General features: G+C 40.3%; 1 long non-coding RNA gene and 1 pseudogene across 1 annotated transcript; one reads left to right on the top strand and one right to left on the bottom strand.

The window, feature by feature from the left end:
• Positions 1-8449: 8449 nt before the first annotated feature.
• On the top strand, positions 8450-12604 carry LOC108282654 (annotated as a pseudogene).
• Positions 12605-53550: 40946 nt separating this feature from the next.
• On the bottom strand, positions 53551-58724 carry LOC119466973. The gene is made up of 3 exons (XR_005195483.1): positions 57690-58724; positions 54411-54563; positions 53551-53714 (listed from the first exon to the last, which is right to left on the bottom strand). It is a non-coding gene; the product is annotated as an uncharacterized LOC119466973 (long non-coding RNA).
• Between the last annotated feature and the right edge of the window lie 13365 nt (positions 58725-72089).

The following is a 72089-nucleotide window of genomic DNA, read 5'->3' as shown; positions in this document are numbered from 1 at the left end:
AAAAAAGCCAGTTGTTATCAATTTTAAAAGAACACAAAGTCAAATGCTTTATAAGCCTGAGCAGAAAAAGAAAAGTCAATTTATTATGTAAACTTTAATTTAGCAAAACCTCATTGCAGCCTCCTGCTCACCATCCAGTACACTAAAAAAAAAAAAAAAAAAAAGAAAAATGATTACTTTTAATAAGAAGACGAATAGCTTCAAAAGGGCTATGTCAACAATCATATAAAGACCTATATAAATATAGGATTTGTTGGCGCTAACAGAAATATTGATGAAGGAACCTCTAATAAGAACTATAAAATTGGGAGCTAAGAGAATGCTTAAAAAAGCATAAGCATAAAAAAATGCTTATCATTTCTGATTGTTTGCAGACAGTATAACAAGTCAAGAAATTCTGATTCACTTTAACATTTTTGAGAATTTTTTGTGTGTCTGATAGCTCACCATAATTCAGAATTTATTTCTTCACTCTAAAATCTAACACTTTGGAGCCCCTATTATATACCAGGAATTAAATAAATACAACCAAAGACCTGCTGTCAAGGAGCTCACACCATAATAGTGAAAACTGTTATGTAATTAATTACAAAAGTGAGAGACAATTTTAGTGAAAAAGCGTTGGCCAAGAAAGGGGTCAGTTCTCTCCACTGGCATTCTGGAGGAGCTGATAACTAAAAAATGACTTTACATAGGAAAGAAGGGGATGGGCCCTCCTAAAAGTGGAAACAAATACCGTATGTCACAACTGGATTATAAATTCACTGAGGGCAGGACCCACCTTTTACTTCTTTATATAATTTATATTGCATATTTTTAATAATTATATCTTAGTTCTGCCTTGCCAAACCTAGGTGACTTGGAATTTGGAAAACTGGAGATAGCAGATGAAAGAAAAATAAATGAGAAAATAAGAAATAAAATTTTTACAAAGATAAAAATAGCCATTAATATGTCTTAGGAAGAAAAAAATCAGTCAGAGGTAACCACAGGGTTGATAGAAATAACTCTGAAGCCAGATTCACTTTTTCCAATTTCACCAACTTATGTGGCTCATAACTTACATCATTTACTACTAGTAACAGCCAAGCTCTGGGTTTTACGCACCCACAATGTGAAAAGGAGTTCTGATGATGAATACCAGAAAGTTCTGGCTTATATTTGGCTATAAGAAAAATAAATGTAGGGCTTAAAATAATTTTAACCTTAGGTCAATGGAGAGATTTAAGGCTTTACAATTAGAGAAAGAAAAAGAAAAAAAAAAGAAAGAAAAAAAAGAAGTAAAAATGGAAGAAAAGGAATAAGAAAAAGGAAAGAGAGAAGAGGAAGAAAAGAGTCCTGTGGGAAATCCAAAAAGCCACAGATACTCTATCACTGAATCCAGACTGTCACGAAAATTCCAGATCAGAATATCTCTGCACAATGTCACCACTAATCAGTAAAGATTTAGGCAGTAATTGTATGTCAAAATATATGGAAATTCATACAAGGTGCACCTTAGTCTTTGAGAAATAGAAATTTTCTCTTCTTCAAGAAACATGCAAGAAATTCTAAGAAAAAGAAATAATAGGGCTTAATATAATTTTAACCTCTTCAACATACTGATTTCACTTCCGTTGAATATACACCCAATAGTTGGACTGTTGGGTCATAGGGTAGTTCCACTTTTAATTTTTTGAGGAACCTCCATGCTGGGTATAGGAATCTACATTCCCACCAACAAAGTGTGAGTTCCCCTTTCTCCACATCCTCACAGCATTTCTTAATTTTTGCCTTTTTAATAATAGCCATTTTAGCTAGGGTGAAGTAACGTTTTATGTAGTACTGATTTGCATTTCCCTGTTGATGAGTGATATCTACTGCTGTTCTATTCACAATAGCCAAGATGTCGAATAAACCTAAGTGTCCATCAACTAATGAATGGATACTTTTAAAGGTGGTATATATACACAATGGAACACTATTGAACCACAAAAAAGAATGAAATTCTGCATTTGCAACAACATGAATGAACCTGGGAACATTGTGTTAAATGAAATAAGCCAAGCACAGAAGCACAAATACCATGTGATCTCACTCATATGTGGAATCTTAAAAAGTTGATCTTATAGAAACAGAGGGTAGACTAGTGGTTATCAGGGGCTTGGAAGAGTGAAGGGGAGCTGGGGAGAGGTTGGTCAACAGGTACAAAGTTATAGTTAGAAGGAATAAATTCTGGCATTCTAATACACAGTAGAGTGACTGTAATTAACAATAATTATTACATACTTCAAAATAGCTAGAAGACAGGATTTTGAATGCACCCGCCACAGAGAAATGACGAGTGTTTCAGCAGACGGATATGCTGTTTGCCCTGATTTGATCATTACACAACCTATACATGTATGAAAACATCACACTATACCCATAAATAGGTAAAATTATGTGATAAGAACAAAACTTTAAAATAACTGTTTTCTCCTGTCACTGATAATTTCAGGCATATATTTGTTTTGATTTCCCAGTTTAAAATGTGTCTGCTTCCTCAAAACTATCATCAGCTGCTTCTTCCAGTCAACAGTCATCACAAAGCTCTGGCACTCATTATAATCTGCAGGTTATCAGACGCTCTTGTCCAGATATCAGAAAGGAGTCCAAGTCTCTGAGTCCCTTTGAACGTTGAGAAAATGCTTCGGTTCTCCAATAATGGTGGAATAGCCCTTACTTTGGGAATTTTGGTATAATTGACTACAATATAATACCTGTTAGATGAGGTGGAATTTTTAGCAACCAGTAATACATAAGGATAATCAATTTTTAGGACAGTCTTATGAGGGACAAATCCTCAGTCCCTGAAAGTGTGATATGATGGATATAAAAATCGGAGGCCAGTGCCAATCAACAGCCAAGCCATTCCTAATCTCTAAACAGGCTATTTTCAATGGGTCCGCACTGCTTTGCAGAACAATCTAGCTCATCTTTTAAGTTGATATTACCTATTTTTCTTTGTTTGTTTCTTAATAGTTTTGAGAACAAAGGAACCTTTTCACCATTTGTTTAAGTAACTATTCTGAAATATAACTCTTTCCTCTAGATGATCTCTGAATAGACCCAACCATCAGAAGAGCTTCCTGATAACAGCAATAGTTTCTGGAAAATGATAAATATTGATATTGCTCTGACTCTTTTCTGTTTTCTCAGTGAGGAGAATTATGTTTTCCTAAAGATATAGTTGACCTAAAATGTTTGCATAGAAAAAAAATATTTTTAATTAAGTAATCCAGGTGATGAGAGTCAAAAGGAAAATGAAAAATCTATTCATGGTCCCTAAAATATTCCCCATAGATCACCTTACCGAAAATAAATATTTTGTAAATGTGATCATCTTGCCTCAGAGGCTTTTATGCGTGCAGTGCTTAAAGATACACACATGTGAATGGAACACTCACCAGAGAGTCATCAATGAAGTATTAAAATAATATTTAGTAGTTGACAAATTAAAGATGCAGTTATTTAAAATAGTATCTAGGCACTTTTCATATATCTGTTACATTGCAGTATATATCTTAAATTTCCCAGTTATCACTAAATTCAATGAACAGTCCATTGGAAACTATTGAAAGTATGTAGTAATTTCCAGATACCATTCTAAAATGATTTGCCACATTTCTATTATCTCAAAAGCATGTGAGAAGCTGTATTTCTATGCTCCCCAAATGATGTTCTCCTCATCAGTCCACTTGACAGCAACGCGATGATCATTATGTACATTTCACAGCTTGGTGACTATGCCATTGGAATTTCTTTAAGTTTCAAGGATAGATAGATAGCTCTCCACAATAGATCAATAGATATGTTTAGATCTAACATTTCTACGTCTCTTTAGACAGCTGTGTTTTATTTCAGAGACAGTAGCATTAGTTTTTAGGCCTACATTTTCTAACAGACCATAAATAATTAAGATAGGACTATACCTTTTGTAAGGTGCCACTGAATTTTGAAATTAAGTCAGTGGCACCTTAAAAAAATACATAGTCCTATCTTCTCATCTAAAACATGTAAAAACTGACTCAGACTGCCAAAGGGGGTTGCTCATGATCACACGGACAGTTAGAGAAAGACAAACCTCAAACTTCCTATCGAATCCCTGGGCAAGCCCTTTGATATTAAACTCAGAGACTATCCCCAAATATCATTACAATTGCTAAGGTGGAATCCAAGCTAGTTCATCAGCAGAGCACCTCTGAATTTCTTATACCACCTAGGGCATGCTATTATAAGTATCCACGTATTTGAAGAAGGTTTCTGGTAATAGACATCTCATTATTCTGCAACAAAAGCACTCATTAAATATTGGGCATAACCTAATAAGATCCTTTTCTGCTGCTCTCAAGGAAGTTTTAAAGCGGAAGTTAAAAACAGACAATCATGGGTTGGAGTCAATTCTAGATATATTTGTTTGACAAACAGTAATTTAAATATTTTTCATTTAAAATTTTTAATTTGAGAAATTATAACCAATAATCAGAATTTCTCCCCATTAAAAAGATTTCATCTGTCAACACTGGTGCTGTAGTTCCACTTGGCAACAGTTGCCGCAGCTGACGCCGTCTGCCTTCAGACACATGTTCCTTGCTTTACCAGGGTCTCCATCTCTTCTCATGTCTTTTGTTCCAGCTGGCTTGTCCCACTTCTGTACCTGCCTGGTTCCTATGACAGCTAAATTTGCAATATATGTTTTAGAGCCTTAGTTGACAATCATTTCCTCATGTTTTAAAAGACATAAAAGATTCGCCAGGCGCAGTGGCTCACACCTGTAATCCCAGCACTTTGGGAGGCCAAGGCAGGCGGATCACCTGAGGTCAGGAGTTCGAGATCAGCCTGGCCAACCTGGTGAAACCCTGTCTTTACTAAAAATACAAAAATCAGCTGGGTGTGGTGCATGCCTGCGATCCCAGTTACTCGGGAGGATGAGGCAGGAGAATCGCTTGAATCTTGGGGGCAGAGGTTGCACTGAACCAAGGTCACAACACTGCACTCCAGCCTGGGTGACAGAGTGAGATTCTGCCTCAAAAAAATAAATAAATAAAAGATTCAATAAAGCATTATTGATACACCAGAAATGATAATTCATTCTGTATTGTTATAAGCATACTTTATTTTCTAAGTAAATCATTCACAAGTCCAGAACTACTGTTAGTAATATAGTCAGTTCTAGATTACCTGGGATAATGGGTGGAGGTGATCATTTTTTTTTAATTGTCAAACATGGTATAGAATGATTTCATGCTAACTTATTTCATTAAATTTTGCAATTCTACATTCTCCATCCAAAAATGTTTAAAATAATGCAAAAAAAACAACTATGTTCAGAAGCAATGACTATCACATAATATGCTAACTGAAAAGCGGCACGAAGCTTCTGGTTTGTAGTATGCTCTATTACGATAGTACCCAACTTAGGCACAGATACAGTTCAAGGCAAATGTTCTTCCTTCCCCTCCTTTGTCTTAGAGTCAACAAAGACTTAATAAGTGAAGAGGTATCTTGTGTTCATAAATTGGAAAACTCTATACTTTTAAGATTAAAAATCAGATCTCTCCAAACTAATCTATACATCCAATGCAATCCCCGTCAAAATCCTAACATGACTTTAAAAAAAAAAAAAAAGTGGAGCTGGAAATGCCAAATATTTAGAATAGCCAAAAAATTATTTTTAAAAAGAGGAGAAGGGCCGGGCGCGGTGGCTCAAGCCTGTAATCCCAGCACTTTGGGAGGCCGAGGCGGGTGGATCACGAGGTCAAGAGATCGAGACCGTCCTGGTCAACATGGTGAAACCCCGTCTCTACTAAAAATACAAAAAATTAGCTGGGCATGGTGGTGCGTGCCTGTAATCCCAGCTATTCAGGAGGCTGAGGCAGGAGAATTGCCTGAACCCAGGAGGCGGAGGTTGCGGTGAGCCGAGATCGCGCCATTGCACTCCAGCCTGGGCAACAAGAGCGAAACTCCGTCTCAAAAAAAAAAAAAAAAAAAAAAAAAAAAAAAAAAAAGAGGAGAAAGTTGGAGGTACCACACTACTCAATTTCCAGACATGCTATAAAGCTACAATAATCAAGAAACTATGGTATTGGCAAAAAGATGGGGATATGGATTCTTGGAACAGAAATAAATCCACACATACATGGTCAATAAATTTTCAAAGAGGTCCAAATGCAAGTCAGTGGAAAAAAAGATAGTCTTTTCAAAATATTGTGTTGTAACAAGTGAGATACTCATGTTCAAAAAAATAAAAATAAACTTTAAGCCATACCTTGTACTTTATACAAAAATTAACTCATAATAAATCATAGACCTAAATGCAAAACCAATAACTAAAACTTCCAGAAGAAAATGTAGGAGAAAATACTTGATCCTGGGTTAGACAAAGTTCTTAGATATGACACCAAAAGCTAAATCCATAAAGTTATTGATAAAGATTAGGCTTCAAAACCAAAGGTTAGACTTCAAAAGTTCTACTCTTTGAAATGCACTACTAAGCGAATGAAAACACAAGCCACATACTAGGAGAAAATATTTGCAAAACATGTACAGTGTCGGATAAAGGACCTCTATTTAGAATACACATATAAAGAAGTCTTAAAACAAAATAGCAAACAACCCAATTTTTTTTAAATGGGCAAAAGATTTGGAAAGACATTTTCACTATGAAAGAAATATTGGAGTAGAGTCAGCCCTTAACCAGTATGACTGGTGTCCTTATAAGAAGAGGAGAAGAGACAGACATGCAGGGAAAATGTCAGTTAAAGATAAAGACAGAGATTGGGGTCATGCAGACACAAGCCAAGGAACGCCAAGGATGGCCAGTGATCACAGGAGCTAAGGCCAGGGCATGAGACGAATGCCCCACCACAGTGTTCAAAGAGGGCATGGCCCTGACCACACCAGCTTCCAGAACTGCAACAAAATACATTTCCGTTGTTTAAAGCCACCCAGTTTGTTTTACTTTGTCACAGCAGTCCTAGGAAACCAGTGTGTGTGAGTGTGTGTGTGTGTGTGTGTGTGTGTTGTGCGTGTGTATAAATGTGTTATATATTTTCCAATATTCTACAAACCTCATGCAAACAGATTCCCTGCCTTTCCTCATATGACCAGTTTCATGTCTTATTTCAGACATTTCCCAAAGAACTGATGTTACTTCATTACTCTCTGTGCTAAAAAATTTGTGAAATATGAAATACTCACATTTTTATATTTTCCTTCCTTTTAAAAGCTTTTATATAACCTATCAGAAGTGCAGAACAGTAGCAGGCTTCATAACTGCTGTTTATTAAGAAGTTTTTTGTTTTGCATCATGTCTAATGCTATACACAATTTGGAGGTTATTATTTTAATTGTCCAGAGTAGGAAAGAGGTTTAAAGAGATGACGTCTCCCGCTAGACTGGGAACGACTTTAAAGACTGCATCTAATGCATCTGTGGAATCCCTGGAACGTTGTACCAGGTCTGGCTAGCACTCTCTTGAGTATTGGGCAAATGAATTAAATTTACCCCAAATCACATAGTAAAAACCTATGGACCTGGAATTCAAATGAGGCCTGTCATATTACGGCTCCATTTAAATGCATCCAATACCATTTAGAATAAACCCAGACCCTTACTTTGGCCAATAAAGCTCTTGGAATCAGGCCCCTAGGGCTCATTTTACTTCATCCCCCATTGCTTCTGACCCTGAAGCCACACTTCTGTTCAGTTCCTCAACAAAAGCTCACGAAGCTTCTGGCCTCGGCGTGAACTGCTGCTCCCGCCGAAAGCATCTTCCTTTGTTCCCACCTCCTCCATCTTTGCGTGGCTCTATCTTTCGAGTTATGTGGATCTCACCTTAAATGCCATCTCCTTAGAAAGGTCTTTCCTGATCACCCAGTGTGAAAGAGCCACCCATCTGCTCCCTATTTCTTATAGTCTTGTTTTAACTTTGTTGTATTTAACTTATCATTTTCCATTTTTTTTGTTTCACTAGTATGTTTACAGTCTTTTTCTTCCACTAAACATGCTAAGGTTCATATTTTTCACTTGCATCTTTAGATTTAATACAAAAACAAAAATTAGGAAAGCTGATTATTTTTATTATATACTTTAAGATAGCAAACATATTTATGTTTGTAATCACGTTCATGACTACATCTCCAGAAAAAGGAAAGGCTCTGTAATATAGTGGGAACCCAGTTGATAGACTTTGAATAAATAATGAAGGTTTCATTTCCTGCTGTTTTCCTATGTCTGTGCTTATTGACCCAAATTTAAGAATTAAATTATGACACAACCTGGTCCACCTGGCCTATCAATACTAGATCTCTGAAACGTTCCAGCAGCTCAGGGCTCTGCTACACCTTTCACCCGTGTGGCACCTCTCACCCATGTGTCCACCTTTCACCCGTGTGGCACCTTTCACCCATGTATCCACCTTTCACCCATGTGGCACCTTTCACCCGTGTGGCACCTTTCACCCATGTGTCCACCTTTCACCCGTGTGGCACCTCTCACCCGTGTGTCCACCTTTCACCCGTGTGGCACCTTTCACCCATGTATCCACCTTTCACCCATGTGGCACCTTTCACCCAAGTGGCACCTTTCACCCGTGTGGCACCTTTCTTCACCCATATGGCCCTCTGTCTTCCTGCTCTGGCAACAGTCTCCTAGTAAGTAAAGCAAACTGTGGAAATTAACAGCTGCACCACTGACTTCAGGGCAACACCAGGGGGTTCCCCAGCAGGCGCAAGTTTAAATACAGGCTACAGGGAATGTTCTATTGCCAGTGTGCAGTGGGACCTCAGACAGCTGTGGGATGTTGGGATCCCACTGTGCCAAGTGTCTCTTTAGAGTTTATATCACCAAGACATGAGGAAGAGGGCTTGTCTTTCTCAAGACCACTTCTGCTTCTTTTATAACATTGGGAAATTAAGTAATGTCTTGGTGTTCTACGTATAAATTTGTGTGGAACTACTTTATTCCTCTGTCCTTGTTGATTTACAAATTACCAAAATGTCTAACTTCGATGTTTTAAAAGTCAATTCTTTTATTGTAGAAGGCATGTTATAGAGATCACTAAATCCAACCCATGTTATAGATTAGAATGCTAATGTCAAGAGACTGAATAATTTGCCTAGAGTTACACTTAGTGAAAAGTACAAGACAGATTTCTCACCCTTTGAAAAAACTGAGCTCCATCCACCACCCAGTCTCTAGCCTAGACACATAAACTGAATAACACAAATAAATTGTAATAGGCAACCTTGACAATGAGCTTATACCAAGGTACTGGGCTGTGCTAATATCATTCAAAATCATTCATTGTACATGAAGGAACGATTATGAACAGTTACTGCCATTTCTATAATTGAACCATGCAATTCAAACAAGAAGAGTAAGAATAGAGGTAAATAGGCCAGAGACCCCAGCAAATATAACTTTGTAGCTCTCTACTTCCTTCAGATTAAAAATCAGTGAATAAGCATAGGCTGGTATTCGCTGAAAGCTAGATATCATATTGCTAAGATGTTACCAAAAGGTTCAATTCTATAAATTAAATAAGAATAAATATATGAATAAAGAGAATGCAGTAGACGTATAACTTATATTTGTCCTGCTTACTAATTTGCTAAGTTCTTAGTGTTGCTAATGGCTCACAAAAGTTATTTCATTTGTTTGCAAAGCTTCACTCATGGAGGAGCTATTGACAAAATCCACACTTCCCATACTACTTGTTGAAATGCTTAGGAAATTGAAAGTGGAATTTGAAGATGTTTCTCTGCTTAAATTGTGAATATGTTTTTACAGTGTTAGTCTAGGTCTACCATTACTTGACAGTGAGTACTTCTTGCACTTTTCAATTTGATATTTACTTGAAAATAAAAAGTCCATCTCAATACAACAAACTAAATGGTCAATTTGGGCACTGAGGAATCACACTGTCCTGAAAATTGCCAAGCAATAGATATCTCAAGTTCCCTTGATAACGTATTAGTCTTTTTCAGACTCAGAACTGAAGATTGAACAGCAATGGTACATGGACCTTGCTTTTTTGTAGCATTTTGCAGTTTAAAAATAAAGCTTTATTATTTAGTGACTTTGGATAAATTACTATCTATAAGATGAAGTGAAAAAAGCAGAACACAAAATCATATATTTATCTTTTGGTTTTAAAAAAAAGAAAAAAATTGTTAGTAGTAATCGCTAAATAATGGAATAATACATTGCTTTTATTTTGTTTTTTATGCTTTTTGGTATGGTGAATATGTACTATTTTACAAATTTAAAAATGATTTTAAAATTCCTTAACACATTTCAGTAAGTGTTCAGTTACTCTGTAAGTGTAAATATCCTCATTGTACAAATACAAAACTGTTTGAGGAGCAGAGGTAGTGACTTACTCCAAAGTTTGAATACTCTTTATTATATTTGCCAACTCTTCAGTGAATCCTCCCACCAGCCCCAAACTGACATTCCAAAGAAATGAAGTGTGGTTATAAAAACAGCTGAAGGAACAGAAGTGGGGACGTGTATATGTTTTGTTTATGATTTTGACAAATTGTAACTGAGTCAGCAGTGCATGCCCATCACAACCTTTTTGAGAATATCGGTCATGTGAGGCATAAACTGTCGTACAGATCAGAATGCTCCCAATAGTTTGGTTTTGGTGATAACAACTCCAACCACTTGCTCAAACATTAAGGGAAAGCAGAAGGAACACACGTCACTGGCTACTAGCTTACCGACAACAGCCTACCGTGATTCATTATTCTGGCAAACATATTAGAGATAGGAATGTTTTATTTAAAAGTTTTGTACAGTTTAGCAACATTCAGAGGTTGTGTTTCACAGGACTTCACCAGGGGCACATCACGTAGGTTTTACAAATGTATCCAAATCAATCATGAATGATTCTCTTAAGTATATAATATAAAATAATAAGCTTCTTTATTTTATTATATTAAATCTGGGAGCTATAAATGAATAATATGAACCTTAGCATGTTTATTTAATTGATTCAACTATTAATGTGTTATATTCCACTAATTGCAAAACATTTCTAAATACAAATACAATTCTAACAGCAAATTATAAAATTATTTCATATTATACTCCACATGGATTAAAAAAATATTATGCAATAGCTACTGGCTTTCGGGAAACACAGTCTTTTTTTCTTCTTCTTCTTTTCTCTTTGTCTCTTTCTGCGAAAAATATGAGAGTACTCAATGATCTCAAAGCTTTCATCACTATGAAGACTGGTAACTATGTTAACCTGTTCTGACTAAAGTTTTCTGTGTCAAATTTTTATAAAGGAATGTGTGTGTATGAGTTTATTGAGGGCCTATTCAGTTTCATGTGAATCTTACTTTTTTTTTTCCTTGAGATGGAGTCTTGCTCTGTTGCCAGGCTGGAGTGCAGTGGTGTGATCTTGGCTCACTGCAACCTCCACTTCCCAAGTTTAAGAGATTCCCCTGCCTCAGCCTCCCGAGTAGCTGGGATTACAGGCACGCACCACCACGCCCAGCTAACTTTCTGTATTTTAATAGAGATGGGGTTTCACCATGCTTACCAGGATGATCTCGATCTCCTGACCTTGTGATCCACCTGCCTCGGCCTCCCAAAGTGCTGGGATTGCAGGCGTGAGCCACCACACCCGGCCTATTTTTTTTTTTACATTGCTGATCATAAAATATTAATCCCAGCTTTTCCCATCTTGCAAGATGGCGGGTGAAAAGTTGAGAAGCCGGATACTAAAGAGAAGAAACCGAAGCCAGGAAGGCTGATGCTGGTAGCAAAGTGAAAAAGGGTAACTTCAAGGCTCAAAAGCCCAAGAAGGGGAAGCCCCATTGCAGCTGCAATCCTGTCCTTGTCAGAGGAATTGGCAGGTATTCCCCACCTGCCATGTATTCCAGAAAGGCCATGTACAAGAGGAAGTACTCAGTCGCTAAATCCAAGGTTGAAAAGAAAAAGGAGAAGGTTCTTGCAACTGTTACAAAACCAGTTAGTGGTGACAAGAACGGCGGTACCCGGGTGGTTAAACTTCACAAAATGCCTGGGTATTATCCTACTGAAGATGAGCCTTGAAAGCTGTTGAGCCTCAGCGCAAAAAAAACAACAACAAAAAAAAAAAAACCCTTGAGTCAGCACGTAAGAAAACTGAGAGCCAGCATCACCCCTGGACCATTCTGATCATCCCCACTGAAGCCACAGGGGCAAAAGGGTGGTTTTCCTGAAGCAGCTGGCTGGTGGCTTGTTACCTGTGACTGGAACTCTGGTCCTCAATCAAGTTCCTCTACGAAGAACACCCCAGAAATTTGTCATTGCTGCCTCAACCAAAGTTGATATCAGCAATGTAAAAATCCCAAAACATCTTACTGATGCTTACTTCAAGAAGCAGCAGCTGCAGAAGCCCCGACTCCAGGAAGGTGAGATCGTCCACATAGAAATACGAGATTACAGAGCAGCACAAGATTGATCAGAAAGCTCTGGGCTCACAAATTTGACCAAAAATCAAAGCTATTCCCCAGCTCCAGGGCTACCTGTGATCTGTGTTTGCCTGACAAATGGAATGTATCCTCACAAATTGGTGTTCTAAATGTCTTAAGAACTGAATTAAATAACTGACTACAAAAAAAAAAAAAGAAACAGAGAAAAGATGATATTAATTCCAAAAAAACCTCTCAGGCTTGTTAATTAAAATTGCCAAATATTTCTAATCTTGTTCAGTCAGGCATTACCCACATAAGGTACAGTAATACTAATTCATGGTACTTGAAGGTACTTTGTGACTATTTTATTAGAATAATTAATTATACATATAGTAATTGCTTGCTCTTACTATAAAAATAATCCATGCTTATGAGAAAATCAAACAAGGCAGGACATAAAGTAGAAACTTAAAGTCCCACTCTGCACAGTCACTCTGTTTTATGCTCATCCTATACAGCAGACTTCCTGAGAGCACAGAGACAAATTTAGTCAAAGCTGGATTTCTTACTGCTGCCCCTACTTTTGACTCAGCAAGTGGCCCTGAGCATGTAGAGAACAGAGCATTCGTTCGTCATAGCAATTCATTCATTCATTGTTTCTTCATTAACTCAACAACTGTCTATCTGCAGAATATCTACTGTTGCTGCAGTTATCCTTGGAGATTCATCTGGGAGCATATAAGTAATTTTGCTCTAGAAAATAATTTTTTAACTAATAACATCACCAAAAATGTTTACGTGATAATGACTACTCAGCACTGGGTTAAGCACTTTCCATTGGGTATTTAATATTCACACCAACCCTATGGGACAGGGACTATTATTCTGCCCATACTCTAGCTGAGGAAATGAGGACCCACAGAGGTGTAGTGGCTCACTCAAACCAAGGTCACTCTACTAGTAAACCCAGGAGAACGACCCAGAGCCACCTCTGGGACTCCAAAGCCTGTCCTCCCAGCCACAGAGCTATATTGCTCCTCAGTGTAAGTTTCCAGTAAATAGAGAATTAAGTCTTACAGTTATTAATATGTGGTCACACATTTCAAGTGCTCAGTAGACATTTGTGAGTGGTGAGTACCTTATTACACAGCCTGATACAAAGCATCTCCATCATCTTAGAAATTTCTGTTGGTCAACGCTGGTCTAGACATAAACTCACAGAGCAGGACAACATTGGGTTTAAGCAGGTAATTAACCTGATGAAAAAAGAGAAATAATGAAAGTAGACAATTTGAGAAGAAAAGGGATTTAACAATTGATATTTATTGGAGAAGAAGAGTTCATGAAATACTAAATGGGTAAGTGGCAGTAACTATGTAATATTATTGAGTTGTTATTGAGAGAAAATTATTTGTAGTTGTAAATATGTTATTGGTTGTTACACATATTGAAGTTGGAAGTTAGGTGAAATCAGTAATATAAGTGAAAAAAACAATAGAAACCAGAAACCACCCCAGTATCTTAAGGAGCCAAGGAAGACTAACTCCAGAAACCACCAGAAACCACCAACTCCAGAAATCACCCCAGTATCTTAAGGAAACAAGGAAGACTAAGTTGAGATGAGATCCAAAGTCTGAGAATCAGGGGAGGAAAGCTCTCAGAAGAGATGATATTTTAAAAAGCAGATGAATTAAAACAAGCCTAATGACATGATAACGGGACAGAGAAATGAAAGAAGGAAATTTGCTGTAAGGAAGCTGTAGAAATACAGGAAATTGTATTTCGTAGGTGAGCTTTCAGTACAGCGTGCTGCTGGTTACTTGGTTTGAAGTTCTATGAATACTGCAAATGTTATAAAATGAATTGTGGAGTATAAAATGCATTTTGTTCATTTTTGCATAGCTGCCATAAGGAAATAGCTGAGATTAATAAAACACTGTTTCTGCCATCTAGGAACTTAAAATCTAGAGTGAGACAGGCAACTACAAAGACTCTTTCACTCAGCTCTGCTTTTGTCAGACATGAGGCTGTGTTCTTCACACAAATACGTGCCATGCTCACACTGTCTCTGCCCAGTAGGCACAGAAACTCCTTGACTCCCCAGTACAACATGTTCCTAGAGGTTGTACTCAGTCCATTTATGCAAAAGTACAAAATGACTTTATTCAAGCTATCACTAACATCTTGCCGTGAGTTACTTCTGTATTATTACCTAGATTCATGAACTTTCGTAGGTGCTCATCAACAAGTCTAGTGCTAGAAACAGCACCAAGTGGAAGAAGCTAAAAGTGTAAAGAGAGGAACCTCTCTATTGTTAACCTATTTTACCAGTGAGAATGTTGAGGCTCAGTTTCAGCTGCCTAAGTTCAGGCGATTAGCAAGTGCGGAAGCTGGGGTGAAGCCCTGGGTTTACATGCCTACAGAGTCGCTCATATGAACGATGTCATACAGCCTCCTATCAACTGCATCACAAGACAGAATGGATGAAGAAGGCAGTGTTGACCAATGGAAAGAGCAGAAGTTTTAACCCCGATTTAGGATGGGTTCCCCAGAAGCAGATCCTGGTGAAAGGATATGTTCATGGATTATTTGGAAAGTGATTCCAGGAAGCACTGCCAGATGAGCTGAAGAAGGAAGACAGAGAGAGAACACCCATACCGGGTGTGTTCATGAAAACCCCAATTCTGTAACTGGGAATAAGTCCTACTGGGACATTTGGGAAATTGTGAAGACCAGTTATGAGAACTATCCACACAAAAGAGAAGTGAGATATTTCCACTCCAACTCCTTCCTTTATTGGCTGAGGTCTACTCTCACGGCCAGAGCTCCCCTCTTTCCTGGACTGCCCCAGGCATGGGCCAGATGAACGGCCCAGGCGGAGAGTCTCAGGGTCTTGAAGTCAGAAGCCTTTGAAACAGAAAGGCTACTGTGAGAACAGCAAATGCCTAGAGGGAATGTGCAGGGCACGGACAGCGTCTCTGCACCCTTGGGCAGACCTCGATAAGCTTGAATTACAGCTCTGCTGATACACGCTTTATGAGTTTGGGCAAACCAGGGTCCCAGCAAGCCCTGCACACTGGGGTTGGTGGTTCTAACTGCTATGTGTCTTGATCAAGAGTGGTTCTCCATCTCTTTTTTTCCCATAAAGTTGACTTTTGGCAGAAATTAGAGCAATTTTCTGATAGGAGGTCCCATTTCATATTTGGGTCTGATTTTTTCTTCTTCAAGTTGCATTCTTGCATGATCTTCTGTTGTCCATATTCCCTGAAAACTGGTTGTTGGATCTAAAGACTTGACTAGATCCAGGCTATTTTGGCAAGAACCCTTCATAGGAGGTGTTCTGTGCCTCATGTCATGTCACATGAGGAAGCTGACCACTCAGGCCATTCCACCATCAGCTATGCTCGGATTCATCAGTGCGGTGAGGTGGTTACAGCCAGCTCACTCTGAGACTCAGATTCTTTATTTGCAATGATGTATAAAACTAACCATATTGCTAGACTCCTATGACAATTAAATAGTATAATCAAAGCATCTAATGCAATTCCTGAATTCAGTAAGAGCTACATTCATGACAAGTATACTACGTCTGGAATAAGTCCAAAGGGAGAAGAGGAGAGTAACTTTATTTGAATGTACCTTGGACATAAGGACACAATTTTAAAGTGAGCTTACGAACAGATGAGGCCAGGCATGGTGGCTCATGCCTGCAATCCCAGCTCTTTGGGAGGCCGAGGCTGGCCATCACCTGAGGTCTGGAGTTTGAGACCAGCCTGATCAACATGGAGAAACCCCATCTCTTCTAAAAATACAAAATTAGCCGGGAGAGGTGGCACATGCCTGTAATCCCAGCTACTCAGGAGACTGAGGCAGGAGAATCACTTGAACCTGGGAGGCAGAGGTTGTGGTAAGACGAGATAGTGCCATTGTACTCCAGCCTGGGCAACAAGGACGGAACTCCATCTCAAAAAACAAAAACAAAAACAAAAACAGATGAGGAAGAATTGCTTTCTGGTATGAGTTATAAAGGAGAATAAAAATACATAGTATTAAGCCCAAATAACAGCATGAATTGGGAAAGTTTTGATAAGGAGAGATTGTTGGAGGATTGGACAGCATATTAAGCAGATGGGATTTTATTCTGTAGATGATGCTGAGGTAGAAGGTGGAGCTCAAACTCTGGACTGCATTGAAGACTGAAACAGGGAAGAGGTGAAAGTACCTCTCCCCGTAAGACACACCCACTCCTGCCACGTCAGTTTACCATTGCCATGGCAACACCTGAAATTACCACCCCTTTCCATGACAATGACCTGGATGTTTCCACCCTGTTTCTAAAAATGTCTGCATAAACTAACCCAAGCATGTAATTAAAAGTAGGTATAAATATGACCGCGGAACTGCTCCTGAGCCGCACACTGCTCGTGGGGCAGCCCTTTCCACAAGGAGCAGTACTGTGCGGCAGCTGAACACTGCACTTCAATAAAGGTGGCTGTTAACATCACCGGTTCGCCCTTGAATACTTTCCTGGGTGAAGCCAAGCCCCTCCCAGATGAAGTCCCAATCGGGGGGCTCGCCTGCCCTTATCAATGGAAAGCCAGCAAAGGTGGAATTTTGTTTTGTCTTAGGAATCATTTGACTTTTTCTGTGTGTGTTTTTTAGGAATGCTATATAAAGGTGCCCGAGATCTTTGTTTTCCCTTTAAGACCCTCTCCAACCCTTCTCTAACTGGTTTCCTGCCCCAAGAGCCTGTAACCCATCAACAGCTGTTTTGTTCTCTGGCTTCTGTGTGGTTTTGACCACTGTGGAGCCCCAGCGGTGTCGGAGAAAGGAGAGTGAGGTGAGGGCACTTCCCCTGTATCCTGCCTGGCAGGGTCACTTCAAGACAGTTCTTTCTCCCTAACCAAAAAACAGTTCTGAAGTTGTGTTCTTCATGGGACCCTCTCATTCCAGATTATAGTAATGAGTCTTTTTCTTTCAGGCCAAGGAGTTTCCCTGTTAGTAGCCTGGGAAACTCCAAAATCACAGCTTAAGACTTCCTTACACCCTGTGCAACACCTTTGTGCATAGTACTCTTATTAATCTCTCCTTGAATTATCTTCATTTGAGTTGCCATGCATTTCCCGCTACATTTATTAATACTACCAAAACTGGCCTCAGGAAATAGACACTCAAAAGAAGATTCAGGAATCACTTTGCTTATTTATTTTAGGATCTTAGAGGAATGAAAGTTTAGATCATCCTACCAGGAGAGAATCCCTGTCCAGCCACAGTGCTGACAAAGAGAAGGGAAAACGTAGACAGGATGCATGGTAGAAAAAGGAATCTGATTACCAAATCATGTTCTGCGTCCAGCTACAGAGATGGGGATGGTGCCCGCTACCGCTTCTGTCGTCTTTCCTTTTCCCCTCTGCTACCTTACGTGGAGAACTCAGTGATCATTAACGTTGTTACTTCAGTCACAGCTGTGACTCAACTGATGCTACCCTATTATGATTCAGTAGCTGATGGAACTTCATGTGGCCCCAGTGATGGAGACGCAGACTTTTCCTGCAAACAAAATCAGATGCTGAGGGGCCAGGAGTGACGGTGCCAGATGTCTTGTTTACCCCTGTGGACCCCAGGATGCTATTCTCTGTGGATGACATCAGTTGGCTCCTTTGCCTCCCGGTCTGCTTCAGTTCCTGTAGGGTCCCAGCAGGAGGTCTGAGGCAGGGAAGAGAATGAGGTGACGGCGTTTGCTCCCCTCCTCCTACCTGGAAGTTGCCTCTGACTAGCTGCATCCCACATTCGGGGGACAGAGGTTCTATAACAGAGCGTCTCTCCACAAGACCCTCTATTTCAGGTTCTTTTGACAACTCACTTTCGGCTTCATGCCTAAGGATGGGTAACAGCCCCACTGTGTTCCTTTTCCTTTTGCTCACCTGCACACACTATATAAATGGTCCCTTTACTAAACCCTCTTTGATTTATCCTATTTTTAATGTTCCATCTTTCCCCCCGGGCCTTGAAGTAATAACTGCAGAGTTTATATGAAGGGTGTATTGTAAAATACGGGAATTTAGAAGAAGGAGGACTGGTTTGGGGTCCTTTCTCTTTCTGCAAGCATTCACCGAGTGCCTGCCTTGTGTCTTGTGCCAAGCAGCGTTCTACTGCAGTGAAGAAGAGAGGCAGAGTCCTTGCCCTCAAGCAATTATTTCATTATGGGAGACAAATAATGAACAACTGAACAAATAAACGTGGTCACTTCAGGTCATAACCTGAGCTTTTAAGGAGACACACAGCATGATGAGATGGAGAGTGAGTTGAGCCTGTTTCAGATAGGTTGGTCCAAAAAGGCCCCACTGAGCAGATGACAGAAAAGACCTTGAGAAGGTGAAATCCACAGTATTAATTATTGATTAAATGTGGGAAATAAAGGAGAAAAGAGGATAGAAGTTTATCCCAAGATTGCTCTCTGTGTAACTGCAAGAAAATGGCACCAGCCATATTTAAAACAGACATGAAACAGGTCTGCTTTCTGGGAGGGGTTGCAAACTACAAATATGTCCTCCTCCCTCTTTTTGTAAATAAACTGTTACTGAAATGCATCCACACTCATGTATTTACACATTGTCTATGGTCACTTTCACCCTACAACGGCAGAGTTGTGTAATTTCAACATAATACGGCCAGATAAGTTGAGAATACTATGTGGCCCTTTACAGAGAAGTTTTCTGACTTCTTCTCTATGACATGTTGACATAGCATCATTATTTATAAGAAACTGAGGAACAGTCAATTTCTCTAGGAATTTTCTAGCAGATAGAGTAATGGTCTGTTTAACTAAACTTTTGTGCCCTTGAGTGGGTTGGAGGAAAATTCACACTCAAGCTTAATCAGTAAATGGGGAATGGGATAATCCCAATTTCCCATGTCTCAGATAAGCTTGCCCAGAACTCTATTAGAGACAATCATAGGTAATAATACTGCATATTTCAAAATTGCTGAAAGAATCAATTTTTAACATTCTCACCACACACACACACAAAATGGTGCTGGTGAGGTGATGTATACATTAATCAGCTGGATCAAATCTTTCTATAATGCATACATATATCAAAACATTCAACTGTACCCCATAAATACACACGATTAAAAATAAAGGTTTAAAAATTTAAATATATATTCCCCAAAAAAAACAAGAAATAAAGAAATTCCCATGTGCATGATGAACAGGCAGAAAAGAAAGCTCCACCCACTGGCGCTGGGCAGAACCCCTCCCTGTGAATTCTGCAGCCAAACGACTTGCAGATCTCTGCCTACTGCGTATTCCCCAGGTCCCCACCGCCTTGTCCTGTTGATTCTAGCCGCTAATAACACCGAATCCACCCAACAGCATCTACATCAGAGAAGATGATTGGGAGCAGAGAACACTCCCACCCCACCCACTCTCCCGCCTCTGAAGAAGCCTCCACCACTGTCTGCAGGCTAAGACTTGCTTGAGGCCTTCCACTCCCGGAGAAAGAGCCAAAGTTTTCCCTATATGGCTCACAGTTGTAGGCAAATCTGTTGATCCACTATGACATCTACAAAGCAACTTCTTGCAAAGATGATTAACGTCAGTCCCAAGGACAGCTGATATTTGAAATAATGTATTTTATTTCAAAATAAGACTGCATCCACAGATTATCCCTGCTCCTATTTTAAGACTGGAATCTAATAAACAGCACAGACTGCTCCACCGTCATTTGCTGTGTTACCACTTGTTTGTATATATTTTTCTGTTACTATTTTTGGCTCTGCTTTTAGCCACAGGATTGAGTCTGAAAGCAGGCAGATATGGACTCAAGAAAGATAAATTATGGTTTAAATTTGTTCTCAAAGGAAAAAGAGCAAACAGTGTTCTCCTATTTAAAGAGCACTCAGATCTGGCTAATTGCCAATTTTGAGCAACCTAAAAAACAGGACAAATTTATAGATATCTAGTTGTAATGTTCTATGAACATACAAATGTTCTATGAACAAATGAGGCATAAACCCTCATTTGGCTCATCTTAAATTCATAAATTTCAGAGCAAAATAGCTATAGAGTTTGGTGGTCAGGAGAAAGAACGCTGGACATGGAAATAAAATGATCTGGGCACAGACTTAAGCTCTGCCCTTTCCTCTGTTCAACTCCAGCCAAGTCACTGAATCTCTGTAGCTTGAAGTTTCCTATTTGGAAAAGAAAGTCAACGAAGTATCTTCCAGTACTAAACATCTATGACTCACCATCTGTTCTAGTCTAATCCCTCACTTTATAAATGCAGAAACTGACACACAAAGTCGAATCTAAGGAGGCTAGTTAGTGATTTAGCTGAGTTTGGGATCAGTCTTTTGATATTATGTTTTAAATTAACTATGAGTGTGTGTATTTTCTAAAGAGCTCAACAATACCTTCTCGGGGCAGAAGGAACCACAGCGATCATACAGTGGCACCCTACTCTATTTACAAACGAGAACTTGCAAGACTTACCATTGAAATATCAGAGCTGGGGGCACAGCTCAGTCTCTCGAACATCTAAGGGCCTGAGCTATGCTGCGGCTTGTACTGACTTTCAGATCAAGTGATATTTCTCACATTTTCTTAGTAATGAATGATTTACGAAGAAAGCCGGTGATTAAACGTCATTCTGATGTTTTCTCTAATTAAAAATCATTTTCTGGGAGTCACTCAGAGCTTAACATAATGACTTTATTGTGGCATTAATTTTACTGTGGAAATAAGGATTATACCAATTTCCTTAGCCTCAAAAGCCATGGAATGGAAAATTCCTGCTTGTGGAAGCACATGTCTGTTGGATAATTCTAAAGTAAAATTGTACTTTTAAATAGCACTGGTCTCCGTCACATGAGGCATTTCATCAAGAACACAACCGCTTACTAAATTTTGTTCTTCCGAAATGTAAACGTACTTTTGCAAATTTTATTCAATGGCAATGACAATCCTATAACCAAACAATAGGAATCCAGTCTACCTATTCAGGGTACTTTGTTTGGTACTGTGCATAATTAAAATGAAAATGTCACTGCCCTGCAAATAAATGAAATGTTCAACAGATGATGAATTAAATACATTATGACACATTCATAAAATGGAAGGCTATCCACCTAAAGGCATATTTTAGAAAGAATGTTTATAATGGCTGAAAATATTCATTAGTATTTTTTAAAAGGCTACAGAACTACTTGCACCTTGTGATCCCATTTTGTATGTCTGCGTGTATACAATTCTAAAAACTGATTACATTGGAAATAGCAAGTCAATTTTGAGCAAAGTATTTTAATTTTTTTTTTTTTTGAGATGGAGTTTCACTCTTGTTACCCAGGCTGGAGTGCAATGGCGCGATCTCGGCTCACCGCAACCTCCGCCTCCTGGGTTCAGGCAATTCTCCTGCCTCAGCCTCCTGAGTAGCTGGGATTACAGGCGTGCGCCACCATGCCCAGCAAATTTTTTGTATTTTTAGTAGAGACGGGGTTTCACCATGTTGACCAGGATGGTCTCGATCTCTTGACCTCATGATCCACCCACCTCGGCCTGTATTTTAATTTTTTAAGACATAACACTATTTTTTTCTCTGATCTGGAACAATTCATTTCTGTCATTTCCTCCCCCACCCCCCACACTTCACTTCCACCTACTTCCCCAAAGCCACCATTTCCTCTGTCCTCATCAGATTTCATACGAATTTAAAACTGTATCATTCTCTTTCTTTTTACAATTCATGTTAAAAACTTCGTGGTTCAATTACAGTAAAAGAATCTGGAGTCTAAAATAGATTTGTCTCTGGTATATTTTTCTACTTGATGAGGAAGTATGCCGGTCTGATGCTATAAATGAATCAATTTTTGAAATGCTATAAATCATACATCTTGCAACTTCAAGGCCAGTGTTACTTCCTTGTATAACTGGAAAAGAGGAAACCCACACACACCTCGTCCCAGTTCCTGATCCTTGCGACTGTTTGTGCTGAAGAACTGTTAATCGCCTTGTTTCCATTTACAGAAAATGGGGACACCCTTCCCTGCCTAGAAGAGCAATTGGCCTACAGCAAGGAAAAGAAACGTTAAAGATTTGACTTTTTTTTTTTTTTTTTGAGACCATGTCTGCCTCTGTCACCCAGGCTGGAGTGTGCTCTCAGGTCAGGGCAGCCTCCATCTCTGTGGCTTAGGTGATCCGCCTGCCTCAGCCACCTAAGTAGGCGAGACTACAGGCATAAGCTTCTAGGACCTGCTCATTTTTTAATTTTTTCGTAGAGATGGGTTTCCCCACATTGCCCATGCTGGTCTTGAACTCCCAAACTCACGTGACACACCTGCCTCAGCCTCCCAGAGTGCTGGGACGACAGGTAGGAGCCAGCTTTGGCTCCTTTGAGTAGCTACCAGTAGAAAGCCTTGTGAAGGGCCCTGGTATTTTGTGGAAGTGGCCCAGGGAAGGGGAGTCGGATGGAGAGTGACCTTAAACTTGTTAAAATAAACACGTCAGGCCGGGCGCGGTGGCTTGCGCCTGTAATCCTAGCACTTTGGGAGGCCGAGGTGGGTGGATCACCTGAGGTCAGGAGTTCAAGACCAGCCTGGCCATCGTGGTGAAACCCCATCTTAAATAAATAAATAAATAAAATAAAATAAACACGTCAGCCGAATTAAATTTAAAAGAGTTTAACTGAGCAATGAACAATTTGTGAATCACGCAGCTCCCAGAATCACAGCACATTCAGAGAGACTATGGTGCAGCCACGTGCTGAAAGAAAATTTCTGGACAGCAAAAGGAAAGTGAGACACAGGACGCGCAAGTGAGGTCCGGAGACAACAGAATCGGTTCTGCCTCAGCAACTGCTGGCTACATTGACTGGCCCAAACTCAGTGACTGGCATAGGGGTGGGCCATGGTCAGCTGTCACCTCCGCTTCTTGTAGTCACAATGTACACAAAAACCTTCAGGCTGAACTTAAAACAGAAGGAGGCAGCTTCGGGCGAAACTTGACTTAACAAGCTGCTTGGTGTGGAAGTCCCTTTGCTGATGCTGACCTGGCTGCTGGAGTGCCAGCCTTGCTCTCTCGGACCTACTCTGCTGAGCGTGTGTCCTCATTCCCCAGCCGCCACGAGGATTGGCACCAGCAGCCCACACCTAGTCCCCTACTCCAAGCCTCTGCCCAGTAGAGCGAGAACGGGACCTCACTCTCTGCTGTCTTTCTACCAGAGGCCACAGCCCATGACTGTCCCTGGCTGTAACAGTGCAGCCGCCAGGCCTCAAGGAGGACACCCTCTGAAGTGTGATTTCACGCTCCAGAGCCCAGCCACCTCACCCCACCCATCTCCTGGATGAGGCCAAGGATAGATTTCATCCGGGCTCTTCCTGCCTCCCCTGCCTACTCTCCAGTCTCTGAGAGGTTTCGACTGAAGAGCTTATCCTCAGTCATCACAGGCACCCCAGTCCCTGGTGTGGGACCCATTTCTGGGGAGTCCAAACTAAAACAGATATTTTTGGCTTGAGGAAATGATTTTATTTCCTGAACAAGAACGAATGTCTACCTTTGAGCATATGGGTGGCTCACTAGTTCACTGCTGGATGGTGATGACAAATTGTCCCTCTGTCCTGGCCTTGGAATGCCACAGGCCAGCCCAGAGGGCCCAGCAGAGCCCCACTACCACGGGAGCCATCTAGATAACTCTGATGCCTGTGTCCTGCTAATCATCTACAGCAGGATGGCTCCAGGGCAAGACTATCCCTGGGAAGGGACTGAGAACTCCTAAAGGAGAAGGTGGACAAAGCTTCTGGGGATCGTGGAGCATTTCTGAAACACAGCAGACAACCTGAACGCCACTCGTGTTAATAATTTCCCCTCCCTAAAAGGCACTTCTTCCTTCTTACAGCCTGTCTGATGGTACTCACCCTTCAACACACTGCTGTGCTCATGTTCTCCATCCCTATGTCATCAAAAAGACTCCCTGCCACAGGAGTTTTCCTCTCCAGCTTCACACAACTCTTGCTGCCTGTGCTAGTCTTTTAGCACCTCGCTCATCCTGTGCATTGTTCCTGTGATCTTTATGTTCAAGTCTTTTCTCTTTAACTCCTTTAAATGTACTCAGGGATAAGGACCATGCCTTACCCAGGATCTCCCTAAATATGCACGTGACACACACTCAGTAGATATTTATTAATCATGTTGACATGTATATTCGCTGCAGGTAGCTTGTTACGTGATACAGGACTTCGTGAGGCACTGCTTATTAGGATATTTTGCTCGCCTAGGAGATTACCAAATGATTGCAGGGATTGATGAGGATTTGGTGTTTTGTTGAAAGCAGAGATACACAATTCAAGCTCAAAGTGGGCTCGGTTTTCGCAGGTAGACCCCTTGTTCTGCCCTCAGGTATAAGAGAGGATGACCTGCTTTGACATCCTTTAGCCTCAAGAGATATGAGGGAACTGTGCCCGCAAACAGGGATGCTTGGGAGGAGGAGGAAGGCAGTGTTTATAAGGAGAGGCTGTCTTTTTTCACATTTTATTAATGGTTTGTCTCGAAAAATGTGAGCTTAATCCAAGAAAACGTGCCTTTGAAGTTCTTAGGTAACTGACAGACAGTGATAATGGTGCTTTGTGGCCCAGCTGGATACCCTCTGAGCCAGCAGAACGGCCAGTCTGCCCCAGTGCTACTAGCGCATAGAAGAAAATTGGCATGGCAGAGAGGACCCGAGTCCTCCCCCGGAGGTACACGAGATAGCACTTGTCTGTGACCTCACGCTCCAGAGTTGGGGCCACAGAGGATGGAATGAGCCCTGGTCAAGCAAAGTGTTCCTGCCTGAAACCACCAACTAGAGGGCTGTAGATGAGGAGCTGGAGCAATCGCGATGAACAACAGGCAGCAGACAAGATCCCCACCACCACATGCCTGGGCTGTCCCACTGACGCAGAGCAGGGCAGCCCAGAACTGGGGCTTAGCCCAGGAAAGTTCTTGGCTTCACACAGGAGAGAATTCAAGAGCTAGCCTGTGGTAGAAAAAAACACTTTTACTGAGACAACAGTGTCACAGCTTTGTGACTGCTCCAGCAGAGCAGGGCTACCCTGTCGGCAGAGTAGCAGGTCTAGGGGAGTCTTTTGTTGTTGTTGAGAGGGAGTCTCACTGTCGCCAGGCTGGAGTGCAGGGGCGCGGTCTTGGCTCACCGCAACCCCCGACTCCTGGGCTCCAGCGATTCTCCTGCCTCAGCCTCCCGAGTAGCTGGGATTACAAGCACGTGTTGCCACACCTGGCTAATTTTTGTATTTTTAGTAGAGACGGGGTTTCACCCTGCTGACCTGGATGGTCTCGATCTCTTGACCTCGTGACTCAGCCGCCTCTGCCTCCCAAAGTGCTGGGATTACAGGCGTGAGCCACCACGCCCCGCCAATGCGGTCATTTTTAGAAGCACTTTTAATTCCATGCAAATTAAGGGGTAACTGGGTAGTTAAGCAACTTTTAGAAAAAAGGTAACTTTCAGGTCACTGCCATGGAAAGGGGTGACAACTTCTGGGTGTTTTCATGGCAATGGTAAACTGGCATGGTACTTGAGGGGGGCATGTCTTACGGAGAAGTCCCCATGTCAGCCTGGTCGGGAGTAAAGTCCACCCCATACCTCAACACCAGGCCCACTGAACCTGCCTTTCTCCATGTTTCTGCTGACACTGGAGGAGCTTACAGAAGCGGGAGGAGAGCACGCTGAGCTGGCTGTGAGGCTGGAATTTGTAGGTGGATAAGATGTTTAAAACACCACAACCAGGACCAGCTACATCATTTGCAGAGCCCGGTGCAAAATGAAAACGTCATCCCCCTTGTTCAAAAAGCAAGAAACACATACCCTCGAAAGTACTGAAATGGACCGTTTTTTCCTGTCATCCACACGGTCTCTCTCAGCCTGTGACGGTGGTTTCCTTCCTGCCGTTTAATGTCATGGTCCCTCAGGCACAGGATAACCAAGGGGCAGGGCTGACTCTCAGAGCCTCCTGAAGGAAAATGAGGGTGCACGCCTCCCTGAGGCCTGACAGCTCCCGGGTTTCCCCTGCCGGGAGCTGCAGGTTCCCAAGGGTGTTGCAACCTCAGCACAGAGCACACACCCCACCCCACCCAGCTGCCTGCCAAACACTCCTGGGCACTGCCGGTGCCGCTGGTCCGGGGCGGGCACCTCCGCAGAGGCGCCGTGGGCCCAGGCCCGGCTCAACCGTTTCTTCTTGCCACTGCACCCTTACTGCATTTTCTACCTCAGGCAAATTACTTAGCCCTTTTGTACCCCATGGTACTCATCATACAAAACTGTTTGAGGATTAAGGAAAGCAAAGCATATACGTTGGACTTCACCCTCCTCCTCAAAAATCTAGGCAGACTCCTTGGCCAGGATATAAGGAATGGGGCATTCTATAATTGAGGGTAATTCAGTAATTTCCTAAACTGCAGATTGCCTGACCCCAATAGATAGTTTTTCTGGGAGTGCTGTCTACTAAGATGTAGCCTCATCCCTCTTATATGGGAATATACTGTTTACCCATCAAGGAGGTTTTGGGTTGGGGCCCAGAAGTGCTGTTACTGGCCTGAGAAGGACCTTAAAAGGGCAGGAACAGAGGAGCCCAGGATAGAGACAAAATCAGAATTCTAACCAATGAAACGTTTTGATAACATCCAGGAACACGTAGGGCAAAGCACGATTATTTTGTAGATGTTTTTTGATGCACTTTGTAATAAAAATCCGAGTGCAGTACAGAGTTGTCATATCAAGAGAATGAAACTGGGCCCCTATCTTTCACCATCTATAAAAATTAACCGAAAATGGAATAAAGACTTAAACATAAGACCTGAAACTATTGAAATCCCAGAAGAAAAACTAAGGGAAATTATTCTGGACACTGGCGTAGGCAAAGAATTTGTGATGAAGAGACCCAAAGCAAATGCAACTAAAACAAAAACAGGCAAATGGGACAATTAAACTAAGGCTTCTGCACAGCAAAAGAAATAATCAGCAGAGTAAATAAACAACTTACAGAATGGAAGAAAATATTTGCAAATTATGCCTTTGACAAAGGACTGGTATCCAGAATTCACAAGGAATTCAAGCAATCTAGCAAGAAAAAAACAAACAAGCTCATTAAAAATGAGACAAACAACATGAACAGACATTTCTCAAAAGAAGAAATACAAGCTGCCAATAAACACATGAAAAAATGTTCAACATCACTAATCAGAGAAATGAAAATTAAAACCACAATGAGAAGTCATCCCACGCCAGTCGGAATGGCCATTACTATTAAAAACTCAAAAAACAACAGATGCTGGCATGGATGCTGAGGAAAGAAACACTTGTACACTGCTGGTGGGAATGTAAATTAGTGCAACCTCTATGCAAACAGTATGAAAGTTTCTCAATGAACTAAAAATAGAATTATCATTCAACCTGGCAATCCCACTACGGGGTATCTACTCAAAGGAATATAAATCATTATATAAAAAGTACATCTGCACCATATATTCATCACAGCGCTATTTGCAATAGCAAAGTTATGGAAACAACCCCTCAGCAGTTGACTGGATAAAGAAGATATGCTAGATTTTTTTTTTAATAAAAAGTGGGAGCAAGTTTTTTTTTTTTTTTCCTTTAAATATGCTATATATACACCACAGAATACAATGCAGCCATAAAAACTAATGAAATCATGTTCTTTTCAGCAACATGGTTGGAGCTGGAGGCCATTATCCAAAGTGAACTATCTCAGAAACAGAAAACCAAATGCCACTTTTCTCACTTATAAGTGGAATGTAAACTATGGGTACACATGGACACAAAGATGGAAATAATAGACACTGGAACCCCAAAAGCAGGAGCACTGGAGGGGAGGACGGGTTGAAAAATAACCTACCAGGTACAATGTTCGCTGTCTGGGTAATGAGCACACTAGACCCCGGTTCCCACCAGTACACAATCTACCTATGTAACAATCATGCACATGTGTCCCCTGAATCTAAAATAAAATAAATTTTAAAATAAAATAAATATAGATGATCCTTGAATAACCCACAGGTTAGAGGTGCTGACCCCCCTGCACAGTCAAAAATCTGCATACAACTTTTGGCTTCCCAAAAACTTAACTACTAAGAGCCTACTGTTGACCAGAAGCATTACTGATAACCTAAATAGTTGATAAACATATATTTAGTATGTTACATGTATTATATACGGTATTACTATAATAAAGTAAGCTAGAGGAAAAAAAATGTCATTAAGAAAATCAAAAGAAAATATATTTACTATTTCTTAAGCGGAAACAGATCATGATAAAGCTCTTCACTCGTCTTCACGTTGAGTAGGCTGAGGAGGAGAAAGAAGAGAAGGTGCTGGTCTTCCTGCTTCAGGGGTGGCAGAGGTAAGAGTAAATTCATATCGAAGTGGATTCACTCAATTCAAAACCATGTTGTTCAAGCATCAACTGTACTCTGCCTACAGCACAGGACTGTCAGCAGGACCAATTAACACAATATGTGAAGTCGTGCATTATAAATTAATCTATAAATAGCATTTAAATTCAGCTAAATTTAGAATACTTTTCAGAAGACCGTCACATCAATACATATTTAATCTGTTATTATTTCTGACGTATTTGTTCCAAAACCCATTAAAACAAATTAATTTCAAAGATCTATGTGCTATGTTTAATGAATTTGGAGGAAAATGCTATTTCTTGAAGCAGATTAAAAAGCAGCTTTTGTTTCTTATGAAGCCTTATTTGAACCCTCTGCAAGCAAGCAATAATCTAGAGTAGTTTTCAAAATTTGATCTTTGGTGACCTAGGGGTCCTTCCCCAGAGCTGTTTTCTTTGTGTGCATGTTTTACATCTTTTACAGGAGGAAATGGCAACATATGTGCATTTGTTCCTGGGAAGGAAGGTGATAGCATTTATTACATTTTCAAAAGAATCCCCGGGCGAGGTGGCTCACGCCTGTAATCCCAGCACTTTGGGAGGCCGAGGCAGGTGGATCACGAGGTCAAGAGATCGAGACCATCCTGGTCAACATGGTGAAACCCTGTCTCTACTAAAAATACAAAAAATCAGCTGGGCATGGTGGCGTGTGCCTGTAATCCCAGCCACTCAGGAGGCTGAGGCAGGAGAATTGCCTGAACCCAGGAGGTGGAGGTTGCGGTGAGCCGAGATGGCGCCATTGCACTCCAGCCTGGGTAACAAGAGCGAAACTCCGTCTCAAAAAAAAAAAAAAAAAAAAAGAATCCAAGGCTCAGGAAACATCAAGAACCGCAGTTCTAGAGTGTAAATAGAAACAGAAGAGACGTGAAATACCATCTTCTCTAATAATCGAACTGAAAATTAAACCTGCACAGTCTATGCTGGAACACCTCCAGAAATCGTGTATGCCGTGTCCTGAAGCCTCTTATTCTATCTCTGGGGGAAATCATTTCTCCTGCATCTTTGTACAACTCTTGATCTAAATTCCTTCGCCTTCCTACAACATTTGGTCCAAATTTCACCACTTGGTATTTATCACAAGTCTAAGCTCTTGTCCTCATTCTCATTCTTAAAATCTTAAAGGCAAGCGTCAGCTTTCACCTCTTCAACATTCTTCTAACCTTCTCAAAAAATGCCCTCATAAGAGTACAATAAACTCAGTGCGTTGCCAAGTCTGCATTGAGGCGCTGTTACCGTCCTTATCAGCCCCTTGCAGGTTTTAAAACAACCTACAGTTTAATTTACTTTAAGAACTCTATTGAAATGGAACTGGCAAATCTGGCATTTCCCCACACTCCTCGCTACCTACAGGATAAATAAATGGCACAAGTTTAAAGAGCTTCAGAATTTGGAATCAGCAAAGACAGCTTTAATAAATATGGAAATTGCCATTTTATTCTCACATCCTTAAAAAATGAAAAAGATGGAAGGGTAACTTGTAGGGTCAGATTCTGGTTGGAAACGGGGAATTGAGGACTCTCACAGGACCAGGTAAGAGAGAAGTTTCCATGACTCATTTAAATATTTATTTTTTTAAAAGGAATCTCCACCAGTAGCCCTATGCAGACACATACGCAGTCTTCATAGATACACATTCACCTTAAAACCACCGCCTTAAACCATCACTACCATCATAGAACACCACACTGAAGAACTTAAATGTATCACGTTTTGTGAGTTGAGACGACTGTTTCAGCTGGGAAATAAGGAACACGAGATTTACATAGTTTATGAGCCACGAACAATAGCAATAGTGTGCCTGAAATAAATCAACCTTGGCAATAATAATGATGTCTCCTAGAAAAAGTATTTTAATTGAAATTAATATACACTCAAGATTCCTTTTAATTATATCTTTAATCAAACTCTTCTGTGTTATTTTTCCTTCTTTGGTGAATTTTCTTTTTTCTTTTTTTGCTTGTCTTTTCATTTCTCTGGTATTATGAATACAAGAATTTGAGGAACACTTCAAGTACGTGACCACTTCATGTAACACTGCCTCGTGTGTGTTCCTTTTTTCCACAGGCAGAAAGGATACAGCCATGCTTCCCACTGACATTGTTTTACGAGTGGATTAAATTGCTTAGTTGGTCTTGCTGCCAAAGTTATCTTTCACCCCAGAAATCTCTGTGCCCTTATTCAGGGAGCAGAGCACACTGAGGATACGCAGTGCTCTGTGGCTGTAACTGCCTGGTGACGCCAGCAAGGAGGCTGCTGGCAGCAGATACTCACAGCAGCTGCAAGTCTACCACCATTTCTGACATAACTGGCCCATTCTGATGATACATATTTACATGTTTTGAATTTAATTTACTCTGGAATAGGTAACATATTCACATGCCAAAAAATTCAAAAGATACAAAAGGATATGAATACTGTCCCAGCTACCCAGATTCCCTGTCTTAGAAGCAATGCTCTTGTATTTCCTTGCAAATATATTTTTTGCCTATACAAGTAAATACGTATCTTTATACCAATAGTATACAGTTATGTACACATTTTCTTGTATCTTACTTTTGTGTGTTTAACTATTGGATATCGTGTATATCATGAAATAACAGAAGCAATAGAGGGTGGTATCCTCCTGGATATCCTAGGAAACCATGTGAAGAAAATGTTTCAAAGAGAGAAGGACGTGCTATGTGAAACGCTATCATAAGATGACAGCCGAGAATGGGCCACTGCATTTGGCAAAAAGGAAGTCACTTACGACTTTGACAAGCACGAACACTGGAGAGTGCAGGGTCGGGGAGGCAATCGCCTGATTGAAACGGATTCCAGACCAAATGGAAGCATCATTCACCACAAATAATTTCCAAAGAGCTTTGTCATGAAGGGGAATAGAATAACGGGACTGCAAGTGGAGTCAAGAGAGGGATACTTTTTTATGTGGGAGATATTCTAAGATGTTAGTATGAAATAATGATCCATTTACAGCAGGAAAATGGAGTGATGGAATATGAAAACAAGACAATTACAGGAGCAATGTCCTTCAGCAGGTGATGGGATGGGACTCAGGGCAACGGAAGGGAGGTTGGCCTGAGACGGGCATGTAGACTTCTCTTCCAGCACAACAGAGTGTGTGGGCACAGACGCAGGCACAGGGAAAATGCAGATGTGGTAGTGAGGGCATGTGGGGTCATCTGCCATTCGCTTCTAAATTCTCACCAGGAGAGCGTGATGGGGGAGCGTCCACCCAGAGGAGAAACAGAACAAATAGGCCGGGTTCCTGGAAACCTTGAAGGCCCAACTGAAGCTCATGGTTCAGTTTGTGCTTCATACTTTAAAGCGAGAACAATCAGTATGTTTGTGTATTTTTATCAACCACGTGAATACATATATTTGGGTGAAGTGTTAACTATAACTGAGGAGTCTGGGGTTTTAGGGGATGCGTGCAATAGGCAGTGTGGCAGATGGAATAAGAGACCCTAGAATTCCACACTCCCTGGTAAACATATCTCCTTAGTATAGGGGGGCCTGTGAATGTGATGGCGCGTCACTCCCAGGGTTATGTTGTTACGTGGTAAGAGCTTTTACAGGTCTCTAATCAAAGGAAATTATTCTGGTGGTCCTGACCTAATCAAGCAAGCCTTCCCAGAAAGCTTAGGTCTTCTCTGAGCTTAGAGACACTCTCCCGCTGGCCATAAAGAAGCAAAGGAGTGTGAGTTCTACAGCTGCAAGCAAAGAATTCGGCCAACAACTGGGTGAGTTTGGGGGAAGACTGCATCATAAGACCAGAGGAGAAGACTTGGTAAATGTGTGCCTGGGCTTCTGACCCCTGGAAACTATGCAATCACAAATAGGTGTTGTTTTAATCTATCAAGTCTGTAATGATTTGTTACTGCAGCGTAGAAAATGAATACAGAGGGAGATCGAGGGAAAGGAGTGAGGGGTAGACAAAGATCGATTATAACGAAGGATTACAGAAACTAAACCAGAAAGGAGGGAAATGGGAATGTGAGGAAAGTATGGTACAGTGAAAGAAAGGCAGGATGGATATATTTACTCTTCAAAAAAACTGTTGAGTGTCTAAAATATGCAAGGCCAAGCACGGTGGCTCACACCTGTAATTCCAGCACTTTGGGAGGACAAGGCAGACGGATCACCTGAGGTTGAGAGTTCAAGACCGGCCTGATCAACATGGAGAAACCTCATCTCTACTAAAAATAAAAAATCAGCCAGGCATGGTGGTGCATGCCTGTAATCCCAGCTACTCGTGAGGCTGAGGCAGGAGAATCACTTGAACCTGGGAGGCGAAGGTTGCAGTGAGCCAACATGTGCCATTGCACTCCAGCCTGGGCAACAAGAGTGAAACTCTGTCTCAAACAAAAAAGAAACAGTGCTAGATTCCACGGTAAGAAGGAGCTCTGAGGGAATGAGTAGTCTCTGCTTGCTAGATGAAGGACTGTCTTCCTATGATACTGTGGCAATTCCTACAGGCTTGAACATCAGGTTCCTCATGACTTTGAAAATGTCCTGCCATCTAACGCGGTTTGGAGTGACAGAAGGTGGGAGTGGTGGGGCGTAGTTTCCCCAGAGAGGCAGATCCAGTGGCACTGGCCAGAATGTTGGCAGGTTTACTGGTCTCCCTGAAGGGCCCGAGGCTCAGATCCTAAAGCCCAGCTACTTGGAGGGATGTCCTTAGTCTGAGGACTAGTCTGTGTAAGCTCCCACAGAGGAAGCATTTCTTGCAAAGGCCCTGAAGCAGGAGTTAGGAAGGCAGTTCCAAAAAAATGCTGGAATACAGACCCCTAGGGGGAAGAGGCATCAGACGGAGCTAGAAAGAGAATCAGGGGCCTATCATTGACTCCGTATGCAAAAAGGAGAAGCTCTTATATTATAGTATCCAGAGACGGTAAGGCCAACTTAGAGCCACAATAGACCAGGACAAGGAAGGAACAGTGTTTCAAAACCCTTGATTAAAAACTAGCCTTCAAAGTGATTTTAAATGACAGCAAATCCTGAGACATGCTCTCAAGTTGAAATGAATTATTAGCTCCATTATGCACCTGTTTTTCCTTTTAGCCCAGCCATTCCCATGTGCAGTTTTATAACACTGCAACTATCTCCAGTGACCTTAAGGAACTTCAAAATTTTTGGAACAAGATGATATTTAATTATAATAGTTAAACTATTTCATTACAACTCTTATAAGAAAGAGTGGAGAGTGACTGATGACCAAAAAAATCAAATAAACAGGCCGTCTTAACATCTAAAGGTTAGAAATCATGTACTCAAATCTTTAGTTAATAAATGCATAATGAAGTCTCCAGTCTTGCCACTTCAATTGTTTATGTGCTCTCATGTGAAGCTTTACTGCCACTTAATTATATTGGAAATGGCACAAAGCAGGCCGGGTACTTTAGTAAACAGTATTTCCCCTCACGGCTTCAAAGCATCATCATCTGCTATTGTCTTTCAAGAGCTATTCCTTACACAAGAAAAGAGTCAACTTAGTGCTTGTGTTTTCCACCTTTTGATCAGTCCTTACTGTCTGCAGAAACCATGATTATAAGGGAACCACCAAGAACAAAACAGAGAAGAAGCTAAAAGAAGTGAAAACAATTACCTGGCTGCTTCCAATCGGTCTGCTCTAAAATGTTGCTTCTGAGCAATCAAGAGAGATCTGAATTCATTTATCGATAACAGCATTAAGTACAACAATCGTGTGGAGGGCTCCCTAGGAGCTCTGGCCACTTTTGTTTGTATGTTATCGCTAAGCAATGAAATAAGACTGAGAGAGAGATTTTTCGACAAAGGTGATTCCATCCTCATTCTTGAAGCACGTTCTTCACTCAGCTTCTGGAACACTTGCCCTCTGAGGTTCTGTCCACCTCCTTCCTCTCCGTCTCAGCTCCTCTTCCTCTGCCTGGCCCTACTGCACCAGGCCCAAAGTTCCCACCTACACTGTCTGTCAGAGCAAAGTTCTCCAGTCCTGTGGCTGGAATACCAACTTCACACTGGAAAACACCTCCAGCTCTGACCTCTCCAAAGTACCAAAATGATATTTTTTCCAGGTTTATTGGAGCATAATTGACAAATAAACATGGCATATATTTAATGCACACAATGATGTTTTGATAGACATTTTCATTGTAAATGATGACCACAATCAAGCTAGTTATATCCACAGCTATATAATTATGGTTTTGTTTTTTTTTTTGGCAGATGTCTCTTACTCTCAGCAAACCTCACGTGCACAATAGAATACTGTTAGCTGTAGTCACCATGCTGCACTTTAGATCTCTAGAACTTACTCATCTCACATACCTGAAACTTTGTACTCCTTGGCCAAGATCTCCCCGTTTCCCTCCCTCCCCAACCCGTGTACTCCTCCACCACAGCACTCTGTGCTTCTAGGAGTCGGACTATTTCAGACTCCATGTAAGCGAGATCGTGTCGTGTTTGTCTTTCTGTGTCTGACTCACCTCACTAATGCCTTCCAAGTCCATCTATGTTGGCACACATGGCAGGATTTTCTTCTTTTTTAAGGCTGAATGTATTTCATTATTCCACAATATACCACATTTTCTTCATCCGAACTTACTATGTGTGAATTTTCTATGGTTGCTGCAACAAATTGTCACAAACATAGTAACTCAAAACAGCATTTGTCAGCAAAATTATGTTCCTCCTGGAGGCCTCGGGAGTGAACTCCTTCATTGCCGTGACTCTTCGGCTTCTGCCTTCACCTTTGGAGCGTGGCTCCTCCCCGCATCTTCTATGTACATCACTGCAAACTCTGGTTCCAGTGTTCCGCCTCCTTCATCGACTGATTCCTCCTGTGTTGCTCTCATAGGGACCCTTTGATGACATTGAGCCCACTTGGATAATCCAGGATATTTTTCCATGCCAAGGCCCTTAACTTAATGACATTTGTAATGTAAAGTCCCTTTTGCCACATAAGGCAGCACACTCACACATTCTGGGGATTAGGATATGGACGTCGTAATGGGAGAAGCATTGTTCTTTTTTAAACTTAAGAATTTTTAACTCCAGAGTCCAAATCTATGGTTGGTGCTATCCTTTGAGCCTCCACACACCACCGCTCATCGGGTCCTAGCAGAGCGGAGCAGGAGAAATGTGGGCCTGGAGGAGTTCCAAGACTCCGAATAAGAAACTCCAGTGTTGTAGCAACGATGAGAGCCTTGATGTTCTCTCATCAGATTCTCTTCTCCATCAAGGTACTTTTACAAACAATCCCTACCGCTCCAGAAAACAATTAATAGATACAGTCTGCTCTAAATGTGTAAACGACGACACATTCAGAAAGACGGCACAATGTCCGCTCAAGGGTATTACTGTTGGGACTCTGCTCTATGTGAAAACAACAATACTGACAGTACCTAACGTTTTGTGAGCACTGTTGTTTCCTAGATGTGTTCACATGTTCGTTATCTTATTTAATTCTTAACATAATTACAAATTATAGGTATTATCATTTTTGTTGATAAAGAAATTGACATGTATAGGTGTTGAGTGAATCACCATATAGCTTCAAATGAAGAGAAGGGAGTTGAAGACTGATCAAGCTGCCTCCAAAACCATATTCTTTTCTAGAAGCCCAAATACCTTCCAGAACAAAGGAGAAATTCCCTGCTGAACTCTTCCTTCATTTCCAATAAATACAAGGGAAAAATTAAGATGTAGGGCACTAGCAAATTGCTTTCTGGAATTTTTTTCTTGGGAACCTCAAAGGAGTGACAGTGTCTTGTGTAGATTTTGCAAATTGCAAAACCCTTTAGCTGTTATGTAGGTTATCATCAGGCTAGGAGCTTGACAAATAGTAAATACTTGGTGAAGGTTGTTGTGTAAATGTAGGTGCAAATAAGCAAACTTTTTCAGATAATTGGTTATGTTTCATTCTTTCCATGAGGTCACAAGAGGTTTAGCTGGGGAAAGAGAAGATAAGCCCAGAAAGTACAGTAATAGCAGGATTCCTCAACAGGACGGGAAGGGGTGGTCCTCGCTGCAATCTCCACGCCCCATGGAGATGACGGCTTCTGAAGTGGTTGTTGGGTGGTAACCACACTGCACAGATCTACCAGGTAAGGGTACAAAGTCCTTCTGCCCGTACCAATTTAGCAGCTAAACCTCCTCCCTCACCTCTCTTCATTTACTCACACGTAGGACTAACGTATCCTAAATCTCTACAATGAGCCAGTCTCAATGCCGAATTCCAAGGATATAAAGATAATTAGGAATTAGTCCCTGCCCCAAAGAGGGCAAAAACACAATTATAGAAGGAAGATATATAAAATAAATTCACTAAAGTATTATAGGGGCTACACAAATTTTACCATTTATAGTTGGAAGCTCAAAACCAGAATGGTAAATTCTACCTATTTAGAGGTAAAAGTGAGGCCAGAAAAGGCTTCAGAGAAAGGGGGACTTTAAGGAATGTTTAGGTGCTCTCAGGTTTGGGGGAAGGGTAAGAGACTGGTAGAGAAACAGGGATGTTTCCAGACAGAGGGAATAATATGGGCAAAGGTGCAGAGATCTTGAACTGCTCCGTTTCATAGAAACTGACAACAGGTCGGTTTAATGGCTACTTTTCCTTTTGAGAAAATGATCGTTCATCAAAAACACAGTTTGATTGAACACAGCAGGCGCCTCCCACTTCCACAGTTTGCAATTACTTTGGCCTTGGCGGCAGGTAACTGCAGAATTCCGCCGGCTGTATCTGTTGCTAAGCAAGCCTAGGGCAGGATTTCTAGCTAAGCAGCTTCAGCTCTGCCGCTAGGTAAAGTCACCCTTTTCTATGCCCAGCCAAGGAATGCACGCAGCTCCCACTCTCCCCCCCGTCCTCCTGTTCCTCCACCCAGCGTCTCCTCCACACCCCCACCTCCATACCATCTCTTCAGTGGAACCTTGCAAGAAGCCAGTGTGTACCAAGCTGCCTGTTCTCACGTGAGCCAACAGAACTAATCAAGGTAGCCGTGGAAAAACAAGCAGAGATTTGATCCATCATAAGCTAAACCAAAACACGGAGTCTCCGGGATTTTGTGTGTGTGTGTCTTTCCTAGGTTCATGAGCCTTAGAAATGAGAATAAGAGGTAAATAACTAAGGGATAAGTCTGTGTCCTTGAGCTGTGAATAATTCTCCATCTTGTGTTTATTTTTGTACCCACCACTTAATCTACACAAAGAGAAGGCCACATTAGGGAAATCCTTTATGAAAAAAATCACATCAACAGGTGATTAAACTTTTGTCTTGATGTACTTTTACAAAACCATTGCAAGCTTATTGAGGGATAAGCCTCTTGAAAATACAGTATTGCCAAGTCTAAATGTCAAACCTAAGTTCAAAAATAGCCCACTGGAGTGTTTCCCTCAAGAAAAGCAAATCCTCCTCCAAGCCCAACATGTCATGGGTGTGCAAAGTTTAAAACAAGGGCAGAGAACTCTACAATAAATCCCAAAATATTGGCAGACCTGTAGAAGATTTACAATTGGCCACGTATTATGAGATTCTATTTCTAGTACATTCCTCCCGAACAACAAGACTTTCAGGAGTTTCAAAGAGCTATCCTGGATAATCACCAAAAACTAAATATCATGAGTAAAGATGTTCAAAAATAGAAGTATAGCCTTAAAAACATTGTTTTAAAAAAATATGAGATATCTGCATTTCCCCACCACCCACACTTAGTTTTCCTTTTTTTTCCCTATTTAACTCTCAAACTTCTCTATATCTGTGAGAAGTATGGTTTCACTTCAGTTTAGACATCATCACTGTACCTTAGTCAGACGAGATTGTCAATATCATTTAGTTAAACCTTTTCATTTCACACATGACCAGCTGGGTGAATTGTAAGGAGGGCCTGATATGGGGTAGTGTGCAGGCTGCAGGAGAGATCTTGATGGGAAAAAGAAATGCATGATTCCTTAAATCATTTGGGAAAAATTATTGCATTTTTACCTTTAATAGGGTTTATATCTACTTGAAGAGATTCAATAATGTGTACATCTAGGTTAAAGCAAAGAAGGATTACTGCAGAAAGCCTGATCCAAACCAAGGGCCATTCATAGACTAAAGGGAGCCATTTTGACTGGTAGAATGTCGGAAGGCCCTCTCCAGTAACAGGATTTAGACTAGGTGAAAAGGATAGATACATTTTCATTAAATAGCAGTGCAATAAAAAGTTATTTTCCACAGATGGAATAGTGTTAGTAAAGATTCATACATGGTGAAGAATATGTGTGTCCCAGGAGTTCTAAAACCTGATTTTCGAGAAGCAATAGAAGGAATTATTAGGACTTCCTAATACTGAGAATTAAGCAGTAAGTTTGCTTCTGGCTACAGGAAGCAGAATCTCAATTTAACCAAATAAGACCACTTATTATCTTATGTAAAGAGAAAGTCCAGAGTTAGATACTTCCAGACGTATGTATTCAGCGGCATCCTAAATTCATCAGGGAGACGCTTTTCCCACTTTGGCTCTGTTCTGCCATCCCCACCACGTTAGGTTGAATCTCTCCTCATGTCACCAGAAGGCCTCTGCAGTCCTGGCCTCACCCCAGGTACCACAGCATCCTATGTAAGAAGAGAGACTGTTTCATCCCTGCATCTCCTTTTAATCATGAAGAGATTTTTTCCAGAAGCTCTCCAGCTGCATTATCATCAGCTAAAACTAGATCCTAAACCAATCTCTGACAAGGGAAGAGTATTCCCAAAACTAAGCAGCATTTTGCCTTCGAGTCACAGGAAGAGAAGTCAGACCTCTGCCAACAAAGAAGAAGAGAGACTGCTCTGGACTAGGCAACTCACAGGGTTAAGGAACCACAGCTCTTCCCTGAAGCCTGTTGGAGGAGAAAGTCAAGGCCCTTACACAGGCTCGGAAGATGGTGGTTGGGAGTTCCTCTAGGCAGCAACAGGCCTGATTCAAGGGACAATGGTTTGGGGTTTGGGCCGTTGCACCTTCACCTCCTACTCAAATCACTAGGCAGTCAGGTGCATAAGCAGGACAGGAGCAGAAAGAGGACGTAGTTCAAGGTCAAGATTCCTAGCGAATAAGTTTGTGAGTTCTCTTCCCCTTCCTAGTTTTGGGCAGGTGAGCTCCCGATATCATTAGGCACCGACCTTAGGCACTCTGAGGGTAGGCATGTCTATTACCGGTCATAAAATGCTCAATCCATATATTTAAAGAGGTTCTCAGATCAATTTATTATTTTGTCAGTTACTTTATTTCATAACGTGATGTCAGAATTTCTAATACCTCAGTAAAGGCAATGTTTTGGGTAAAGTAACCATTGTATCCTGCGTCAAGGGCATAAAATCTGGGCACACAAATCAATTTTCATAATCATATGTTGCTACATTGTCATTTTAGTAAGGAAATGATGACGATGTTTTGCAAAACCACATCTTTTTTTCAGCTGCTGTTTTTCACTTTATGATAGGAGGGAATAAAACACAAAAACAGAATGAGTCACTCCAGTGCCACCACTTCCCTACCGTTTTCCTTCCTGCTTCCCATTGGAGGTTGCAGTTAAGGTCACTTCTGGACTCATTAGAATCTCAAATCAGGCTTAGATAAAAGCACTGAGGAGATGTTTTCTCCTTCATTTGACAAATATTTATTCTAGAACACTGTTCCAAAGAATTAAAACTCCAAATAAAATATAGCCATCCAGTCTACCGAGGCAGCTGGTAGAAAATGATGAAATAAAAGTATGTTTATTGGCATGGAAAGATGTCCACAATAAAGGAAAATCTATCTCCTTTAAATAAGCATTACTTGTCTCATGTGTGTGTGACTGTGTGTATATATCCATCCAGATACTTTCATTCATTATTCATGTATATACATAGATATATTGAGGCTGTAATGTGCTGTTAAACAAACCAACAAAACACTTGCCTGTCGTTACTGTGTCCTCTAAGAGCTGGCATGGCGGTAGACAGGGGTGGAGGAGGTGGTCAGAATCACAGCATTCACATCGGTGCGAGAGTAAACCTCTATACCGCTTTCTTTTGCCTGCACAAACCAGTACAAAAGGAGCCTTACCTAAGATTTTCATCATGTTAAAAGAAAGATTAACATTTCAAAATTTAGGGTAGCTACGTTTTGCCCAATATATTTTAACTTTTCAGCAATACATGTTATTTGCATAACAAAAATCTGAATATAGTTTTATCTTCAAGGAGCTCTTCTAGAAAAGCATAGAGGAAGAAGTCACTGCCCCTATCTGGAGGTACCCAGGTAGGCTACCTCAAGGAATTGGTCTTTAAATTGGGTTTTAAATGCAAAGTCCTCAGAAAATAAACAGCACATGTCAAAGCACAAAGGAGGCTGGCAATTGAGTAGGACCGGACCTCAGACAGGGGTGTGTGGGGACCCACCTATGGAAGGGAGTGGAGGTGGTAACAACAGGCTATAACAGTAAATGGGTAATGAAAATGTAAGCCAGCTGGGCATGGGGCTCACTCTTGTCAATCCCAGCACTCTGGGAAGCCAAGGCAAGAGGATTGCTTGAGTCCGCCAGTTCAAGACTAACACAGTGAGGCCCCTGTCTCTACAAAATCTTATTTAAAAAATTAGCTGAGTATGGTGGCACAGACCTGTAGTCCTAGCTACTCAGGAGGCTGAGGCTGGAGGACCACTTGAGCCTGGGAGGTCAAGGCTGCAGTGAGCCATGATCACACCACTGCACTCCAGCCTCGGTAACACACCAAGACTCCCATCTCAAAAAAAAGAAAGAAAAAGGAAAGAAAACGTAACCACCTCCAAATGAGACCTCATCCTCAACATTATGAAGAGTCATTGAAGATATTTCCTTTACCAAAAAGAACACATTATTTTAACAGTGTTTTCATGTAAATTTTTGTAATCATAGAACAAAGGAAATAGAAAACTCACTATTCTTAACCTGAAGCTTTAGATCCTTTAGACTAACTCTCTTGGAATACAGCAACACCTCCAAAGTGGGGCTCCACCAGACCAGGGGGAAACAACAGACGTAAGGACAGTGTAGGGAATTTTGTATCCAACTACATGTATTCTGTAGTTTATTTCAATTTGTACACGTTTAAGGAGCATGAGCAGAGTTTTGTCACATGGATGGACTGTGCAGTGGGCTTTTCGTACAACCATCACCTGAGTAGTGTACGTTTCCTCCTCTCGCCATCTACTCACGTCTTACAACCTCTCTCCCTCCCAGTCTTCTGACTCTTCATTATTTTGAAATTTGTTTTTGACGTCACTCATTAGCAAAACAAAAGGGAAATTGGTAATCCCATGTTGGTGCTCCTGCTGTCTTTTAACTTTCTTATTCATTAAAGCTGAGGTTCAGGGAACTACTGGACTATAGTTTTTAGTTTCACTAGACACTGAAACTAGCCAGAAAAAGGAAAATAAGCAGAGCAAAACATATTAAAACAAGCGAGAAATCTAAGAGTTAGGGGAAATTCCAATGGTTTAGGAGAAAATGTGGAGGTGAAAAAGGAACTGAATTTAGTAACAAGGCATTAGTTTCCTGCAACGTTGGAATAAATATTTTACTTTAAAAAGAGAGACACCATACATTCTTCTTTTAAATTTTGCATGCCAAATATCTAGTTTATACTTCATATTTTTCAGAGAATCATTTGAGGCTTAAAATGCAAGGTGCATGTATATATAAATTTCTTTCCTTTAGGAGACATGTGTCTTCTGTGCAGCTGGCTATAAAAAAATTATCTGAAGTTTTTTAATAAGAAGAAAATTTTTGCCAAATAAATCTTTATTCTCCTAGTTTTTAAATGCTAAAGAACCTTGCTCAGCAGATTTTGTTGTCGATTCTAGCGTGGAGGAATTAGGGTCATGTTCTGGCTTGTGGAGTACAGAGGAATTACAGGGTATTTGCTGGGAGTTTCACCTTACAATTCACTTTTCCTTGGTGTGATCTCCTCTTTCCAAAGTATTCTTTTCTTTCTCCTACGTCAATTCACCTGCAGGCAGCGACTCCTCGTTCGTTTCCTGAGTGGTTGCAGTCTATCTACCGCAGGCCGATAAACTTCTGAGGTCAGTTCTCTCTTAATCTTAGTCTCCCCTTAGTATCCCTGCGGAGAACCCAGGCCCATAGACTCATTTAAGCGTGTTTACCTACTTTTCCTTCCCTCTAAGAGCGATAAAGAAAATGACCTTAGTTCCGTCATCCTCAACCCTGATTTATAGAACAAGGCATCCCATTAGTCGTTTTCATTTCCATCCTGTCAGTCAACTGTGTTTTGGCAGGATACCTCAAAGTTAAACATCATAAAGCTAGAGTTCATATTAACTTATTGCTATATACATGGAAATATCTTTTCCATATTTCACTTTCTATTTGTGTTAGATCATAAAAAATTGAATCCATCTAGCTCTAGTATATGATAATTCATGTTTAGAGACAAGAATAGGACTCAGAAGGGTAGATTTTAAAATAAGTTTGAAAATGACAAAAAGATATTTAAATCACACTTCATCTTTTAAAGAGCAAATGTTTGTACTTTGTAAAACTCACTAAATTTGTTTCCTTATAAACAATGAGGATAAAATTTGAAGCTACATATGCAAGTTTTTAAAATGTTAATTTTAAAATGTAAAATTTTTGTTAGCTAAGGGTATACATCTTCCACAATTTTATCTTCTTCTTGTAAATAACTATTTTTAACATATAAATAACTTATAATTTCATCATCAAAGCTTTAAGAAATCATAAGTATTTTTAGCAACATTGTAAATCTCTCTTATTTCTATTCTGCTTTTTTCCATTCCATTTTTTATTCTAGTTAAAAATAACTATAATACTAGCTCAGTGTGCATTCTTCCTCTTTGGGGAATATTTTAAGCAACTAACAATGAATCCAATTTGTCAATAGTTCAGAACACATGTTAGAAAGATAAATACATTAGGCATGGAAACTTGCATTGAAATAAATGTATCATCACCACTTCTTAAATTAGGATTCACAGTAACTACCATTTAGTGAGTTATTATTATGTAGCACACACAGTGCTAAAAATTCAATATGTATAAATATACGTATACAAGAATACATACGTATATAATCTTGTTTATTCTTTATAGTAACAGTATGAGGTAGGTACAGTTAATGCTCCCATGTTACAGATAAGGACACTGATGCTTGTTAAATGAAGATATTTGGTTAGTAAGAGGCAAAGCCAGAAATAAAATTCAGGTTTTGTCTAACTCTAAAATCTATAGACAATAACCTGCAAAATTGCAAAACGTGTGGGCAGACTGATACCCTTATAAAGTCAGGATTACCCAAATTCAAAATGACACCCAACACTGCCTAACCCTTACTATGTAATTTCTCTAGTTAGTAAACACTGTTACTCTTTGCAGAGACAATTTCATACTTCCTCAATGTCTGGCTCATAGCAGCTGCTCAATAAAGATATATTAAATAATAATAATAACAAACACTTAGATACTGCTATATACAAAGCACTTTTCCTTTTTCCTATTTATTTTAAGTTTTAGGTTCAGGAGGGACATGTACATATTGTTATATGGATATATTGTGTGATGCTGAGGTTTGGGCTTCCACTGAACCTGTCACCCAAATAGTGAATACAGTATCCAATAAGTAGTTTTCAACCCTTGACCCTCTCCCTCCCCTCATTTAGAGTCCCCAGTGTCTGTTGTCCATGTGTACTGAATGCTTAGCTCCCACTAATAAGTGGGAACATGCAGTACTGGACTTTTCTTACCTTTATACATTTTAGCTCATTTAATTTTCATAGCAAACTTTGAGGGTGGTTACTGTTACTATCCTAATTTTGCAGATAAAGAAACGGAGGCACAAAGGAATTGGGCAACTTCTTCTGGGTCTTTAAGAGGGAGGATTAGACTTTAAGCCCAAGCAGTCTTGTGCTCTAGTTCCAAAGTCCATAGTCCAGACAAATAAATAAACGAAGTAATCAGAATGATTTTTGCCAACATACAGCAAATTATCATTGCCTTGGATCAAACCGTTAAGGGACTCCCCATTGTATGTCAGATAAGTGTGAAGTTCATAGCCCAGCCTGCAAGGCCCTATATGATCTACTGCTTCCAATTTCGCCTCACTTTTTGTGCCCCTCGCTCTCCTCAGTCTCATGCAGTAGGTTTCATGCAGTACTCTCCTTCCAGTCCAGGTCCTTCACGCATGCTGTTTCTTCTCTCTAGAACCTCATCCTTATACGTTCCACTGATTAACTTGAATTCACCATTCAAGACTCCACCTAAATATAACTTCTTGTGAGATAGTGTCTCTGATATACCAATATAACCGAGGTATCTACTCTTGTTATATAATCTATAGTACTTAGTACAGTTTCAAAGTGTATGTATCTGTCTGTCTGTTTCTCCTTCATTACCCTGTAAATTTGATGAGGGGAGAGGTCATGACTTGTTCTAGTACACGTCCTGAACTAGGTACTTGAAAGAAGCTTGTTGAAAGTAAGAGTGAATAGAAGAATGAATAAACACCTCAATCAAAAGCATTATTCACAATGTATTGTCATAATATTGTGTGTAAATGTGTATGAATGCCAGTTGCCAAATATATCTCCCAAGCACTAATTTAATAACCAAGAAAGGGGTCCACTTTCAGCTTTCTGCACACTGCTAGCCAGTTTTCCCAACACCATTTATTAAACAGGGAATCCTTTCCCCATTGCTTATTTTTGTCCAGTCTGTCAAAGATCAGATGGTTGTAGATGTGTGGCATTACTTCTGAGGCCTCTGTTCTGTTCCATTGGTCTATATTTCTGTTTTGGTACCAGTACCATGCTGTTTTGATTACTGTAGCCTTGTAGTATAGTTTGAAATCAGGTAGTGTGTTGCCTCCAGCTTTGTTCTTTTTGCTTAGGATTATCTTGGCTATGTGGGCTCTCTTTTCGTTCCATATGAAGTTTAAAGTGGTTTTTTCCAGTTCTATGAAGAAGGTCAATGGTATCTCGATGGGGATAGTGTTGAATCTATAAATTACTTTGGGCAGTATGGCCATTTTCACCAGATTGCTTCTTCCTAACCATGAGCATGGAATGTTTTTCCATCTGTTTGTGTCGTCTCTTATTTCCTTGAGCAGTGGTTTGTAGTTCTTCTTGAAGAGGTCCTTCACATCCTTCATTAGTTGTATTCCTAGGTATTTTATTCACTTTGTAGCAATTGTGAGTGGGAGTTCCGCCATGATTTGGCTCTCTGTTAATCTGCTATTGGTGTATAGGAATGCTTACACCTTATGCTAAAATTAACTCCAGATGGATTAAAGACTTAAACATAAGACCTAACACCATAAAAACCCTAGAAGACAACCCAGGCAACACCGTTCAGGACATAGGCACAGGCAAAGACTTCATGACTAAAACATCAAAAGCAATGGCAACAAAAGCCAAAATAGACAAGTGGGATCTAGTTAAACTTAAGAGCTTCTGCACAGCAAAAGAAACTATCATTAGAGTGAACTGGCAACCAACAGAATGGGAAAAATTTTTTGCTATCTATCCAACTTACAAGGGTTAATATCCAGAATCTACAAAGAACTAAAATACATTTACAAGAAACAAACAAACCCATTCAAAAGTGGGTGAAGGATATGAACAAACTTTTTTCAAAAGAAGACATATTTATGAGGCCAATAAGCATATGAAAAAATGCTCATCATCACTGGTCATTACAGAAATGCAAATCAAAACCACACTGAGATACCATCTCACGCCAGTTAGAATGGTGATCATTAAAACATCTGGAGACAACAGATGCTGGAGAGGATGTGGAGAAATAGGAACACTTTTACACTGTTGGTGGGAGTGTAAATTAGTTCAACCATTGTGGAAGAGAGTGTGGCGATTCCTCAAGGATCTAGAATAGAAATTCCATTTGACTCAGCAATCTCATTACTGGGTATATACCCAAAGGATTACAAATCATTCTATTATCTATTATATAGACACATGCACATGTATGTTCACTGTGGCACTGTTTACAATGGCAAAGACCTGGAACCAACCCAAATGCCCATCAATGATAAACTGGATAAACAAAATGTGGCACATATACACCATGGAATACTATGAAGCCATAAAAAATGATGAGTTCAAGTCCTTTGTAGGATGAATCTGGAAACCATCATTCTCAGCAAACTGACACAAGAACAGAAAACCAAACACCGCATGTTCTCACTCATAGGCGGGTGTTGAACAATGAGAACACATGGGCATAGGGAGGGGAACATCACACACTGGGGTCTTTTGGGGGGTAGTGGGCTAGGGGAGGGACAGCAGGGTGGGGGGAGGTTGGGAAGGGATAACATTGGGAGAAATGCCTGATGTAGGTAACAGAGGATGGAGGCAGCAAACCACCATGGCATGTGTGTACCTATGCAACAATCCTGCAAGATCTGCACATGTAGCCCAGAACCTAAAGTACAATAAAAATAAATAAATAAAAATAACCAAGAATATCCACCAGGTCTCTCAGGAGCCAAGATTGAATATGGTTATCAAGCCAAAGATATAATGAAAACAAAAGCAAATTGGCCTCCTCTTCCCTCTCACCATGTTAAATGTGGTAACTATAGTTTTACCTGCTACATTTGTGATAACAGCACATCCCTTCTTCACTGAGAAAGGCCTCCCCCTTACCACAGTGTCCTGTCACAGGTATGAGCCAGGGACCACGTCAGGGCAATCAGAGTTGTCCATACTTAAGCAATAATGATTCCTTAGAACATGAGCACACGTCCCCATACAGGCCAATCAAAATCCTCCATGTGACTATTAGATTAGTTCAAATTAGGAGCACTTCCTTCTTTGCCTTTGGAGTCACAATTCTAGGAATATTTAAATTTAAGCTGCTTAGTAGCCATCTTCCCAAGTCATATGGAGGAAGCCTGTCTGTATTACCAGAAAAAGAGGCCAGTGTGCTAACATAAACAGAAATAAGCACAGATGAGAAGCGGAGAGAAATCTCTAGTTCTCATTTAAGCTGTTGTACTCCGCTATATCTGAAGTCAGCTGTATTCCAGACTTTCCAGTTAGGTAGGCAAACAAATCTTTTTTTGATAAAGTTGATTTGAGAAGGTCTTTTTGTCACTTGTAGCCATGTGCGCTGACTCATACATCTCCTCAATCAAATCACACTTCTAACACTTGGAAACACAAAGCCTTTGAGGGAGCCGCTGCAAGGTTTCCAGAAAACGATTATAAGCTTGGTTCAGACTTGTAGGAAACTTACACACCGTGCATAAGAACAGAAAATCCTGTCATCATCACAAAAAGCATACCAGGCCACACAAAAGCCAGGGAAAGTGGAATGTCCCTGAAGAAGGAAGCAAAAAGGAAGAAAAGTTACCCCTTCCAGAGAAGCGTCCTTTCTTTCCACCGAGGGCTGCTGCTATTACAGGTAGAGGCCCAGGAGAAATACTCATCAGACTTCCTGCGTGCCCAGGTGAGAGTTCCCATCAAAGCGACCTCACTTCCTCTGAAGAAGCTGCAGCAGTTGCTGATTGTTTCAACCTAAGCCTGGGTCATCACTGTTTTAAACCTCAAGAACATATAATCCTGCTGTCATCTGACTCTTTTGTAGATCTTGTAACACTTGAAATCTTACATCTGTTCTTGTGAGGCAATTAACTTTAGAGTTAGACACCAAGGTCTTAATCCTTGTCCTTCCACAGCATTCCCGGAGCCTTAGGAGAAGACACACTGCAGAGAGAACCAGAATTGAAAGGAGCAGCGAAACCGGTGTTTTAACTCACAGCAGAAGCAACGGTCTGAAAGCTAAATATGGGCTTACCTACAAGTGGGAATTTATGAACAGAGAATCCCTATGTGTGTTTTGCTTTTTTTTTTTTTTTAATTCTAAGACCTTGGTTTTCCAAAGAAAAGGAGATTCAGGTCATATTAATTGCCAACACTCAGAGAGCATTTACTATGAGCCAGGTGCTGCTTCTTATGTGAACTAATTTAGCCTTTTCAATGAGTGTCTGATTGTCTTGAATTTACTGCTGAGAAATCTCCGAGAGGGTACCCTGCGTGTTGAAATGCACACAGGTGTGTAACCACAGCTGTCTCTGCTGTTGCCTTTATCACCACCTTTTCCAGAACCACATACTGCCTAACAGTCTTGGGTGTCTCCGTCAGCTATTTCTCCTCTTTTGCATATATCAACGACTTTACATTTTTATATAATATGTATTTAAAATCTTTTTTTAGGGATTTCCATGAAATCCTTACCCTCCATTTAGCAATTTTGTGCTAGTTTCTGGGAAATTCTTCTCAATATTATCTTTCATTTACTTTATGGAATTTTAAAAATTTTTAATGAATATTTTCTATTTACAGGATCTTCTTTTTTGTTCTCTGAATTTCCTTTCTCATGGCATCCTTAATTCCTGTGAAAATACTAATTAGAATTTATTTGGTGTTTCTTTTTTCTCCCATTTTTCAGAACTCTTTATTTTTTAAAACTTTACTCTGTGCCGATTAAACAATCATTCCCCATTCCCCCCTCCCTTCAGTCCTTGGCAATCAGCTTTCTAGTTCTTTTTCCATGAGTTTCACTATTCCAAGTACTTCATATAAGTAAAATCATACAGAATTTGTCATTCTGTGTCTGGCTTATTTCATTTAGCATGATATCCTCAGGGTTTCTCCATGTCGTAACTTGTGTCAGAATCTCCCTCCTTTTCTAAAACTAAATAATATTCTATTATGATATCTGTGTGTTTCATACACTTTTTTAAAAATTATTCATCCATTGATGCACACATAGATTACTTCCATCTTTTGGCTGATGAACAATGCTGCTATGATTGGGTGCAAAAACATCTCTTCAATACCATGCTTTCAATTATTTTGGATATATACCCAGAAGTGGAATTGCTGAACCATAATATTAATTCTATTTTTCATTTATGAAGACCAACTTTACTATTTTCTACAGTGACGTCACCATTTTACATTCCCTACAACAGTGCACAGCACTTTTAATTTTACCACATCTCACCAATGCGTGTTAGTTTTTGGTTTTTTAATAATAGCCGTCACAATATCTCACTGCAGTTTTTATTTGCATTTTTCTAATGATCAGGGATGTTGAGCATCTTCAACTTGCCATTTGGAAATCTGAGCTTATTTGTCATTTGTGTATCTTTGGTGAAATTACTATACAAGTCCTTTGTCATTTTTTATCACTAGGTTTTTTTGGTACTGGTGATTTTTAGTTATATGAGTAAGTTCTTTATATTTCTAGGATTTCAGTGCACCCATCACACATACTACTCGGGTGATGGGTGCACTACTTTATTTTTAGTTATATGAGGATGTTCTGTATATTTCTAGGATTTCATAATACTACTGTACACAGTAGGTAGTCTCTTATTCCTCACCTCCCTCCCAATCTCCCCTTCAAGTTCCCAAAGACCATTACATCATTCTTACGACTTGACTTCCTCATAGCGTACTCCCACTTTTAAGTGAGAACGTATCATATTTGGTTTTCCATTCCAGAGCTATTTCATTTACAGTAATGACCTCCAGCTCCATCCAATTTGCTACATGTTGCCTCTCTTTTGTTCCTTGCACTATATGTCTTTCCTCGAGGACCTTTGTTGATTTGTTTTCCACTTGTGTTCATGTTATCTCAAATGTCTAGCAATCCCTTAGTCTTTGTTCATAGCTAAGGTTCTGCTAACATGAATGGTTTCAACTGGATGATTTGCTTTAGGGAGATAACTCAGTAAACAAGTTATTATACGAGGATTCTTAAATGATACCATTTAGAGGTCATTTGTTGGGGGGGACACTGTGTGATTTACTTAGAGAAGAAACTTCTGATCTTCTAACTGGGAATTAGAGGAAATTATGCCAGAATTATGTACGTTGTAGTGATTGGCAATTCCATGTATAGACTTCCATCTCCTTGTTTTGGGCTTTTCTCTGCTGAACCTAACATCTAAAAATATCTTCTGACCCTCTCTGCATTCTGCAAGAAAATCATTTTGCTTCTTATATGTTTTCTGAGACCCTCTTGGCTGCGGCCTCCCTGCTAGGTCTGTGAAAATGGCATTCACTTTCCATCTTCTAGAATTTTGCTGAACTCCCTCTTTTTCCTATGACACCCCTTTCATACTCATCTGTGAATCTGTATTGCATTTATTCTGTTGTCATCACTTTATTACACCATCAAGAGGAAATCGTATCAGCAGCCGTCAGGGCCCCACCGCACTCATCGCTGAGGGACTTCACTCCTGTCAGGACACTCCCACTCTCCTGTACCTCTGACTGGTCTTTCCCTGATTGGCTTTTTCCCATATTCATCACATGCTCAGATCTTTATCAGCTAAAAATTAAAAAGAAATCTTTAAAAAAATACAAACAGTGCTTAAACTGTACTCAACCCTTTCACGGTGGTCTCTTATCTCTCTAGAGTCAAGAATCTCAATGAACTGTCTGCATTTGTTTCTCCGCCTCCTTATTTTTCAGTGATTGTTTAGAACTCTCCTGATCACCTGATGCCTTTGTCATTGAAGTTAGTGCATACTTTTCCATATCTGCTTGATCTCTTTGTAGCATTTGACATCAGTGACCAAGCCCTTGTTCTTCCCCTGCCTCCTGGGAATGATGATATTTAAGTTTTTTTCTGGCTATTAGTTTCTTCTCAGGATTTTCCATGAATTCCCTTTCCTCTGTCTATCCCTTAAATTTTACTAGTTTTAAGATTCCGTGCTGTTTTCTCTCGTCTCATTCTAAAAATTGTTTACAAATTGTCTGTTCTAATCCCTTACCCTATAGTTATCCCCTCGGTCTTAGTGACCTGAAAATGGTATCTCTAGTCCAAAGGTTTTTCTTTTATTCTAAATGTCTATACCCAGTTACTTTCTGGGGGTATGAACAAGCACGGCCTATGAATACTCCGAAATCGGCATCTTCCCTCACCTCCCAACCATCACCCACTCACTTGTCTAAGCCAAATACTTTTGTATCTTCCTAGAGTTCTAGCTTCCCCACACACAATCATCAACTTTTGGGGGATCTATTTATTCTATGTGATATATCCCCAACTATTCAGTTTCACTACTCTAGTGAGGCAACAGACATAATTCGTCTCTGCACCTCAAGTCTTATTCTCTAGAAGGCTTCCCTGAACCTCCGCAGAACTAGTATATATTCTTTTTTTTTTTTCTTTTTCTTTTTCTGACAGAGTCTCGCTCTGTCGTCACCCAGGCTGGAGTGCTGTGGCTGATCTCGGCTCACTGCAATCTCTGCCTCCCAGGTTCAAGCGATTCTCCCGCCTCAGCCTCCGAAGTAGCTGGGATTACAGGCGCCTGCCACCACACCTGGCTAATTTTTGTTTTAGTAGAGATGGGGTTTCGCCATGTTGGCCAGGCTGGTCTCCAGTTCCTGGCTTCCAGTGATCAGCCGCCGTAGGCCTCTCAAAATGTTGAAATTATAGAGATGAGCCGCCACACCTGGCTTCCTCATAATCCATTCTTATTCAGTGCTATACTCATTCATAGCACTCCTCCCAAGTATAAATAAATTACTTATTATATAAATGGTTGTCATTTATCTCCCTCAAAAAACGTAAGCTCCCTGAGGGAAGAGAACGTTCATAATTTTAATATTGTTGGACGAACAAACAGATGAATGCTTCTTAAATTTATTTTCCACACTGTCACTAACCTGATCTTCCTAAAACAAAAACAGAGTCATTTCGCTCTACTGTAAAAAATCCTTCAGTGGAAAAACTAAAAAATCTAAAAGTCTACAGTGGATTCCCACTGCCTTTAGCAATTGACTTTATGTCTAAACTTTTTAGCACGAGAGACAAGGTTTTCTAAGACCTGATCTACTTTCCTCTACAGCTTTGTTTCTTAAGCTGACTGCTCAATATCTCTGCTCTCCCTCAACTTGACTACAAATAAATTCAATACTTCAGAAATAACAAAGGAGGAAAGCACTCTTTTAATATTTTATTATGCTCAAATTTAAAAATATATAAAGAAAATGATTAAATAAAGCCCCAAGCCTTTTTTCAAATAAGCACCCTAAATTACCTAAGATGCTTGTTTTCATAAGAACCAAGGAATATTTCAGGTGATTTGGCATTAAGTATAGCATGCCCAGACAAGATCCCATAACAGGAGTTACCTGGTGCTTCTGACTTTGGATATCAGAATCTTAAAGGAAATGAGGTCCATTTGGTTTAGGGATCTACGTATATCAATATGTGGAGGACTAAATGAGGGCATAAAAGAATTTGTTGAATACAACTGAACCAACTCTAAAACGAAAAATATGTAAAATGGAATGCTGATTAAATGGAAATGCTTAACTCAGTAAATGATCAGTTTCTTATTTCTAATGGACCCAAGTCTGCACAATTCAAAACTGGGAAGAGGCAGACAGTATCACATGAAACACTCTGTGTATTATATCAGTTACACCTCAAGAGAAGAATTTGACTTTGCAAATTACAGAACTAGAAAGAAAACATTTTTTCTTTCATACAGGTTTAGTCTGTCCTTAGCAGGGGACTTGGGGGTAGATATTGGATTTAACTGTTATCTGTCACACAAGTGAAAGAATAAAGAGAAGTGTGTGACACGCTGGTGGGGAAGCCTTCCCTGGGACCAGTCTCAAGCGTCTGAGGTGTTCTGTGGCATCATAAGTCGCCAGGGTCTCTCTGGCTGGTACCGCCATTCTCATTCCCAAAGTGCTTCAGGGATTTGAATCAAATCCAAAGACTATTCTGCTGTTCATTCTGAACAGATTAATTCAGATTTGGCTAAAGGTACTGCTGAGAAGAGAAGAGTGAATCCTGATGGAAGGTCAACTTTCATGACTAAAAATAGAATTACCTTAAAAGTACATGGGGAGCTACGGGCAGATTTAGAAGGTAATACTCTTACAAAGAGATCCAAACTTAAAGGAAAAAGGACTGATGAGAACTATAACTGCCTATGACAGTCAGTGTCTTACATGTTTTTATTTTAAATTATGCAGAAAAATCACACAGAAATAGCTCTTTCAGCCAGTCCCAGTGGCTCATGCCTGTAATCTTGGCACTTCGGCTGGCTGAGGTGGGCGGATCACTTGATCTCAGGAGTTCGAGAGCAGCCTGGGCAACATGGTGAAACTTTGTCTCTACAAAAAAATAAAAAAATTAGCCAGGTGTGGTGCACTTATAGTTCCAGCTACTTGGGAAGCTGAGGCAGGAGGATCTCTTGAGCCTGGGAGTTTGAGGCTGCTGTGAGCCGAGATACTGCCACTGCACTCCAGCCTGGGCAACAGAGACCCTGTCTCAAATGAAAAAGAAAGAAATATCTTTTTTTTCTCACCCTAGATTATAATTTTCATCGGCCACCTCCAACCAATCAGTAAAATCTAATCTATCTGTACAGTATTCTGTGCAATTAATATGATAAACAAAGGAACAGAGCAGTAAAGACAAATCAGAATTGCCCCACATTTTCCCATTTTGGGTACTCACGAGAACAGAGATGCTACCTCTTAAGGGTTTAGGACTGGCAAGGAGAAAGAATTTTGCCCGTTAGTGGAGCTACTGATGACGAAAAGAACTTGATTTAGAGAACAACTGCTGGATGGACAACTTGAGACAGGATTAATACCCTCCTATTTCAGCCTAAAATGCCAGCATAAAAACAAAGAGAAGCAAAAATTGACATCTGAGTTGTAACAGATGTATTGAATAAACTGTAGTGTAATGTCCATTCCAGGTCTTACTCACCAAGGTACTGGTGATCACAATTAAGTAGTTTGGATAAGGGGCACTGACTTTGGGCTAAGAAAATCGTCTCTTTTTTGCCTCAGCTGTTCTGTTTCTGTTACGATAATGTCTGGGCTGAGATGCTTAAATCCAGTTTCACAGCTGAGTGTCATGGCTCATGCCTGTGTTGTCAACATTTTGGAAGGCTGAGGTGGGCTGCTTGCTTGAGTCCAGAGGTTTAAGACTTACATGGGCAACGGGGGCAAAGCCCAAGAAATACAAAAGAATTCTATCTGCAAAAACTAGCCAGGCATGGTGGCATGTGCCACCATGTAGTAGTCCAGCTACTTGGGAGGCTGAGGTGGGAGAATCAGCTGAGCCCAAGAAATGGAGGCTGCGGTGAGCCATGATCGCACCGCTGCCCTCCAGCCAGGGCAACAGAGCAAGACCCTGTCTCAAAAAAGAAAACTCTTGCTTCAAGGTTCTATGCAGATGAATCTTTGCTTGTTAACCCTGTGACTATGTAATGCTTTGTGTTCCTCTCACTGGAATTACCTTGTTCCTTATCTCTGTTCTCTCATAACGGCCTCCTCTAAGCAGTATTAGCATTCTTTGCTCTGACCCCTTTGTTCTCTTGCCTGTTGTGACAATGGGAAACACTTAAATTTTCTCTGGCCAAAAGAGACCAAAATGAAACTAGACCTGACATTTCCACAGTGCAATGGTATGTCTTTCGAGCAGCAGGCCCTGTAGTGGATGCTGTGGTGTGCTACTTAGGTTCTTGTGCAGCTCTGAGGCACTCACTCCCCCAGCTCCCAGCAGTGTTGTCTGCTTAAAGCCCACAGCTGAGTCCCTGCCCGGGAATTGCACTCAGCTGAGGAACTTCCTGGCCCACAGTTATGTCTCTCTCCACCCTGGGTCAGCCTGCATTCAATGGCTGGTCAGCATGGAAGAGCAAGGGCCCGGCCCCCTTGCCTCAATGTAGGAATGTTAAAGGGCCACAGCAGCTCCAGCGCCTGTGGATGGGCTGAGATTTCAGTCGCAATTGCCTGGCAGATCAGCTTTGCCTCTGCTTCATCCTGCTCTCCTCTCTTTCTCATAAATCTGCATGTCGTTCATCTCAGAGTCTGTTCCACGGAACCCACTCTAATGATGAATTCCATTAAGGTTAATGAAAACGTCATTTCCAGTATCTTCTGGGTTACATTAGATTTATTCAAGTGTGGTAACAAATTAATAATTGAGGATGGATTGTGCCATTATGAAAGCACTAATTCATAATTCTTTAAACTTTCTTCTAAATTATCAGTCATTTTACATTTAGCAATTTGTATTTCTTGGTGCATACTTCTTTTAATAACAAGCTTATAGGAAAAATAGGAATTAGATGAGCACACTACCTACTTTGAGTTTTATTCTGTTCTAATTATTTTATTTATTTTAATTCTAAGGCAAAGCATTTTGGGATAATTTGAAAAAGCTTGTCCATGACTCACTTTCTTTTTTAGTTCTTTAGCTTTAGGTTTAGTGTTAAATATGAAAACTTTATAAGAAATTTCAAGAGAACCTTCAAGTAGACTATGATTTTATCTGTCCCCAATCCCTTACGTTGGGTAAACTCCCTACCCCTACAACATGAGTTCCCAATGGAATGTCTGTCATAATGCTACCCTAACCCCAGGCATCAGCAGTGACCCAAGCTGGCCAGTAAGGGAATCCCATCTCCTTGGCACAGTGATGGACCCAGGGTATTTTTATAAACTAAACAGGGCTAATGAGATGGTTTCCTAGAATTTACATATACTTTCCTGGGGAGGAAAAGGATATAGCCATGAGCATCCTGTAGCCACCTTTTCCAGAGTGTGTCAAGAACCTACCCACAGAAGGAAGCCAATATCCAGTGAGAAGCGAAGCTGAAAGGTGAAATCATTTGCGTGCCTGTGAGTCAGGAGTTCAGCCCACTCTTTGGACATCCCGTATGAGCCAATAGATTCTATTTTACTTGACTAGTGTAAGTTAGGTCACTTAGAAAAAGACTTAACACAAAGTTTTATATCACCATCTTTGCACTTGAATCATCCTGAGGACTCAATTTCCAGCATCTTTTATGTAAGAATAAAGGCAGAAACCACTATATTTCATACTCAGCTAGACTTTCTCTAATCTTTTCCCCAAACCCTTTAGTTATTTTCCTTATGTAGCCATAATCCCTGATATTTTTAGTCAGCCAGTGCTTAAATGTCTTCATAAAGCACTGCTTTGCAATTTCTCTAATAGTATCATTTCGTGCTTTCTAACATAGACGAGTTTCTACTTCAGAGATTGAAGTCCCCTGTGCTACGTTTTCTTTGACTTAGTAGTTTGTCTGTGTGAAGATGAGCTTTTGGACTGTGAAACTGCAGCCAACGTACATGGTTTCCCTAACAGCAATTTTCTCAAACTGCCGACAAATTGCTTTGGAGAAAATAGCCTCTCTAGTGCTAAATTTGCAAACCTAAACCTATTGAGATAGCAAATATCACATGCTTCATGAAAGTAGTGATGGGAAGTCAGTCATAGACAATTATGTGGAAACTTGCCATCAAGTGTATAATACATCAGCATCTTGAAGACTCTGTAGGACTGCCTTTTTATGGCCGTTTAAATGTGTTCTAAGAATCACAGTGACAAAATTAGCTCACTGACAAATGATTTTTGCGGCTCTAGAGTAAAATTATTCTGCAAACGAAAAGCCCATGACTTGGGTTATAAAGCTAGTTTAAGTTGATGTTCAACCCTTCTGTTAACTGCTGACGTTTTCACAGGTGTTCATGTGGCATGAATGTGGAAGCTAAAACAGAAGCCCAGCAGAACATACGCCGTGGATTTCTCTGGTAGTCACCGGGGAAGCCTCATAGTTTATATAAAGCATGATTTGTGCCTTATTCGCATCAGCAATTCTCAGTTACAGAGCCACAGGATGTTAGAGAATAGGGAAGCACCTAATAGATTGTCTAGCGTAGTTCCTTGAAATTGTGGCTCAGAGAAATAAAAATGACTCACCTAGGTTTTCACAGCTAGCAGATGACATAGCCCGGAGCAGATCCCGGTTTCCTTGCAAGTGGGCTGGAGCTGCCTTCCTGCTTCTCTTTTGCAAATGTTTCCTTCATCATAACCCATAGGTTTGCTCTCACCTCTAGCTGTGATTTGATGGAAACAGCACTAGCTTTGAGGACTTAGATTTAAGACATTTTCGAGATTCCTAGACATTTTCGAGATTCCTGGTCTTGGTCAAATATTGTAATCTTTCTGTGCTCCATTTTTTCACACATCTTTTCCTCTATATCATAGGACAGCTATTGGAATTAAATGAAATGACACAAAGCAATTTGCAAACTTTAAATTATTTTGCAGTCACAAGTTATAATAATCAAATGGAAATAGTGATTAAAAGAAAAAAAGCAGATCATAGCAATCATTGGTAACTATTTAGTACATTTCTCAGTGTAGCACTGGGCTAAGTTCTCAGCAGGGATTTTTTATTTTCCCAGAAAAGAATTCTGGGAAATGTTTTCCACCAAAGGACAACAAAGTAACAAAGGGATTTCTGGAGGGTTGAGTAAGTCAGGGTATTTTGCCTCTTACACAATGCTATGGTGAATTTAGATGCCTTTGACTGTAAGTACCCGAAAGCCCTGACTCAAAGTGCCTAAAACCGAGGTAGGGCAACTCCAGCCTGGTTTGCCAGGGTTCCAGCTCAGCTTCCCCGCATTTTGATTCTGTCCTTCACGTTTTGGCTTCTTCCTCAGCTGGTAGCATTTCTAGCCATCACATCCAGGCAGAATGAAAGGAGGAGTTGAAAAGGTCTGATTTTTCGGTGTTACCTACTTAAAAGTGGAGAAATTTTTCCAGGACCTTCATCCAACTCCTCCTCATATCTCTTTGGCCTGAAAAGGATACCACGGAACTACTATAAATGGCTCAAAATCATCAGAATACATTTGCCTGGGTTGGGGATGGAGCCACCATTTCCTTAAACGTCGGTGGTATGGTAGAGGGATGGGTGCTTGGGCAAAAGTAGTGAGGAGAGGTTCATGGAGTCCTGAGGCTCTGCTTTTCTCACTGCTCTGTCTTTGTCACCGGTCTTCTGTCTACGGCAGCAATTAATAATAAAGGTGACGACCTTTGTTAATACCAGTCCTGTGCCCAGCCAGCCTATCAATTCTAGAGCAATGGGGAGTACCTAGAAATTAAACCAATATGAATTTTGTCAGCATCCTGTTCCTTCGTACTATATTATCCTGCTGTTGTGGTATTAAATAGGCATGTTGGAAAACAGAAAAGCAAGTTATAAATTATTATGACAAATTTAATGGAGAAAGCAGATTTTCAGGAATCTAGAAAGAAGAGTAGCAGCGGTTTGGAAGACTGAAGAAAACAGTTACCTGAGATGGAAAAAAAATGGCACCAGATGGACCCCAGAGTGACATGGAAAATGCAGCTGAACACATTAGAAGGTCAAGAAAGAAAGACATTCACATTGAAAACAATTTTAAAGAAACTGTAAATGTCAAAAGAAACATACTTGAAAGCCATATGTGACCCTTGGGGTGTCAATCTATGGCTATTAGTAGAAGAATGGAGGAGAATCATTTGATGCTATCTAATTTCTAATATACAAATGTAGAGGTATCTGCAGAAATCTGAAGTTTAATCACTACTCTAAAACATTTCTGGCCGGGTGCAGTGGCTCACACCTGTAATCCCAGCACTTTGGGAGGCCGAGGAAGGTGTATCACAAGGTCAGGAGTTTGAGACCAGCCTGACCAACATGGTAAAAACCTATCTCTACTAAAAACACCAAAAAAATTAGCCGGGCTTGGTGGCACACACCTGTCAGGAGGCTGAGGCAGGAGACTTGCTTGAACCTTGGAGGTGGAGGTTGCAGTGAGCCGAGATTGCACCACCACACTCCAGCCTGGGTGCCAGAGCAAGACTTTGTCTCAAACAAACAAAACCATTTATGTCCTTTATATTTAAAAATAAATATTTAATTTTCAATATATTCAAAACTATGTTTGGCTATATTTCATTTGTATTGATTTTTTTCATATATAATATCAAACAGAAGAAATTTCCCAAAATTATTACGCCCAAAAGTTTTATGTTTTCAAGACTAATTCTCAACAGAAATAAAACAGCTCATGCTCCTTAGTGGTAAAGTTTTTTTGTTTTTTGGTTTTTGGTTTTTGGTTTTTTTTGAGACGGAGTTTCGCTCTTGTTACCCAGGCTGGAGTGCAATGGTGTGATCTCGGCTCACTGCAGCCTCCGTCTCCTGGGTTCAAGCAATTCTCCTGCCTCAGCCTCCCGAGTAGCTGGACTACAGGCGCGCGCCACCATGCCCAGCTAATTTTTTTGTATGTTTAGTAGAGACGGGGTTTCACCATGTTGACCAGGATGGTCTCGATCTCTTGACCTAGTGATCCGCCTGCCTCGGCCTCCCAAAGTGCTGGGATTACAGGCTTGAGCCACCGCGCCCAGCCCATGGTAGTTTTTTAAATGCCCAGCGTATTCAATTATTTTTCTCATTTCTACTCAAGTAGTACTGCATCTAATCGGATTCAATATTTTTATTTTCTTGGCTAATGTGTCAAAGACGGCTGTTTTCCATCTCTCTTTTTAGCAGTCTAAACTGTATAAGCCATCCATATGCCAATAAAGGCATGAGTGCTTTCCTATGCCATTTTACAGATGCAGTGCTAATGGTCATTTTACTGTTTAGCTTTGAAATCTTACTTCTTCTCAACCTGTTCTCATCCCCAGCTTGAATTAGCATTAAAAACAATGGAAGTCACTTTTTCTACCATGTCAGGAGACCAGAAAGATGATTGCATAACTGTCAACATTATTAAGTGCCCACAAATGCATTGAGACAGGACAAACGTACCTGAGTCTATTTTTGGCTGGTGAAATACTCACCATTTTTGGCAGTGTGAACAGGTCATGCGCCTGCAATCTCAGCTCAATGCAAACATGGGCCGTAGCTTTGATTTGTTTCCATGGTTTCAAATCACTGCAAATTATGCCCATGATGCAGCTTACTGTAATGTAATGCCTCCTGCTAAAACTCTGGTTGCAGCACCCTCCTAGTCCATCATCGTTTAAGAAATGCTATCACAAAACTAGCAATTCTGAGCTTTTCAAATCACAATTAAAAAAAAAATAACCTGTTTAAGTGTTTGATGTGTTTTTGATTACGGTGGAGAGAAAAAGAACGTACATGGGGTTGATGGAATCTCTAAATGTTATAGAGGAGAAATGTGAGTTTTGAGTTTTAAGAATAAAACACTGGGCCTCCTCATATTATCTGGGTGATTCTTTCGACTCAATATGTTATCACCACTGATATATAACGAGTTATCAACAAGCTAACTTCAATCTTCTGGTAAGATGGTATCCTGCCATGTAAACATTTACTTTGGTCAGTTGAAAAAAATTAAATAGGATGCCACATATGTTAAATAAATTAGGCTATACCTACAAAATTTAAAAAGCCACAACCAAGGTTACATGTATTTGTTACAATGAGGATAGCCAGAAAAAAAGCATTTCTAAATTCTGGATCCGCCACTTCTCGCCATGGTAAATTTGTGAGACATTTGCAGAGCAGAGACTCTGCAAAAAATATACACTTCATCTCCAGGGCTTTGACTAGAAACTCCTTAGGAGACTCTCAGGCCTATGTGGATTAGTCTCCCCAAAACTCACGTCCACCCAGGGCCTCGTTCATGACCTTATTTGGAAATAAAGTCTGCAGATATAGCTAGTTATGATGATGTCATACTGGGGCAGGAAATAAGTAGAATAGTAGAGCCAAATTCAGTCACAATGTTTTCGTAAGAAGACAGACACAGACTCACAAGGAAGAAGGCCATGTGACAACAGAGGCAGATGTTGGAGTAATGAAGCTATAAGCTATTAACACCAACCATTGCCAGCAACCTGCAGAAGCAGGGAGAGAGGCAGAGAACAGATCCTCCCTCAGACTCTGGAAGGAGCCCGTCTTCCTGATGTCCTGAGTTCAGACTTATGGCCTCCAGAACAGTGAAAGGATAAGTTCCCGTTGTTTTAAACCACCCAGCCTGTGGTATGTTTTCACAATGGTTCTAGGAAACTGATATACTTGGTGAGGCCTGAGCAGTGTATGTGCTATAAGGACTCCCCTGCCCATATTTTCAAGGCCTGTACTAGAAATTGACCCCCTTTCTCTTAGCCTATGTTCCTTTCTCCTGGCCTATAACCTACCTTTGGCCATCAAGGTCTTCCACTCCAACAGAGCAATGACCAATCCAAAGAAGAGTGTTTTCTTAGAGACCAGAGAACAGCCAGGCTAATAGCCCATCCCATGCCATTGTTCCCATTGATTCCACCTTGTCCCTAGTAAAGAAATAGAGAATCCCTGCCCAGTCAGATGCTCTACCTCTCCCAAGGCCTTCTGGTGATATCAGCTATTTGGGGATTCAGAGAAAGGATCCATTCAAAAAATAGCCCACATAAAAGAAAGAGTTTTAGGCTGGGTGTGGTGGCTCACACCTGTAATTCCAGCACTTTGGGAGGCTGAGGCGTGTAGATCACAAGGTCAGATCAAGACCATCCTGGCCAACATGGTAAAACCCCATCTCCACTAAAAATACAACAGTTAGCCGGGCATGGCAGCACATGCCTGTAGTCCCAGCTACTCAGGAAGCTGAGGCAGGAGAACTGCTTCATCCCAGGAGGCGGAGGCTGCAGTGAGCCAAGATGGTGCTGCTGCACTTCAGCCTGGGTGACAGAGTGAAACTCCATCTCAAAAAGAAAAAAAAAAATAAAAAGTTTTAAATTTGTTTTCCCCTCACTCCAAAACCTCTGATTCCTAATAATTGTACGTGAGCCTCTTCTTCTCAAGTGGTATAATAAGAAGAGTTGAGATCTGTCAAGGGATTGGAGTAAGCCCAGAGGGGGGCTTCTCAGAATTGATGATACACATGCTTAGTTGCAATGTAATTCAAAAAATGCTAATAATTACCTTCATTGTGCCAGGTTCTGTGCTAAGTAATGAGGAGTCAACAATCAATAAGATATGAACTCTGCCCTCACTCAGGGGTGAGACAAACAGACCAATAAAATGCACTACAATGGTTGGTATGTTGGGGTAAGAAAAGATCACTTAAACCTAAGAGAAGACTTACTAAAAAATGTGATATTCTGGAACTGGAATTTCTTACCCTCAGCTTTACTGACATTTTGGACTGGATAATTCTTGGTCATTGGGGGCTGTGCTGTGCACTGCATATATTTAGCAGCATCCCTGGCAAAATGAGATTTGCATTTTAGAATAACTTTTGCTGCAGTGTTTAGGATGTCCTAAAGTAGAGCAAGACTAAATACACAAAGATCAATTTTAAATGTTTGCTACAGACCAGGTGCAGTGGCTCACACCTGCAATCCCAGCACTTGGGGAGGTCAAGGCCGGTGGATCACCTGAGGTCGGGAGTTCAAGACCAGCCTGACCAACATGGAGAAACTCCATCTCTACTAAAAATACAAAATTGGCCTGGCATGGTGGCACATGCCTGTAATCCCAGCTACTCAAGAGGCTGAGCCAGGAGATTGATTGAACCTGGGTGGCAGAGGTTGCAGTAGGCCGAGGTGGTGCCATTACACTCCAGCCTGGGCAGCAAGACCGAAACTGTCTCAAAAAATAGAAAAATGTTTGCTACAAGAATCTTTGCAAATCCTGTGCTAACATATGGCAGCAGGATAAGAAGTAAATGCAATGTTAAAGAAATGTTATTCAGGAGGACGGGTCATGAGGGAGATGGGGGAATTGAGTTTCACTCTAATTCTGGTTTGAGATCCTGAGCTAACAGTAGTACCACTCACAATTATGAGAAAAGGTGAGAAGCAAGAAGAAAGGTGAGAGACTCAGGACAATATAAGTTAGGGATATTTTGAGTGTAGCTGTGAGGATTGCATTCAAGTGAATACAAGAAAATCGAAGGTAGTGGTTAATTCTTATTTCCTCAGTCTTATAAACCGGGGAGCATGCAATCCAAGCTGAATTCCATATCTAAATAATACCATCAGGTATTAAATACCATTATTTAGTTGTCCTGCTCTTCATCCCAATAGTATATTATCTCCATGGTCTCAGAACAACTACTGTACCTCTATAGTTCTGGGAAGGAAAAAGAATAAGGAGAAGAGGATACTCCCAAATACGTCACATTTGCAATACTTTTAGCATGGCACCCTTAACAATAAATGTGTAACGGTTAATGTGTCAACTTGACTAGGCTACGGGGTCCCAAGATAGCTGGTAAAACATTATTTCTGGGTGTGTCTGTGAGGGTGTTTCTGGAAGAAATTAGAATTTGAATTGGTAGGCTGAGTAAAGAAAATCTGCTTACATAGATGAAAGATTTAATCTGTTGAGAACCTGAATGTTATAAAAAAGGTGAAGAAAAGGCTGGTTGGTCTTCTTTTGATCAGACATCTGGATTAGCCCTAAATCACATTCTTGTGCATTCTAAACTAGGCTTCATTTCTGTTACTCAAATTCTGAATTAGCAAAATATTTTAGAAGAAATAAAAATTTTTAATTAAAAAATAGCAAAAACCAGAGAATAAGTCTAAGGAAATATGTAATTAAGTCAAAGGCACAGATTACCCTTAGACTGGTTAATAGATACCTGAACAGTTACTTGAATAATTCAGTCTTAGTGACAGCAGTTACTGAATCTTCAGAATACAATCAAATAACTCAGTAAAATAATGGTGAACACTGTTGTTACAGATTCTACTACAAATTATCTTCAATGCATTTTTAAATTATGTTATCATGGAACTGCATATCCCTAGGGACAGCAAAAATGAAGCTAAACCAAATGTTGAAGACATTATTGTAATGAGTCAGGAGAAACCTGAGCCTGGCCTGTGATGTCATTTGTTCTGCTCAACTGCAGTCACTTAAATCTAAGGCTTATTTTATATTTATTATTATTAATCAAATAAATGGGAAAAATCAAGATAAATTATTTGGCTTTAGTCAATTCAAAAGCTATCAAATTTACAAAAAGTAAAGCTCTGCTTTCTAAATATTACAAAGAAAATATAAACCTGAAATAGCGCATCGCATTACACTTCTCTAAATGCAAGTGCCGTAATTAATTGTCCATTTCAAAATGTTTCGAGCTACCTCATGTTAGGAGAGGCAGCATTATTAAAAGAGTAAATTAAGTGTTGTTTAAAATCTCTCCTGAGTTTTAAAAACAGGGTTTCAAATTATTCCTAATTACCTAGAATTAGTTGGAGTCATCCTATTTAATTCAATTTAACAAAATTTCTTGGTATATCCTATGCACAAAACACTGAAAAAAATATCTGAGAAGTCACAAAGATGAATAAGACATCAATTCCAGCTTTATCCATTTATGTTTGACTGATACATAGCAATTGTACATGTTTATGGAGTACATGTAATACAATGTGTAATCACCAAAAAAAGTTATTTAGTATACCCATCACCTCAAACTTTTATCATTCCTTTGTATTGAGAACATTCCAAATCTTTTCTAGATATTTTGAAATTAGATAATAAATTACTGATAACCATTGTCACCCTACTATGCTATCAAGTTTATTTTGATAGAACTTATTCCTTCTATCAAAATGTACTTTTTATACCCATTACCTAACCTCTTCAGGAAATCGGTGTTATTTTAAGTGAAATAACACTTGTTGAATGCCTTCTGTGTATCTTTCATGCACTACAATAAAACTTCGTAACACTCTTTTTGATCTGTTTGACAGAGGAAGGAAATGAAACCCAGAGAGATGAAAGGGCTACCCGAAGGCGTCAGGGGGGTGGTGGTAGCACTGAGGTTGGAACTAGCCTTGCTGTTCCTAAGCCCAGTCATTCGTTACTATACCACATTTAGCTGTAAGGAAAAATAAAACAGAGAAATAGAATCCGCACTGGAGACTGGAAAGAAGAGAAAAATAGTAACTCCAGGAAGCGACATGCCAAGCAGAACTTCCATTTGGCAAAGCGCCTGTGGAAAACAAGCAAAGGGAGGAGAGTGTGGAACGGAACACACACCAACCTCAAGAATTCAGTGTGAGCCTCTAAAAGTGAGGCCTACAGGAGTAGGGAGAAAGCAGTCTTTGTGAAACTTTATTTACACAGAATGTGGTTTGTGAACTAGACTCCAAGGTTTGGGTAATTTTAGTAGGTGAAGAAGGGAGGAGGGAAAATTGGAGATGGGTCCTAGGAATCTACATCTTTAAGAAACTTCCCAGTACTTCTAGTGGATACTAAAATTTGAGAACTGCTTAGTCAGATATTTGGCAAGTATATCACTGTAATAAATAACTACATCAAATGTAATGGAAAAAGATTATTGAAAGGGAAAAAGCGTATTAATTTCAGCCATAAGATCAAATATTAAAAATTTCGAGGTGTACCTCCTTGATATGGTTTGGCCGTGCCCCTACCCAATCTCATCTTGAACTGTAGTCCCCATAGTCCCCACATGTCACTGAGGGGCCCAGTGGGAGGTAAGTGAACCATGGAGGCGTTACCCCCATACTGCTCCTCTCATGAGACTGAGTGAGTTCTCACAGAATTTGGCGGTGTTGTAAGGGGCTTTTCCCCCTTTGCTGGGCACTTGTCCTTGCTACCCCCATGTGAATAAAACATGTTTGCTTCCCCTTCCACTATGATTGTAAGTTTTTTGAGGCCTCTCCAGCCATGCTGAACTGAGTCAATTAAACCTCTTTTCTTTATAAATCACCCAGTCTCAGGTATGTCTTCATTAGCAGCATGAGAAGAGACTAAGTACACTCTTATCTACAAATAATGTGCATTTTATGTAGAACTGGGATTTTGATATAAGAACTTTCAACAGGCACTGATGTCAGCAACATGGCAGAATAAGAGTTTTCATTTATCCCAAAGTAATTTACAGATTCAATGCTATCCCCATCAAGCTACCAATGACCTTCTTCGCAGAACTGGAAAAAACCACCTTAAACTTCATATGGAACCAAAAGAGAGCCCGCATAGCCAAGTCAATTCTAAGCAAAAAGAACAAAGCGGGGGGCATCACACTACCAGGCTTCAAACTATACTACAAGGCTACAGTAATCAAAACAGCATGGTACTGGTACCAAAACAGAGATATAGACCAATGGAACAGAACAGAGGTCTCGGAGGCAACACAACCTTTCTACAATCATCTGATCTTTGACAAACCAGACAAAAACAAGCAATGGGGAAAGGATTCCCTGCTCAATAAATGGTGTTGGGAAAGCTGGCTAGCCATGTGCAGAAAGCAGAAACTGGACCCCTTCCTGACACCTTACACTAAAATTAACTCCAGATGGATTAAAGACTTAAACATAAGACCTAACACCATAAAAACCCTAGAAGAAAATCTAGGCAAAACCATTCAGGACGTAGGTGTAGGCAAGGACTTCATGACCAAAACACCAAAAGCATTGACAACAAAAGCCAAAATAGACAAATGGGACCTAATCAAACTCCACAGCTTCTGCACAGCAAAAGAAACAGTCATTAGAGTGAATCGGCAACCAACAGATTGGGAAAAAATTTTTGCAGTTTACCCATCTGACAAAGGGCTGATATCCAAAATTTACAAAGAACTAAAACAGATTTACAAGAAAAAAACTAACAAGCCCATTCAAAAGTGGGCAAAGGATATGAACAGACACTTTACAAAAGAAGAACTTACGTGAGGCCAACAAACATATGAAAAAATGCTCATCATCACTGGTCATCAGAGAAATGCAAATCAAAACTACATTGAGATACCATCTCACGCCAGTTAGAATGGCGATCATTAAAAAACCTGGAGACAACAGATGCTGGAGAGGATGTGGAGAAATAGGAACACTTTTACACTGTTGGTGGGAGTGTAAATTAGTTCAACCATTGTAGAAGACAGTGTGGCGATTCCTCAAGGACATAGAAATAGAAATTCCATTTGACCCAGCAATCCCATTACATATATATCCAAAGGATAACAAATCGTTCTACTATAAGGACACGTGCACACGAATGTTCATTGCAGCACTGTTTACAATAGCAAAGACCTGGAACCAACCCAAATGCCCATCGACGATAGACTGGATAGGGAAAATGTGGCACATATACACCATGGAATATTATGCAGCCATCAAAAACGATGAGTTTGTGTCCTTTGTAGGGACATGGATGAACCTGGAAACCATCATTCTCAGCAAACTGACAGAAGAGCAGAAGATCAAACACCGCATGTTCTCACTCATAGGTGGGTGTTGAACAATGAGAACACATGGACACAGGGAGGGGAGCACTACACACTGGGGTCAGTTGGGGGGAAATAGGGGAGGGACAGTGGGGGGTGGGGAGCTGGGGAGAGATAGCAAGGGGAGAAATGCCAGATGTAGGTGATGGGGAGGAAGGCAGCAAATCACACTGCCACGTGTGTTCCTATGCAACAATTTTGCATGTTCTTCACATGTACCCCAAAACCTAAAATGCAATAAAATAAATAAATGGGAAAAAAAAAAGAGTTTTCATTTATCCCCTCACAAAAACATCAGTTTGAAAAATCATTCAAGGCCGGGTGTGGTGGCTCAGGCCTGTAATCCCAGCACTTCGGGAGGTGAAGGCAGGAGAATCACTTGAGGTCAGGAGTTCAAGACCAGCCTGGCCAACATGGTGAAACCCTATTTCCACTAAAAATACAAAAATAAGCTAGACACAGTGGCACACACCTGTAATCCTAGCTAGTCTGTTGGCTGAGGCAGGAGAATCACTTGAATCTGAGAGGCAGAGGTTACAGTAAGCTGAGGTTGTCCCACTGCACTCCAACCTAGGTGACGGAGCTGGACTTTGTCAAAGAAAGAAAGAGAGAGAGACAAAGAAACCATTCAAAATATATACACCTACTATATACTCACAAAAATTAAAAATTAAAAAAAGGAAAACCATCCATGCACAAAAATATCTCCATAAGAGGTAAGAAATTCAGGAGAGAGTTTATAGCACTTGGGTGGAGCAGAGAAATAAGAAAAGATGTATTGAGTAGGATAGAAAAGATGACTTCACATTAGCCATGTCGTCCTCCCACAAGCCCACATGGCACAGCTTGGAGAAAGTCACCCTTCGTATTGGGGAAGTAGAGGAAAGTCAGTGCTTGATTTTGCCACAGATCCCCTTACTAGGCCCACCCCAATGCTATGATCTCAAATACGTGCGTAAGATTACACCACAAGGAACTAAGCCCAAAGGTAGCAGAAGAAAGGAAATAAAGATCAGAACATAAATAAATGAAATAGAAGTTAGAAAAACAATGCAAAAGAACAGTGAAACTAGTTTGTTTTTTTTAAAAAGATAAACAAAATTGAGCAATCTATGAAAAATTATATGCCAAAAACTTGGTTAACCTAAAAGAAATGCATATATTCTTACAAACGTACAACCTGCCAAAACCGAATCATGAAGGAATAGAAAATCTAAAGAGACAAATATTCAGTAAGGAGATTAAATAACTATTACAAAACCTCCCAGCAAAGAAAAGTTCAAGACCCAATGGCTTTACTGGTAAATTCTACCAAACATTTGAAAATGAATTAGTGCCAACATTTCTCAAATTGCTCCAAACATTGGGGAAGGGGGAACATTTCCAAACTTATTTTACAAGCCCAGCATCATCTTGATACCAAGGGCAAACAAGGGTACTATAAGAAAAAAAAATTACAGGCCAATATACTGGATAAACTGGTGTAAAACTCCTCCAGAAAATGCTAACAGGCTTAATTTAATAGCACATATACCACGATCAAGTGGGATGTATCCCTGGGATAATCTCATAAGCATTTATCACATTTGTCAGTAAATGTGATAAAACCATATTAATGAAATGAAGGGAAAAATTATATGATCATCTCAATAGGGGCAGAGAAAATAATGTTGGATTTAAAAATAAAATCTAACATCATTTCATGATAAAACGCTTAAAAATTAGATATAGAAGGGATGTACCTCAACATAATAAAGGCCATCTATGACAAGCCCACAGACAATGTCATGGGTAATGACGAAAAGCTAAAAGCTTTTCTCTAAGATCAGAAACAAGGTAAGGATGCCCACTTTCACCACATCTATCCAATGTAGCGCTGGAATTCCTAGACAGAGCAATAAGGCAAGAGATGGAAATAAAGGGCACTTTAAAAAGAAAATAAAAAGTAGAGCTGTCTCTGTTTGCAGATGACATGTGTTAAAGCACAGTAAGCAGGAACCCATTTGCCTGGAATTGTTTCTGTACCTGGGACCGTTAAGCAAGCAAACCTAAATCTAACTTGGAGGCATTCCTTGTAACTGATTAATTTTGAATCAAGTTTCAGTCAATCATAAATGGCAAGTAGCTGATTGCTTATATAACTTTGAGCCTCCAATTAAACCATATCCAAATAAGGTAAATACCTAGCTGTGGCCAATCAAGTAGTTTCTTTGTTCTCATGTTCAACCTGTTAAAGTTCACTGCTCACAATGCTAGACGGAGGCCCACAACCTCCTGTCAATTTTGGTGCTTCCCACTTCATGAACTGTTCTTTGCTAAATAAATATTGTTAAACTTTATTATGTCTCAAGTTTTTCTTTTTATATCTTTTTTTTTTTTTTGAGACAGAGTCTCACTCTGTTGCCAGGCTGGTACAATCTCAGCTCATTGCAACCTCTATCTCCCAGGTTCAAGCAATTCTCCCGCTACAGCCTCCTGAGTAGCTGGGAATACAGACGTGCATCAGCATGCCCAGCTAATTTTTGTATTTTTAGTACAGATGAGGGAGGTTTCACCAGGTTGGCTAGGCTGGTCTCTAACTCCTGACCTCAAGTGATCCACTTGCCTCAGCCTCAAAAATGTAGTGGAATTACAAGCATGAGCTATCACACCTGGCCTCAAGTTTTTCTTTTCTTTTTTTTTTTTTTTNAGAGAAACAAGGATTGTTTACAGATATGTGTCAGGCAGGAATTTACAAGTATGGATAACAAACATTAGTTTTCCCTGTCCTCCCTGGAGCTGGGATAGGCTGTGATCAGGCTCGTCTGGCATCCCGAATGCAGCTGCAGAGCAAGCAGAGTGGGGGGAGGGGTCAGCTACCTTGTGCAGAGGGCGTTTTCTGAGGCAGCTGGTCCCTAACAGTGATTAAGATATGTCCTCATTTCTTTTCTTTTTTTTTTTTTTTGAAACGGAGTTTCCCTCCTGTTACCCAGGCTGGAGTGCAATGGCGCTATCTCAGCTCACCACAACCTCCACCTCCTGGGTTCAGGCAATTCTCCTGCCTCAGCCTCCTGAGTAGCTGGGACTACAGGCACGCGCCGCCATGCCCAGCTAATGTTTTGTATTTTTAGTAGAGACGGGGTTTCACCATGTTTCCAGGATGCTCTCGATCTCTTGACCATGATCCACCCGCCTTGGCCTCCCAAAGTGCTGGGATTACAGTTCAAGGTTTTCTTTTAACACATACTTTTACATATAGAAGACCCTGAAGACTGTATGAAACTATTAGAACTAATAAATGAATTCAGTAAAGTTAGGTGAAATTTCTGTACACTGAAAATCAAAACACCAATGAAAGAAATTGAAGAGGACATAAACAAATGGAAAGCTATCCTGTGGTTATGAATTAAAAGGATTAATATTGTTAAAATGGCCATATGACCCAGAGTAACCTACAGATTCAATGCAATCCCGATCAAAATTTCAATGGCATTTTTCATGAAATGGAAAATGAGATTGGGCACTTATCTCTCATCACATGTAAAATCAAGTCACGATGGATTGAAGACTGTAAGGTAACACCTGAAATTGTACAATTACTAGACAAAAACATAGGGGAAAATCTTCTTGTCATTGATGTAGGCCATGAATTTTTGGATATGACCCCAAAATCACAGGCAGCAAAAGCAAAAATAAACAAATGGGATTGCACAAAACTGAAAAGCTCTATACATTAAAGGAAACAGTAAACAGGCTGAAGAGACACCTGTGGAACAGGAGAAAATATTTGCAAGCTATTCATATAATCAGGAGTTAATATCCAAAATAAGATAAAGAACTCAAACAATAGCAAGAAAACAAATAACCTCGTTTTTTAAATGAATTAAAGAACATAACAGATATTTCTCAAAAGAAGACAAATGGCCAACAGGCATATTTTTTTAAATGCTCAATATCACTAGTCAAGGCAATGCAAATTAAAACCACAATGAAATATCATGTCGTACTTGTTAGAATGGCTGTTATCAAAAAGACAAGCAATAAGTATTGACAAAGATGTGGAGAAAAAGGGGCACTTGCCACTGTCACTTGCAATGTAAATTGGCACAGTCATTATCTAAAACAAAATGAAAGT

Source organism: Cebus imitator, unplaced genomic scaffold, assembly GCF_001604975.1.
Source record: "Cebus imitator isolate Cc_AM_T3 unplaced genomic scaffold, Cebus_imitator-1.0 Scaffold247, whole genome shotgun sequence".
NCBI lineage: Eukaryota > Metazoa > Chordata > Mammalia > Primates > Cebidae > Cebus > Cebus imitator.
This window is presented reverse-complemented; position numbering and strand designations above follow the sequence as displayed.